We start from the raw sequence: 72,089 nt of genomic DNA, 5'->3' as shown, positions 1-72,089 counted from the left end.
GGTGCTGGTGCGGTGTCAGTGCTCTCTATCACGGTGCTGGTGCGGTTTTAGTGCTCTCTATCACGGTGCTGGTGCGGTTTTAGTGCTCTCTATCATGGTGCTGGTGCGGTTTTAGTGCTCTCTATCACGGTGCTGGTGCGGTTTAGTGCTCTCTATCACGGTGCTGGTGCGGTGTCAGTGCTCTCTATCACGGTGCTGGTGCGGTGTCAGTGCTCTCTATCACGGTGCTGGTTCGGTGTCAGTGCTCTCTATCACGGTGCTGGTGCGGTGTCAGTGCTCTCTATCACGGTGCTGGTGCAGTGTCAGTGCTCTCTATTTTGGTGCTAGTGTCAGTGCTCTCTATCACGGTGCTGGTGTCAGTGCTCTCTATCATGGTGCTGGTGCAGTGTCAGTGCTCTCTATCACGGTGCTGTTGCAGTGTCAGTGCTATCTATCTCGGTGCTGGTGTCAGTGCTCTCTATCACGGTGCTGGTGCGGTGTCAGTGCTTTCTATCACGGTGCTGGTGCAGTGTCAGTGCTCTCTATCACAGTGCTGGTGCAGTGTCAGTGCTCTCTATCACAGTGCTGGTGCAGTGTCAGTGCTCTCTATCACAGTGCTGGTGCGGTGTCAGTGCTCTCTATCACGGTGCTGGTGCGGTTTTAGTGCTCTCTATCACGGTGCTGGTGCGGTTTTAGTGCTCTCTATCATGGTGCTGGTGCGGTTTTAGTGCTCTCTATCACGGTGCTGGTGCGGTTTTAGTGCTCTCTATCACGGTGCTGGTGCGGTGTCAGTGCTCTCTATCACGGTGCTGGTGCGGTGTCAGTGCTCTCTATCACGGTGCTGGTTCGGTGTCAGTGCTCTCTATCACGGTGCTGGTGCGGTGTCAGTGCTCTCTATCACGGTGCTGGTGCGGTGTCAGTGCTCTCTATCACGGTGCTGGTGCGGTTTTAGTGCTCTCTATCACGGTGCTGGTGCGGTTTTAGTGCTCTCTATCACGGTGCTGGTGCGGTTTTAGTGCTCTCTATCACGGTGCTGGTGCGGTTTTAGTGCTCTCTATCACTGTGCTGGTGCGGTGTCAGTGCTCTCTATCACGGTGCTGGTGCGGTGTCAGTGCTCTCTATCACGGTGCTGGTTCGGTGTCAGTGCTCTCTATCACGGTGCTGGTGCGGTGTCAGTGCTCTCTATCACGGTGATGGTGCAGTGTCAGTGCTCTCTATCTCGGTGCTAGTGTCAGTGCTCTCTATCACGGTGCTGGTGTCAGTGCTCTCTATCATGGTGCTGGTGCAGTGTCAGTGCTCTCTATCACGGTGCTGTTGCAGTGTCAGTGCTATCTATCTCGGTGCTGGTGTCAGTGCTCTCTATCACGGTGCTGGTGCGGTGTCAGTGCTTTCTATCACGGTGCTGGTGCGGTGTCAGTGCTCTCTATCACGGTGCTGGTGCAGTGTCAGTGCTCTCTATCTCGGTGCTAGTGTCAGTGCTCTCTATCACGGTGCTGGTGTCAGTGCTCTCTATCATGGTGCTGGTGCGGTGTCAGTGCTCTCTATCACGGTGCAGTGTCAGTGCTCTCTATCTCGGTGCTAGTGTCAGTGCTCTTTATCACGGTGCTGGTGTCAGTGCTCTCTATCACGGTGCTGGTGCAGTGTCACTGCTATCTATCTCGGTGCTGGTGTCAGTGCTCTCTATCACGGTGCTGGTGCGGTGTCAGTGCTCTCTATCACGGTGCTGGTACAGTGTCAGTGCTCTCTATCTCGGTGCTGGTGTCAGTGCTCTCTATCACGGTGCTGGTGCGGTGTCAGTGATCTCTATCACGGTGCTGGTGCGGTGTCAGTGATCTCTATCATGGTGCTGGTGCGGTGTCAGTGCTCTCTATCACGGTGCTGGTGCGGTGTCAATGCTCTCTATCACGGTGCTGGTGCGGTGTCAGTGCTCTCTATCACAGTGCTGGTGCAGTGTCAGTGCTCTCTATCTCAGTGCTGGTGTCAGTGCTCTCTATGACGGTGCTGGTGCGGTGTCAGTGATTTCTATCACGGTGCTGGTGCGGTGTCAGTGATCTCTATCACGGTGCTGGTACAGTGTCAGTGCTCTCTATCAAGGTGCTGGTGCGGTGTCAGTGCTCTCTATCTCGGTGCTGGTGTCAGTGCTCTCTATCACGGTGCTGGTGCGGTGTCAGTGATCTCTATCACGGTGCTGGTGCGGTGTCAGTGATCTCTATCATGGTGCTGGTGCGGTGTCAGTGCTCTCTATCACGGTGCTGGTGCGGTGTCAATGCTCTCTATCACGGTGCTGGTGCGGTGTCAGTGCTCTCTATCACAGTGCTGGTGCAGTGTCAGTGCTCTCTATCTCAGTGCTGGTGTCAGTGCTCTCTATGACGGTGCTGGTGCGGTGTCAGTGATCTCTATCACGGTGCTGGTACAGTGTCAGTGCTCTCTATCAAGGTGCTGGTGCGGTGTCAGTGATCTCTATCACGGTGCTGGTGCGGTGTCAGTGCTCTCTATCACGGTGCTGGTACAGTGTCAGTGCTCTCTATCTCGGTGCTAGTGTCAGTGCTCTCTATCACGGTGCTGGTGTCAGTGCTCTCTATCACGGTTCTGGTGCAGTGTCAGTGCTCTCTATCACGGTGCTGGTGCAGTGTCAGTGCTCTCTATCTCGGTGCTAGTGTCAGTGCTCTCTATCACGGTGCTGGTGTCAGTGCTCTCTATCACGGTTCTGGTGCAGTGTCAGTGCTCTCTATCACGGTGCTGGTGTCAGTGCTCTCTATCACGGTGCTGGTGCAGTGTCAGTGCTATCTATCTCGGTGCTGGTGTCAGTGCTCTCTATCACGGTGCTGGTGCGGTGCTGGTGCGGTGTCAGTGCTCTCTATCACGGTGCTGGTGCGGTGTCAGTGCTCTCTATCACGGTGCTGGTGCGGTTTTAGTGCTCTCTATCACGGTGCTGGTGCGGTTTTAGTGCTCTCTATCACAGTGCTGGTGCGGTTTTAGTGCTCTCTATCACGGTGCTGGTGCGGTGTCAGTGCTCTCTATCACGGTGCTGGTGCGGTGTCAGTGCTCTCTATCACGGTGCTGGTTCGGTGTCAGTGCTCTCTATCACGGTGCTGGTGCGGTGTCAGTGCTCTCTATCACGGTGCTGGTGCAGTGTCAGTGCTCTCTATCTCGGTGCTAGTGTCAGTGCTCTCTATCACGGTGCTGGTGTCAGTGCTCTCTATCACGGTGCTGGTGCAGTGTCAGTGCTCTCTATCACGGTGCTGGTGCAGTGTCAGTGCTATCTATCTCGGTGCTGGTGTCAGTGCTCTCTATCACGGTGCTGGTGCAGTGTCAGTGCTTTCTATCACGGTGCTGGTGCGGTGTCAGTGCTCTCTATCACGGTGCTGGTGCAGTGTCAGTGCTCTCTATCTCGGTGCTAGTGTCAGTGCTCTCTATCACGGTGCTGGTGTCAGTGCTCTCTATCACGGTGCTGGTGTCAGTGCTCTCTATCACGGTGCTGGTGCAGTGTCAGTGCTCTCTATCACGGTGCTGGTGCAGTGTCACTGCTATCTATCTCGGTGCTGGTGTCAGTGCTCTCTATCACGGTGCTGGTGCGGTGTCAGTGCTCTCTATCACGGTGCTGGTACAGTGTCAGTGCTCTCTATCTCGGTGCTAGTGTCAGTGCTCTCTATCACGGTGCTGGTGTCAGTGCTCTCTATCACGGTGCTGGTGCAGTGTCAGTGCACTCTATCACGGTGCTGGTGCAGTGTCAGTGCTCTCTATCTCGGTGCTGGTGTCAGTGCTCTCTATCACGGTGCTGGTGCGGTGTCAGTGATCTCTATCACGGTGCTGGTGCGGTGTCAGTGATCTCTATCACGGTGCTGGTGCGGTGTCAGTGCTCTCTATCACGGTGCTGGTGCGGTGTCAGTGCTCTCTATCACGGTGCTGGTGCAGTGTCAGTGCTTTCTATCATGGTGCTGGTGCAGTGTCAGTGCTCTCTATCACGGTGCTGGTGCGGTGTCAGTGCTCTCTATCACGGCGCTGGTGCGGTGTCAGTGCTCTCTATCACGGTGCTGGTGCGGTGTCAGTGCTCTCTATCACGGTGCTGGTGCGGTGTCAGTGCTCTCTATCACGGTGCTGGTGCGGTGTCAGTGCTCTCTATCACAGTGCTGGTGCAGTGTCAGTGCTCTCTATCTCGGTGCTGGTGTCAGTGCTCTCTATCACGGTGCTGGTGCGGTGTCAGTGATCTCTATCACGGTGCTGGTGCGGTGTCAGTGATCTCTATCACGGTGCTGGTGCGGTGTCAGTGCTCTCTATCAAGGTGCTGGTGCGGTGTCAGTGATCTCTATCACGGTGCTGGTGCGGTGTCCGTGCTCTCTATCACGGTGCTGGTACAGTGTCAGTGCTCTCTATCTCGGTGCTAGTGTCAGTGCTCTCTATCACGGTGCTGGTGTCAGTGCTCTCTATCACGGTTCTGGTGCAGTGTCAGTGCTCTCTATCACGGTGCTGGTGCAGTGTCAGTGCTCTCTATCTCGGTGCTAGTGTCAGTGCTCTCTATCACGGTGCTGGTGTCAGTGCTCTCTATCACGGTTCTGGTGCAGTGTCAGTGCTCTCTATCACGGTGCTGGTGCAGTGGCAGTGCTATCTATCTCGGTGCTGGTGTCAGTGCTCTCTATCACGGTGCTGGTGCGGTGTCAGTGCTCTCTATCACGGTGCTGGTGCGGTGTCAGTGCTCTCTATCACGGTGCTGGTGCTGTGTCAGTGCTCTCTATCTCGGTGCTAGTGTCAGTGCTCTCTATCACGGTGCTGGTGTCAGTGCTCTCTATCACGGTGCTGGTGCAGTGTCAGTGCTCTCTATCACGGTGCTGGTGCAGTGTCAGTGCTCTCTATCTCGGTGCTAGTGTCAGTGCTCTCTATCACGGTGCTGGTGTCAGTGCTCTCTATCACGGTGCTGGTGCAGTGTCAGTGCTCTCTATCACGGTGCTGGTGCAGTGTCAGTGCTATCTATCTCGGTGCTGGTGTCAGTGCTCTCTATCACGGTGCTGGTGCGGTGTCAGTGCTCTCTATCACGGTGCTGGTGCGGTGTCAGTGCTCTCTATCACGGTGCTGGTGCAGTGTCAGTGCTCTCTATCACGGTGCTAGTGTCAGTGCTCTCTATCACGGTGCTGGTGTCAGTGCTCTCTATCACGGTGCTGGTGCGGTGTCAGTGCTCTCTATCACGGTGCAGTGTCAGTGCTCTCTATCTCGGTGCTAGTGTCAGTGCTCTTTATCACGGTGCTGGTGTCAGTGCTCTCTATCACGGTGCTGGTGCAGTGTCAGTGCTCTCTATCTCGGTGCTGGTGCAGTGTCACTGCTATCTATCTCGGTGCTGGTGTCAGTGCTCTCTATCACGGTACCGGTGCGGTGTCAGTGCTCTCTATCACGGTGCTGGTACAGTGTCAGTGCTCTCTATCTCGGTGCTGGTGTCAGTGCTCTCTATCACGGTGCTGGTGTCAGTGCTCTCTATCACGGTGCTGGTGCAGTGTCAGTGCTCTCTATCACGGTGCTGGTGCAGTGTCAGTGCACTCTATCACGGTGCTGGTGCAGTGTCAGTGCTCTCTATCTCGGTGCTGGTGTCAGTGCTCTCTATCACGGTGCTGGTGCGGTGTCAGTGATCTCTATCACGGTGCTGGTGCGGTGTCAGTGATCTCTATCACGGTGCTGGTGCGGTGTCAGTGATCTCTATCACGGTGCTGGTGCGGTGTCAGTGCTCTCTATCACGGTGCTGGTGCGGTGTCAGTGCTCTCTATCACGGTGCTGGTGCAGTGTCAGTGCTTTCTATCACGGTGCTGGTGCAGTGTCAGTGCTCTCTATCATGGTGCTGGTGCGGTGTCAGTGCTCTCTATCACGGTGCTGGTGCGGTGTCAGTGCTCTCTATCACGGTGCTGGTGCGGTGTCAGTGCTCTCTATCACGGTGCTGGTGCGGTGTCAGTGCTCTCTATCACGGTGCTGGTGCGGTGTCAGTGCTCTCTATCACAGTGCTGGTGCAGTGTCAGTGCTCTCTATCTCGGTGCTGGTGTCAGTGCTCTCTATGACGGTGCTGGTGCGGTGTCAGTGATCTCTATCATGGTGCTGGTGCGGTGTCAGTGATCTCTATCATGGTGCTGGTGCGGTGTCAGTGCTCTCTATCACGGTGCTGGTGCGGTGTCAGTGCTCTCTATCACGGTGCTGGTGCAGTGTCAGTGCTTTCTATCATGGTGCTGGTGCAGTGTCAGTTTTATCTATCACGGTGCTGGTGCAGTGTCAGTTTTCTCTATCACGGTGCTGGTGCGGTGTCAGTGCTCTCTATCACGGTGCTGGTGCGGTGTCAGTGCTCTCTATCACGGTGCTGGTGCGGTGTCAGTGCTCTCTATCACGGTGCTGGTGCGGTGTCAGTGCTCTCTATCACGGTGCTGGTGCGGTGTCAGTGCTCTCTATCACGGTGCTGGTGCGGTGTCAGTGCTCTCTATCACGGTGCTGGTGCGGTGTCAGTGCTCTCTATCACGGTGCTGGTGTCAGTGCTCTCTATCACGGTGCTGGTGTCAGTGCTCTCTATCACGGTGCTGGTGTCAGTGCTCTCTATCACGGTGCTGGTGTCAGTGCTCTCTATCACGGTGCTGGTGTCAGTGCTCTCTATCACGGTGCTGGTGTCAGTGCTTAGTCTCTATCGTGGTGCTGGTGTCAGTGCTCAGTCTCTATCGCGGTGCTGGTGTCAGTGCTCAGTCTCTATCGCGGTGCTGGTGTCAGTGCTCAGTCTCTATCACGGTGCTGGTGTCAGTGCTCAGTCTCTATCACGGTGCTGGTGCGGTGTCAGTGCTCTCTATCACGGTGCTGGTGCAGTGTCAGTGCTTTCTATCACGGTGCTGGTGCAGTGTCAGTGCTCTCTATCATGGTGCTGGTGCGGTGTCAGTGCTCTCTATCACGGTGCTGGTGCGGTGTCAGTGCTCTCTATCACGGTGCTGGTGCGGTGTCAGTGCTCTCTATCACGGTGCTGGTGCGGTGTCAGTGCTCTCTATCACGGTGCTGGTGCTGTGTCAGTGCTCTCTATCACAGTGCTGGTGCAGTGTCAGTGCTCTCTATCTCGGTGCTGGTGTCAGTGCTCTCTATGACGGTGCTGGTGTGGTGTCAGTGATCTCTATCATGGTGCTGGTGCGGTGTCAGTGATCTCTATCACGGTGCTGGTGCGGTGTCAGTGCTCTCTATCAAGGTGCTGGTGCGGTGTCAGTGATCTCTATCATGGTGCTGGTGCGGTGTCAGTGCTCTCTATCACGGTGCTGGTGCGGTGTCAGTGCTCTCTATCACGGTGCTGGTGCAGTGTCAGTGCTTTCTATCATGGTGCTGGTGCAGTGTCAGTTTTCTCTATCACGGTGCTGGTGCAGTGTCAGTTTTCTCTATCACGGTGCTGGTGCGGTGTCAGTGCTCTCTATCACGGTGCTGGTGCGGTGTCAGTGCTCTCTATCACGGTGCTGGTGCGGTGTCAGTGCTCTCTATCACGGTGCTGGTGCGGTGTCAGTGCTCTCTATCACGGTGCTGGTGCGGTGTCAGTGCTCTCTATCACGGTGCTGGTGTCAGTGCTCTCTATCACGGTGCTGGTGTCAGTGCTCTCTATCACGGTGCTGGTGTCAGTGCTCTCTATCACGGTGCTGCTGTCAGTGCTCTCTATCACGGTGCTGGTGTCAGTGCTTAGTCTCTATCGTGGTGCTGGTGTCAGTGCTCAGTCTCTATCGCGGTGCTGGTGTCAGTGCTCAGTCTCTATCGCGGTGCTGGTGTCAGTGCTCAGTCTCTATCGCGATGCTGGTGTCAGTGCTCAGTCTCTATCGCGATGCTGGTGTCAGTGCTCAGTCTCTATCGCGATGCTGGTGTCAGTGCTCAGTCTCTATCGCGATGCTGGTGCGGTGTCAGTGCTCTCTATCACGGTGCTGGTGCAGTGTCAGTGCTTTCTATCACGGTGCTGGTGCAGTGTCAGTGCTCTCTATCATGGTGCTGGTGCGGTGTCAGTGCTCTCTATCACGGTGCTGGTGCGGTGTCAGTGCTCTCTATCACGGTGCTGGTGCGGTGTCAGTGCTCTCTATCACGGTGCTGGTGCGGTGTCAGTGCTCTCTATCACAGTGCTGGTGCAGTGTCAGTGCTCTCTATCTCGGTGCTGGTGTCAGTGCTCTCTATCACGGTGCTGGTGCGGTGTCAGTGATCTCTATCACGGTGCTGGTGCGGTGTCAGTGATCTCTATCACGGTGCTGGTGCGGTGTCAGTGCTCTCTATCAAGGTGCTGGTGCGGTGTCAGTGATCTCTATCACGGTGCTGGTGCGGTGTCCGTGCTCTCTATCACGGTGCTGGTACAGTGTCAGTGCTCTCTATCTCGGTGCTAGTGTCAGTGCTCTCTATCACGGTGCTGGTGTCAGTGCTCTCTATCACGGTTCTGGTGCAGTGTCAGTGCTCTCTATCACGGTGCTGGTGCAGTGTCAGTGCTCTCTATCTCGGTGCTAGTGTCAGTGCTCTCTATCACGGTGCTGGTGTCAGTGCTCTCTATCACGGTTCTGGTGCAGTGTCAGTGCTCTCTATCACGGTGCTGGTGCAGTGGCAGTGCTATCTATCTCGGTGCTGGTGTCAGTGCTCTCTATCACGGTGCTGGTGCGGTGTCAGTGCTCTCTATCACGGTGCTGGTGCGGTGTCAGTGCTCTCTATCACGGTGCTGGTGCTGTGTCAGTGCTCTCTATCTCGGTGCTAGTGTCAGTGCTCTCTATCACGGTGCTGGTGTCAGTGCTCTCTATCACGGTGCTGGTGCAGTGTCAGTGCTCTCTATCACGGTGCTGGTGCAGTGTCAGTGCTCTCTATCTCGGTGCTAGTGTCAGTGCTCTCTATCACGGTGCTGGTGTCAGTGCTCTCTATCACGGTGCTGGTGCAGTGTCAGTGCTCTCTATCACGGTGCTGGTGCAGTGTCAGTGCTATCTATCTCGGTGCTGGTGTCAGTGCTCTCTATCACGGTGCTGGTGCGGTGTCAGTGCTCTCTATCACGGTGCTGGTGCGGTGTCAGTGCTCTCTATCACAGTGCTGGTGCAGTGTCAGTGCTCTCTATCACGGTGCTAGTGTCAGTGCTCTCTATCACGGTGCTGGTGTCAGTGCTCTCTATCACGGTGCTGGTGCGGTGTCAGTGCTCTCTATCACGGTGCAGTGTCAGTGCTCTCTATCTCGGTGCTAGTGTCAGTGCTCTTTATCACGGTGCTGGTGTCAGTGCTCTCTATCACGGTGCTGGTGCAGTGTCAGTGCTCTCTATCTCGGTGCTGGTGCAGTGTCACTGCTATCTATCTCGGTGCTGGTGTCAGTGCTCTCTATCACGGTACCGGTGCGGTGTCAGTGCTCTCTATCACGGTGCTGGTACAGTGTCAGTGCTCTCTATCTCGGTGCTGGTGTCAGTGCTCTCTATCACGGTGCTGGTGTCAGTGCTCTCTATCACGGTGCTGGTGCAGTGTCAGTGCTCTCTATCACGGTGCTGGTGCAGTGTCAGTGCACTCTATCACGGTGCTGGTGCAGTGTCAGTGCTCTCTATCTCGGTGCTGGTGTCAGTGCTCTCTATCACGGTGCTGGTGCGGTGTCAGTGATCTCTATCACGGTGCTGGTGCGGTGTCAGTGATCTCTATCACGGTGCTGGTGCGGTGTCAGTGATCTCTATCACGGTGCTGGTGCGGTGTCAGTGCTCTCTATCACGGTGCTGGTGCGGTGTCAGTGCTCTCTATCACGGTGCTGGTGCAGTGTCAGTGCTTTCTATCACGGTGCTGGTGCAGTGTCAGTGCTCTCTATCATGGTGCTGGTGCGGTGTCAGTGCTCTCTATCACGGTGCTGGTGCGGTGTCAGTGCTCTCTATCACGGTGCTGGTGCGGTGTCAGTGCTCTCTATCACGGTGCTGGTGCGGTGTCAGTGCTCTCTATCACGGTGCTGGTGCGGTGTCAGTGCTCTCTATCACAGTGCTGGTGCAGTGTCAGTGCTCTCTATCTCGGTGCTGGTGTCAGTGCTCTCTATGACGGTGCTGGTGCGGTGTCAGTGATCTCTATCATGGTGCTGGTGCGGTGTCAGTGATCTCTATCATGGTGCTGGTGCGGTGTCAGTGCTCTCTATCACGGTGCTGGTGCGGTGTCAGTGCTCTCTATCACGGTGCTGGTGCAGTGTCAGTGCTTTCTATCATGGTGCTGGTGCAGTGTCAGTTTTCTCTATCACGGTGCTGGTGCAGTGTCAGTTTTCTCTATCACGGTGCTGGTGCGGTGTCAGTGCTCTCTATCACGGTGCTGGTGCGGTGTCAGTGCTCTCTATCACGGTGCTGGTGCGGTGTCAGTGCTCTCTATCACGGTGCTGGTGCGGTGTCAGTGCTCTCTATCACGGTGCTGGTGCGGTGTCAGTGCTCTCTATCACGGTGCTGGTGCGGTGTCAGTGCTCTCTATCACGGTGCTGGTGCGGTGTCAGTGCTCTCTATCACGGTGCTGGTGTCAGTGCTCTCTATCACGGTGCTGGTGTCAGTGCTCTCTATCACGGTGCTGGTGTCAGTGCTCTCTATCACGGTGCTGGTGTCAGTGCTCTCTATCACGGTGCTGGTGTCAGTGCTCTCTATCACGGTGCTGGTGTCAGTGCTTAGTCTCTATCGTGGTGCTGGTGTCAGTGCTCAGTCTCTATCGCGGTGCTGGTGTCAGTGCTCAGTCTCTATCGCGGTGCTGGTGTCAGTGCTCAGTCTCTATCACGGTGCTGGTGTCAGTGCTCAGTCTCTATCACGGTGCTGGTGCGGTGTCAGTGCTCTCTATCACGGTGCTGGTGCAGTGTCAGTGCTTTCTATCACGGTGCTGGTGCAGTGTCAGTGCTCTCTATCATGGTGCTGGTGCGGTGTCAGTGCTCTCTATCACGGTGCTGGTGCGGTGTCAGTGCTCTCTATCACGGTGCTGGTGCGGTGTCAGTGCTCTCTATCACGGTGCTGGTGCGGTGTCAGTGCTCTCTATCACGGTGCTGGTGCGGTGTCAGTGCTCTCTATCACAGTGCTGGTGCAGTGTCAGTGCTCTCTATCTCGGTGCTGGTGTCAGTGCTCTCTATGACGGTGCTGGTGTGGTGTCAGTGATCTCTATCATGGTGCTGGTGCGGTGTCAGTGATCTCTATCACGGTGCTGGTGCGGTGTCAGTGCTCTCTATCAAGGTGCTGGTGCGGTGTCAGTGATCTCTATCATGGTGCTGGTGCGGTGTCAGTGCTCTCTATCACGGTGCTGGTGCGGTGTCAGTGCTCTCTATCACGGTGCTGGTGCAGTGTCAGTGCTTTCTATCATGGTGCTGGTGCAGTGTCAGTTTTCTCTATCACGGTGCTGGTGCAGTGTCAGTTTTCTCTATCACGGTGCTGGTGCGGTGTCAGTGCTCTCTATCACGGTGCTGGTGCGGTGTCAGTGCTCTCTATCACGGTGCTGGTGCGGTGTCAGTGCTCTCTATCACGGTGCTGGTGCGGTGTCAGTGCTCTCTATCACGGTGCTGGTGCGGTGTCAGTGCTCTCTATCACGGTGCTGGTGTCAGTGCTCTCTATCACGGTGCTGGTGTCAGTGCTCTCTATCACGGTGCTGGTGTCAGTGCTCTCTATCACGGTGCTGGTGTCAGTGCTCTCTATCACGGTGCTGGTGTCAGTGCTTAGTCTCTATCGTGGTGCTGGTGTCAGTGCTCAGTCTCTATCGCGGTGCTGGTGTCAGTGCTCAGTCTCTATCGCGGTGCTGGTGTCAGTGCTCAGTCTCTATCGCGATGCTGGTGTCAGTGCTCAGTCTCTATCGCGATGCTGGTGTCAGTGCTCAGTCTCTATCGCGATGCTGGTGTCAGTGCTCAGTCTCTATCGCGATGCTGGTGCGGTGTCAGTGCTCTCTATCACGGTGCTGGTGCAGTGTCAGTGCTTTCTATCACGGTGCTGGTGCAGTGTCAGTGCTCTCTATCATGGTGCTGGTGCGGTGTCAGTGCTCTCTATCACGGTGCTGGTGCGGTGTCAGTGCTCTCTATCACGGTGCTGGTGCGGTGTCAGTGCTCTCTATCACGGTGCTGGTGCGGTGTCAGTGCTCTCTATCACAGTGCTGGTGCAGTGTCAGTGCTCTCTATCTCGGTGCTGGTGTCAGTGCTCTCTATGACGGTGCTGGTGTGGTGTCAGTGATCTCTATCATGGTGCTGGTGCGGTGTCAGTGATCTCTATCACGGTGCTGGTGCGGTGTCAGTGCTCTCTATCAAGGTGCTGGTGCGGTGTCAGTGATCTCTATCATGGTGCTGGTGCGGTGTCAGTGCTCTCTATCACGGTGCTGGTGCGGTGTCAGTGCTCTCTATCACGGTGCTGGTGCAGTGTCAGTGCTTTCTATCATGGTGCTGGTGCAGTGTCAGTTTTCTCTATCACGGTGCTGGTGCAGTGTCAGTTTTCTCTATCACGGTGCTGGTGCGGTGTCAGTGCTCTCTATCACGGTGCTGGTGCGGTGTCAGTGCTCTCTATCACGGTGCTGGTGCGGTGTCAGTGCTCTCTATCACGGTGCTGGTGCGGTGTCAGTGCTCTCTATCACGGTGCTGGTGCGGTGTCAGTGCTCTCTATCACGGTGCTGGTGTCAGTGCTCTCTATCACGGTGCTGGTGTCAGTGCTCTCTATCACGGTGCTGGTGTCAGTGCTCTCTATCACGGTGCTGGTGTCAGTGCTCTCTATCACGGTGCTGGTGTCAGTGCTTAGTCTCTATCGTGGTGCTGGTGTCAGTGCTCAGTCTCTATCGCGGTGCTGGTGTCAGTGCTCAGTCTCTATCGCGGTGCTGGTGTCAGTGCTCAGTCTCTATCGCGATGCTGGTGTCAGTGCTCAGTCTCTATCGCGATGCTGGTGTCAGTGCTCAGTCTCTATCGCGATGCTGGTGTCAGTGCTCAGTCTCTATCGCGATGCTGGTGTCAGTGCTCAGTCTCTATCGCGATGCGATGCTGGTGTCAGTGCTCAGTCTCTATCACGGTGCTGGTGTCAGTGCTCAGTCTCTATCGCGGTGCTAGTGTCAGTGCTCAGTCTCTATCGCGGTGCTAGTGTCAGTGCTCAGTCTCTATCACGGTGCTGGTGTCAGTGAGGGAGATAGCAGCGGAGAAGCCAATCAGCAGGCAGTGCCATCACCATGGCTGAGGATCAGCACTGGACTGGCACCTCCGGACCACCGCAGTGGAGCCCTGCATAGGTGGGGGTAAGGGCCGGGCAGAGGGAGGGGCTCAAGCACAGGTTGGCACACTGGCACAGGACTGCGCTGCCCTGACTGTGGCACTGATCATCTCCTGCACCCCCTTCATAGCCTGCCCTGACCTTGCCTCTCCTCCATTGTCAAAATTTCACAGATAAAAAAAAAATGCTTGTCGTTGTCGATCCCAGATTCACTTAATACTTCTGTTATGTCAGTGTCCATGTTGTGGGACTGTGTGTGCACAGCTAGTAAGTATTTTGTGGCTGAAAATATGACCTGGAGGTTTTAAGAATCGCCTGCCATTAAAGTCAATGGGGTCCACCGCGAACTTTGCGGTTCGCAAACTTTTCGCCGCATTCGCGGTTGCGAAATGTCCCGTCGGAAGTTCGTCCATCACTACTAAGGAGATTTTTTTCTTCAACCATTTTAGGCTTGGAGCAAAAAAAAAAGTGCACTTTAATCGCATCCTAGAGTGTGACTAAGCATAACAGGTCCCTGACCATTGCTCAGAACCTTCATGCTGAGGAACAAGGGACGAGAGCTGATGAATTTCTCTCAGGGGACCAGGAAGAGGCTGGTGACTCCTCTTCCGAAGAACCTAATGCGTAAGGCCGCGTACACACGCGGGGACTGTTCGGCCAACTTTGTCCGCTGAACAGTGTTTCGGCGGACAGTCCGCCCGTGTGTGGGCTTTCAGCGGACAGTTTCAGCGAACAGTCCGCTGAACAAGGTTTTTCGGAATTTCCGAAAAACTGTCCGCTGAAACTTTGTTTCAGCGAACAGTTCCCTCGTGTGTAGGCTTGTTCGACAAACTAAGTTCCGCGCATGCTCAGAAAGGATTTACACGCCGAAAGTTATAATGCAGTGTATAGGACGTCGTATTTTTCGTCGCGTCGTACGTGCCGTTCACGTCATCGCGCACGGTTTCAGCAAACTGTTCGTTCGTCGTGTGTGGCCATGTCCGTCCATGCTAATTTTGAGCGGACTGTTTGCCGAAACTGTTTGACGGACAAAGTTGGGCGAACAGTCCCCGCGTGTGTACGCGGCCTTAGGATCAGGTTCACAAGAAAGGTTGTTGTTACAATCTCTCACTGAATTGGTCCGCTCCACATTTTTGCTGCCAGTAGCGGAGTCAGTCGATGAGCCCACTTCTGGTTTGGGTTCATTAACCACTTAAGCCCCGGACCAATTGTCAGCTTAAGGACCAGAGGTCTTTTTACAATTTGGCACTGCACTGCTTTAACTGGTAATTGCGCGGTCATGCAATGTTGTACCCAAACGAAATTTGCGTCCTTTTCCCACAAATCGAGCTTTCTTTTGATGGTATTTGTTTGCCTCTACGATTTTTATTTTTTGCAATATAAATGGAAAAAGACTGACAATTTTGAAAAAAAATGATATTTTCTACTTTTTGTTATAAGAAAAAACGAATAAACTAAATTTTAGTCATACATTTAGGCCAAAATGTAATCAGCCACGTCTTTAGTAAAATAAATAAATAAATAAAAAGTCAATAAGCATTTATTTATTGGTTTTCGCAAAAGTTATAGCGTCTACAAACTAGAGTACATTTTCTGGAATTTACACAGCTTTTAAATTATGACTGCCTATCTCATTTCTTGAGGTGCTAAAATGGCAGGGCAGTACAAATGACCCCATTTTGGAAAGTAGACACCCCATGGAAATTGCTGAGAGGCATGTTGAGTCCATTGAATATTTTTTTTTTTGTCCCAAGTGATTGAATAATGACAAAAGAAAAAAAAAAGTTTACAAAAATTTGTCACTAAATGATATATTGCTCACACATGCTATAGTTATATGTGGAATTGCACCCCAAAATATATTCTGCTGCTTCTCCTGAGTACGGGGATACCACATATGTGGGACTGTCTAGCCGCGTACGGCACCCCGAAAACCAATCACCGCCTTCAGGATTTCTAAGGGTGCAAATTTTTAATTTCACTCCTCACTACCTATCACAGTTTCGATGGCCATAAAATGCCAAAATAACACAAAACCCCATTTTGGAAAGTAGACACCCCAAGCTATTTACTGAGAGGCATGTTGAGTCCATGGAATGATATATTGCTCACACATGCTATGGGCATATGTGAAATTATACCCCAAAATACATTCTGCTGCTTCTCCTGAGTACGGGGACTTTTTGGGAGCCTAGCCGCGTACGGGACCCCAAAAACCAAGCACCGCCTTCAAGATTTAAATATAAAACGCTACCAAAAAAAACTGTTAGCGATCACAGGGATCAGGCCTGACTCTGAACGCTGCAGTTATGTGTTTAGTGTTTAGTAAGTGACAGTGATCGATCGATACTGCACTTGGGTGGACTGGGCGGAGGGGCAAAACGTAGGTGCTAGCAGGTATCTGGGCTAACAATGCATTTTTTTGGAACCCTAAACTGCTATGGACGCTAGTATAGATCTGATCAGATCAGATATTGATCTGTTCAGATACTATACCACTACGGGAGGTGTATGCTTTGCACGTGGGTGTTAGCGGTACTGGCACTAACCTAGCGCTGCCTGGGGCGACGCAGACCCCATCTGACCCTAAAACCTAATTGATATCACCCGCCGGGTGATCAGGGGGTTAAACCTTTATTGGGTAATAAATGGAGGGTGCCCTGATGTTATAAAAAGCAAACTAACTAAACATCGTTACCCGTAACACTTATACGGTGATATCTGGTGAAAGGGTTAATCAGGGGGCAATCAGGGGGTTTAAAACCTTTATTAGGTAGTATATGGGGGTCCCTGACACTATATAAAAACCTGACGGGGAACCTAAATAACTAACAGGCTAAACAGCGTCACCAGTGACACGTATACGGTGATCGCTGGTGAAAGGGTTAACTAGGGGCAATCAGGGGGTTAAAACCTTTATTAGGTTGTATATGTGGGTACCTAACGCTATAAAAACCTGGCGGTGAACCTAAAAAATAACTAGCTACCTAGCGGCACCAGTGACACTAATGCAGCGATCAGAAAAACGATCACTTAGTGACAGTGGCAAAAGGGGGTGAAAGGGTTACCTGGGGGCAATCAAGGGGTTAAACCTTTATTGGGGGGGGTAGGGGGCTACCCTGGACCTAACACTAACTGCCCTGACACTTTTTACAGTTACCACTGACACTAAATGCAGTGATCAGTAAATAAAGGATCACTGCAATCAGTGACACTGTGACTGGGGGGGGGGGGGGGGTGATCAGGGGGTGACTGGGGGTTAAAGTGTGCCTATGTGTACCTACATGTCAGTGTAGTGTTGGTGCACTTACTAGGATGTCTTCTCTCCTTGCCGTCCGGTCAAAAAGACCACCACGAGGAGAGTGACATCACTTCCTCCTGCATGTGTTTACACTACACAGGCAGGGAAAGCTTCTCATTCGCCAGGAGCGATCGAGAGGGGATGGCCAGAAACCAACGGCCATCCCTTCATCCCAGATCGCTCCTGAAGCGAAACGGACCGCCGCAGCCAGCGGGAGGGGGTCCGATCGGACCCCCCACCCGCTGGAAGGCAGGCATGTACGGGTACGTGCTTGTGCCTGTCTGTGCCATTGTGCCGACTTATTTTTACATGTGGCGGTCCTAAAGTGGTTAAAGCCTCCCCAAACTGTTCATGCTTTTGCTATCCATTCATGGCTAAAAAAAAGCTTATGTATTCTGAGTGGGAGCACCCAGATAAACAGTTGTTTTCCTCCAAAAAAGTTTAACACTTTATCCTATGGAGGAAGAGTTTAATAAGAAATTGGGGATTCCAGAAATTGAGGCTGCTATATCCTCTGAACAAAAACCTGACTTGTCCTGTAGACAATGCTCAAATGCTGAAGGATCCAACACATACGAAGTTGGAATTCTTTTTTAAAAACTATATTTCGCTCGCAGGTTTAGTAGTTAAGCCTGCGCTGGCAGCGATCGGGGTATCTCAGTCCCTAAAGGACAAATTTATAGAGGTACTCAAAATTATTCCTGATTAGCAGGCCCAAGATTTGGCCTAGATATCAGAAGCATTGTGTTTTACAGTAGACACTATGAAAGATTCTATTCTCCGGGCCTCGTGCCTTATGCTAGGGCTGGTACATGTGTGTAGAATCTTATTGTTGAAAAATTGGTCTGCTGAAGCGCCATGCAAAAAGCTCTTGGCCAGTTTCCCATTTCACGGTGAACGGTTATTTGGAGACGATCTGGATAAATACATCCAAAGTTTTTCTAATGGGAAACGTTCCCTTTTAACCGTTAAGAAGAAGTTTAAGCGTTTTTCTTTTAGACAAGCTTCTTCTCCAGTGCCAGGAGCATCAGCCTCCAGGCAGTCACAATGGCCTCCACCGCCAGATTCAAGAAGTAAACCTTGGGGTCAGTCCCAGGGTTAAAAAGAGGTCCTGGGGGAGCAAACCCACTAAACAAAATACTAAAACCTCCTTATGAAGGGGCATCCCCGCTCGCTTGATTGGGGGGGGGGGGGGGGGAGAATTCTACAGTTTTCAAGGGTCTGGCAGGAACAATGTCAAGACAGATGGGAGGCTTCTTCAATTTCTCTAGGTTACAAACTAGAGAATTCCCGTCTCCTCGTTTTTTCAGATCAAACATTCCCAGAGATCCAGTAAAAAATAAGTCTCTCTTTCAAGCTTTGGATCACCTCTTGTCTCAAAGAATGATATTGGTGGTTCCCTTGGAAGAGCAAGGATTAGGGTTTTATTCAAACCTTTTCACGGTACCAAAACCAAACAGGGATGTCAGACCCATTTTAGGTCTCAAAGATCTAAACCGGTTTTTGAATATCCGCTCTTTTCACATGGAGTCAATCTGATCAGTAGTCTCCATCCTACAAGGTGGAGAACTTCTGGCGTCAATCAAAATCAAGGATGCTTATCTCCATGTGCCGATTTTCCCTGCTCACCAGAAATATTTACATTTCGAGGTAGAAAATTTTAATTTTCAGTTCGTAACTCTGCCCTCCGATCTAGCTACTGCACCTTGAGTGTTTACAAAAGGTCCTGGCTCCTCCTTTAGCCAGATTAAGGGCTCAAGGTATAACAATACTAGCCTACTTGGATGATCTACTCTTGATAGATCAGTCGGTAGCCCGCTTAAACCAAAGTTTGGTCACAGCAGTCAGCTACCTGGAATACCTAGGTTGGATTCTCAACCTAGAGAAATCCTCCTTAAAACCATCAAGGAGATTGCAGTACTTGGGGCTGATCATAGATACCGTTCAGAAGAGGGTGTTTTTGCCCCAGGAAAGGATCAGTTCCATATGGGTACTGATTCGGTTGGTCAAAAAAAAGAAGAATCCTTCTATTCAACTTTGCAGGAAATTGTTGGGAAAGATGGTGGCTTCTTTCAAGGCCGTTCCTTATGTGCAGTTTCATTCAAGACTTCTGCAAAACAGTATCCTGTCAACTTGGAACAAGAAGGTCCAAGCTCTGGACTTCCCAATGCGTTTATCCCCCAAAGTGCGTCAGAGCCTCAATTGGTGGTTGAAATCCAAGAATCTTCAAAAAATTAAATCCTTTCTACCAGTTACCTGGAAGGTGGTAACAACAAATGCAAGCCTTCTAGGCTGGGAAGCAGTCCTGGAAGAAGAAGCGTCTGTCCAATAAAAATGGTTCAAATCGGAAATTACCTTGCCCATCAATATCCTAGAGATTCAGGCAATACGCCTGGCCCTGAAGGCCTCGAACTCAGACTATGGAATTGTCATGCCAGGATCCAATCCAACAATGCCACGGCAGTGGCCTATATCAATCAGCAAGGGGGCACGAGAAGTCGTGCTGCCCAAAGAGAGGTGAATCCTATCCTATCTTGGGCACAATACAACATTCCTTGTCTGTCAGCAATTTTCATTCCAGGGATAGAGAATTGGCAGGCGGACTAATTGAGTTGCCAACAGTTGTTCCCAGGGGGGAATGGCCTCTTCACCCCGATATCTTTATGTCAATATGTCAAAGATGGGGAATTCCAGACGTGGATCGGTTTGTGTCCAGGCTCAACAACAAGATCAACAACTTTGTTTTAAGGACAAGGGATCTGATGGGATGCAGAACAGATGCCTTGGTTTTTCTGTGGGATCAGTTTTCACTGATCTATGCCTTCCCTCCTGTTCTGCTGCTTCCACGCCTTTTTTTGCAGGATCAAGCAGGAAGGGAAGGAGGTGATTCTTGTGGCCCCAGCATGGCCCAGAAGATCTTGGTTTACAGAAATCGTAAAAATGGCGGTAGGAGACCCATGGACTCTACCTCTATGGCCAGACCTTCTCTGGCAAGGTCCAGTATTCCATCCTACCTTACAAACACTAAATTTAATGGCCTGGCTATTGAGACCCACATTTTGAAAGACTGTGGGCTGTCAGGTTCAGTAGTTTCTACTTTGGTTAATGCTAGGAAGCCGGCCTCCAGAGTCATATACTATAGAGTCTGGAAGGCATATGTCTCCTGGTATGAATCCAGGGGTTGGCACCCCAGGAAATATGTCTTAAGTAGGATCCTTGAATTTCTTCAGATGGGATTGGAAATTAAGCTGGTCTTCAGTACTATCAAAGGCCAGGTGTCGGCCTTATTGGTGTGTTTTTTCAACGACCACTTGCTTCACACTCTCTGGTTCGTAACTTTATTCAGGGGGTAACGCTCATTAATCCTCCAGTTAGGTCACCCCTGAACCCTTGGGACTTGAATTTAGTCCTGTTGGCATTACAGAAACAGCCAATACGAGATATTCCCTTGGTCCTCTTGAGGAAAATAATTTTCTTGGTTGCCATATCTTATGCTAGAAGAGTATCAGTGTCTGCTCTTTCTTGTAAAGAGCCATATTTGATTATTCATAAGGATAAGGTTGTATTGTGGCCTCATCCTAATTTCCTACCGAAGGTAGTGTCAGGTTTCATTTAGACCAGGATATTGTTCTGCCTTCATTTTTTCCAGAACCTCGTTTCTGTAGAAGAAAGGTCACTACATTCTCTTGATGTGGTGAGAGCGGTCAAGGTCTATTTGAAGGTGAACGCTCAGATTCGTAAAACAGATATTTTGTTTGTGTTGCCAGACGGTCCTAAAAGAGGACAGGCATTGTTGAAATCCACTATTTCTAAATGGATTTGTCAAGTGATTGTTCAAGCTTACGGTTTAAAAAGGAAAATTCCACCTTTTCATATTAAAAGCGCACTCCACCAGGGCTGTTCGTGCTTCTTGGGCAGTGCATCACCAAGTCTCCATGGCTCAGATCTGCAAGGCCACAACTTGGTCTTCAGTCCATACATTTACCAGATTCTATCAGGTAGATGTAAAAGGTCATGAGGATATTGCCTCTGGGCGCATTGTACTGCAGGCTGCAGTATGTGTCCTCTAGTCTCTTAAGTGCCCTACTTTTGTGGTGACTCCCTCCCTTTAGTTGGTATTGGGACATCCCACATAGTAACTACTATGGTGCTGTGTCCCGTGATGTGCGATAAGAAAATAGGACTTTTAAAACAGCTTACGTGTAAAATCTTTTTCTTTGAAGTACATCACGGGACACAGAGGTCCCTCCCTTGTTTGGTATACACGTGTATTGCTTTGCTACAAAACTGAGGTACTCCCAGTAGTGGGAGGGTTTATATAGGGAGTGCACTTTTTTGTCTTAGGACGTGCCAGTGTCCATCACCTGAAGGTGGCCTATATCCCACATAGTAACTACTATGCCTCTATGTCCTGAGATGTACTTCAAATAAAAGGATTTTACAGGTAAGCTGTTTTAAAAATCCTATTTTTGGTGGTATTTAATCACTCCTGGGTTTTTTATTTTTACCTAAAATAAAAAAAGACCAAAAATTTTGAAAAAAAAAATGTTTTCTTAGTTTCTGTCAATAAATTTTGTAAATAAGTAATTTTTCTCCTTCACTGATGGGCGCTGATGGGTGGCACTGGTGGGCACTGATAGGCAGCACTGATGGGTGGCATTCATGGGCAGCACTGACTGGCATCACTAATGGTTGCGGATTGCTAGCTCTTGTGAGCACTGATTGCTGGCACAGATTGGTGGCAATTGTGGGTACTGGTTGGCACCGATTGCTGGTACTGGTGGGCACTTAATTGTAATCAGTGCCCCGATTACATACCTAGCTGTCCCCTGTGAGGAGATGCCACTGATTGGCTCTCCTCACACTCTGTTAGTGTGAGACGAGGAGCGCCGATTACCGGCATTTCCGTGTTTACATGTGACCGGCTGTGATTGGATACAGCCGATCACATGGTTAAAGAGCACAGATCGGGACCACGCTGTGTGCTAGGGTCACCCTCCGGGGGCAAGCGAGAGCGGCCATTCTGGAAGGCCGTCATATGACATCCACCCAGAACGAGAGCCACACCGCCCAGCCATCATTTGGTGGTGGGCGGGCGGCAAGTGGTTAAAGGTGACCATACACTGCAATCAGTTAGATCTCAAAAATTAGATTTAGTGCAAGAGCCTGGTTGATTTCCTATAATTTGAATTAATTGTTCAAGTGTGTCTTCCCATTACCTATTTTTCCTAAATATCGAGTTGGACAGACCTTGGCCAATCAGATTGCATAGTGCATGACCATCTTAAGTGTCAAATTTGGAATGTAGATGTGCCATGAGGACTCACTTGTATTTTCCAAACAATATTTCATGAGCATTATTCAAGGCACATGAAAAACCACCTTTTTTTTCCAAGACATGCTAGAGTGATCAGAAATCTTCAAACTATGGCTATCCAGCTGTTGCGGAACTACACATCCCATGAGGCATTGTAAAACTCTGACATTCACAGACATATCTTGAGAGTGTGGCATCTACCCAACTTTTCTCTGCTGGTGGACACAAGAACCTACATCTATAGATATATATTTGGGCAGCACAGTGGTTAGCACTTTCATCTAGCAGCAAAAAGGGTCGCTGGTTTGAATACTGCTCGTGACACCATCTGCCTGGAGTTTGCATGGATTTCCTCCCACACAAACACCACCTCATGTAAAAATAAATAAAAAAAATTATCTTAATTTGCAAAATAGGGATCATCTCTTCCTCAGAGAACAGTGAGCGTGGCATGGTGGTGGGAAGAAATTAGCAGCAGTACAAGCAACTTCCTGTGGGAAGCGTGATGTCATTCCTCTGTGCTGGCCACCACTTCCAGGAACAAGATATGTACCGCGGGTACATACCTCCACGCTCACAGCAGTTGCGCATCTAGCTGCAGGAACCTAATTTTTAGGGAAATTAATAGTAAAGCAGATTTCCAGGACTGGACTAATGAATGTTTCTAGTGAAAGGCAGCTGGTGTTTTCTATTTAACAAGGTCTAAATGGGCTAGCGACATGCATCACAGTTGAATTCAGGAATGTGTCTTTGTCATAGGCGTGCGCGCGGGGGGGGTGCCAGGTGTGACTGGGCACACCCTAATCCCCTGACATACCTGTCTACACCTGGATGAGAGGGGCAGTAGGTGGCATATAGAACAACCGATGCTCTGCATTTTACGCCCCAAAGCCGTTGAATGCATTCGGGAGGAAGAGGAGGAGAAGCGAGCATTCAGGGGCTGCATGGAGGAAAATGCAGAGCATCGGTTGTTCTATATGCTGCCCCACTGCCCCTCTCATTCAGCCTGGTGCTCTATGTTTCCATTGGCTACTGTACTAGAACTGCTGGCTCCGCCTCCCAGCACCCCCAACTCCTTTGTTCTAAGTAACTGCTGCACGACCGCCCACCCAGCTTCTCCGCGGCTCCACCCATTGAATTTACAGCAGCAGGCAGATGGAGGCATGGCATCCAGGGGACTGCAATAGCCAGCTGATCCAGTAGGAAGAGCGGAGGAGGTCTCCACTGTGTGAGGAGACACGTGAAGCCTGGAGGGAGCCGGAGACACAGCAAGCATGGGGTCCACACTGAGAGCAAGTGAGTGCCAAATATCCCATCCATCCCCCACCCCAGCACTGCCACCGATCCCATCCATCCCCCCCATCCAGCACTGCCATCGATCCAATCCATCCCCTTATCCAGCACTGCCATCGATCCAATCCATCCCCTTATCCAGCACTGCCATCGATCCCATCCATCCCCTTATCCAGCACTGCCACTGATCCCATCACCCCACCACACTGCTGCCACTAATCCCATACCCCCAGCACTGCCACTCATCCTATCTCCCCCACCAAGCACTGTCACTGAACCCACCCCTCCACCACTGATGTCATGCCCCTCAACAGTGCTACTCATCCTATCTCCCTCCCAGCATTGCTACTGATCCCCCTTCCACTAATCCCATAAACCCCCAGCCCTGCCAATGATCTCCCCCCCCCCCAACCTTGCCACTGATAACACTACCCTCCCTTCCCCCCCCCCCCCACCACCACCACCACCACCACCACAACCACAACACCACTGATCCCATCAACTTTCCAACACTGCCACTGATCCCATCAATCCCCTAGCACTTCCACCGATCCACCCCCCCCACCACTCATCCCACCCTAGTACTGTCACTCATCCTATCTCCCCCTAGCACTGCCACTCATTCCATCTCCCCAGCACTGGCCACTGATCCCATCTCCCCCTCTCTCACCCCCACTTCTGACCAGCTCTGCCATAAGATTGAAATATTAAAAATTGTTTTAACACATTTCAAAATGTTTGTCTACCTTTGTTTAAAAGTAAGTGTGTGTGTGTGTGTGTGTGTGTGTGTGTGTGTGTGTGTGTGTGTGTGTGTGTGTGTGTGTGTGTATATATATATATATATATATATATATATTATACACATACAAACACACACACGTGAATGTTTGAGTTTTGGGGTGCACACCCTAATCTGATAGGCTGCGCACGCCTATGGTCTTTGCATAGTTCAACTAAATGAAATCCTTTATTTTTGCTTGGGGATAGAGTGCAGAGGGATTAGAAGTCTTGTCAGTTTTTGGGGGTGTCTGCACCCCATCGACACCTCCCAAATGTTGCCACTTTTTCCTTCACAATGTATTCACTTTCTGTCATATAGCCAAACAGGAAGGGAGTGTAAAACTCTTCCAATGTCTTTCCTTGGGGACACAGGTCAATCTAAATTGTTTCCCCGTTAGCAAAATGCTGGAGTGCAATTTACCCATGTACACCCCAAATTTTTAGGTATCTTGGACTTTAGGGTTTATTTACTAAATGCAAATCCACTTTGCACTGCAAGTGCACTTGCTGGAGATCCGAGGGGGACATACAAGGAAAATAAAAAACAGCATCTCTGCTTCTACATGATCGGATGATAAAATCACCAGTGCTTCCCCTCAGATTTACAGCGAGTACACTTGTATTGCAGAGTGGATTTGTCTTTAATAAACACCAAAATACCTAATAATTTAGGATGTACACAACTAAGTGCTAGAGTGCAATTTGCCTAATTGGTACACTAGTTAGACTGACCTGTGTGTCCCCAAGGAAAGACATTGGTATGGTTTTACCCTCACTTCCTGTTTGGCTATGTGACAGGGAGTGAAGCCAATTTTCAGAAAAGGGACACAAAGCCCAACCTAAAAAAAGACAAGAAGGGGTTCTAACACTCACTTGTCCACAATTAGAGTAGGATTGTCTTGAGCTAGATTTTAGCTCAGTGCTTCTCAACCCTGTCCTCAAGTACAGACACTTGCCTCTTTTCAGTGCAAGGTAAAGCATGCTATCTGCAAGCTGTATATAACATATGTTTGCATGCTAATGAGGCAATTGAAAACAGATGCACAGTCCATGAAACACACAAAATGCAAGTTCACTCAGTGTAGAGACAGAACTTCAAATTTGGAACACCTGTTAACCACTTGCCGCCCGCCCTATAGGGAATTGACGGCGGCAAAGTGGTTTCATAATCCTAACCGGACGTCATATGACGTGATTAGGATTATGAGCCGCTGCGCGCCCCCGGGGGCGCGCATCGCGGCGATCGTTGTTGCGGGGTGTCAGTATGACACCCGGCAACTACGATCTCGGTAAAGAGTCTCCAACGGAGACTCTTTACCATGTGATCAGCCGTGTCCAATCACGGCTGATCACAGTGTAAATGGGAAGAGCCGGTGATCGGCTTTCCCTCACTCGCGTCTGTCAGACGCGAGTAGAGGAGAGCCGATCGGCTGCTCCTCTGACAGGGGGGGTCTGTGCTGATCGATTATCAGCACAGCCCCCCCGAGGATGCCCACACTGGACCACCAGGGACACCACTAGACCACCAGGGAAAAGTTAATAAAATCCATAATCCTCCCTAGACCACCAGGGATGCCAGTCAGCACAATGGGTGCCAATCAGTGCCCATAATGGATGCCAATCAGTGCCCACAATGGGCATCACTGATTGGCATGCATTATTGTTTGGCACTGATTGGCATCCATTACTATAACACCGATGCCGCCTATGAGTGCCCACCTGTGCCGCCTATGAGTGCCCACCTGTGCCGCCTGAGTGCCCACCTGTGCCGCCTATGAGTGCCCATCTGTGCTGCCTATGAGTGCCCACCTGTGCCGCCTATCCATGCCCACCTGTGCCGCCTATCCATACCCACCTGTGCCGCCTATCCATGCCCACCTGTGCCGCCTATCCATGCCCATCCGTGCCGCCCATCCGTGCCAGCTATCAGTGCCAATTTGTGCCACCTATCAGTGTCCGTCCGTGTTGCCCATCCGTGTCGCCCATCCGTGTCGCCCATCAGTGCCACTTCATTGGTGCCACATTGGTGCCCATCAGTGCCACCTTATCAGTGCCCATCAGTGTAACCCCATCAGTGCCCATCAGTGAAGGAGAAAACTTACTTATTTACAAAGTTTTGAAGCTGAAACAAAAAAAAAACATTTTTTTTTTTCAAAATTTTCGGTATTTTTTTATTTGTAGCGCAAAAAATAAAAACCGTAGAGGTGATCAAATACCACCAAAAGAAAGCTCTATTTGTGGGAAAAAAATGATAAAAATTTCCTTTGGGTACAGTGTAGCATGACCGCGCAATTGTCATTCAAAGTGCGACAGCGCTGAAAGCTCAAAATTGGTCTGGGCAGGAAGGTGTTTAAGTGCCCGGTATTGAAGTGGTTAAAGATGTCCTTAAATTAGTAACCCAAAAAACACTCTCTGATCATGCCCAGAAAAATCTAAGATCTGTTCACACAAAAAAAAAAAAAGAAAGCATGCCCAGACCAAACAAAATGCAGCTAGCACACCAAAAGTCACCCTCTGTCCAAAATTAAGCACATCATCCAGCATGCTACAAAATTACAGATGGGACAAAATTCCCCCGGTCCAGGTGGGCAAACAAAAGAGTCTAACGGCCAAAAGTTATACAGCAAATACCATTGCAGTCTATGGGAACTGAGTTATTCATTTTGCTAGTCCACACTTGGTTGGCTTATCGTCTGTTTATGGGCCTTAAAATGGGCATGGGGGCCCAGTTCCCACCATGAGGGACATGTATCACTGTCACCAATTTAGACAACCCCAAAACGAAACAAAGAGAAATGCATTTAAAAATGCAAAATTGCTTAACCACTTGCTTACTGGGCACTTAAACCCCCCTCAGTCCCAGACCAATTTTCAGCTTTCAGCGCTGATGCACTTTGAGTGACAATTACGCGGTCATACAACACTGTACCCAAATGAAATTTTTATCATTTTTTTCCCACAAATAGAGCTTTCTTTTGGTGGTATTTAGTTACAGCTCAGAGTTTTATTTTTTGCTAAACAAACAAAAAAAGATGCAAAAAAAAAAAAAAAATCATGTTTTAATAGTTTGTTATAAAATTTTGCAAACGGGTCATTTTTCTCCTTCATTGAAGTGCGCTGATTAGGCGGCACTGATAGGCTGCATTGGTGGGCACTGATGGGCTGCATTGGTGGGCACTGATGGGCTGCATTGGTGGGCACTGATAGGCTGCACCGGTGGGCACTGATAGGCATAGTTAAGGCGGCACTAATAGGCACAGATAAGGCGGCACCGATGGGCACAGATAAGGCGGCACTGATGGGCAAAGATGGGCACAGATAAGATGGCACGGATGGGTGGCACGGATAAGTGGCACGGATGGGTGGCACGGATGGGCACTGATAGGTACCACAGATAGATGGGACTGATGGGCACTGATAGGTGGCACTGATAGGTGGCTCTGATAGGTGGCACTGCTGGGCACTGATGGGCGGCACTGCTGGGCACAGATGGGCGGCACTGCTGGGCACTGATGGGCGGCACTGGGGTGCAGCACCTTTGAGGCAGATTGGGTGGCACTGTGGGTGGCACTGTGGGGTGGCACTGTGGGTGGCACTGTGGGTGGCACTGTGGGTGGCACTGTGGGTGGCACTGTGGGCACTGACGGGGGGCACTGACGGGGGGCACTTACTTTTGCTTTTATTTTATTTCAGGATGGCACTGCGGGAGGCAGGTGGGCACAGGCAGGTGGCAGGTGGTCCCTTGTATTGATGGCCGTGATCGGGACTGATGTCCCGATCACGGCCGCCGGCGATCGGCTTTTTTTTTCTCTCCTCGCGCTGTCAGCGCGAGGAGGAATAATAGCCGATTACCGGCTCCGTTCTATCACATGATCAGCTGTCATTGGCTGACAGCTGATCACGTGATAAGGGGTCGGGATCGACCCCTTACACGGATCGGTGATCAGGCGAGTCTCACGGACTCGCCGATCACAGAGCGCGCCGCGCGCGCCCCTCAGGGGGCGCGCAGGCCGCTCGTAACCGGGACCACGTCAATAGACGTAGTCCCGGAAATGTAGGTCCGCGCTAATGCCGTCATTTGGCAATAGCGCGGATCTGTAGTGGTTAAAAGCTAGTAACTTGGGGGCTTACTCTAGCCTGCCCCACAATACTTACAAGTCCATTTGGATCTGTTAAGGCTTAAAATGAGAACCCCCACATCAAAAAATACCACCTCAAGCTAAAAAAAATATTGTGCCCCCCCCACTCACACTAACAAACCCCTAGTTAAACACACAGCAAGCTAGCCCATGAAAGGGGGTTGGATGCTTGGGGGCAGGAGGGGCCACCTTTTCCACACAAACCTAGGCTGGGGTTGTGGGGGGGGGGGGCTGCAGACAGGGGGCTTTACGGAATGTGGAAAGTCCCTTTAAACTAGTGGGTACAAGGTGCTTTGTGGTTGGTATTGGCCTGAGCTCAACATGCCCCAAAGGCAGCCAGCTATGTTGAGTGCATGTGACCCTGTATGGTTCAGGAGGGGGTTGGGCGATCGCTCTTCTTGTGCCTTTCCTAGCTGGCCCAGTTGTATGCTCTAAAAAAGGATGTGGGTTGGATTGGTGAAGGCAGCTCACAGCCTTTTGAGAATGCAGTGGAGTGTGGAGTGTGGAGTTCCCTTTTAAAAGCAAAAGCTAGCCCATGAATATCCAAGGGATTAGAGAGGGGAGACAAGTGCATTGGAGAATGGAGTGTGGAGTTCTCCTTTAAAAGCAAAAGCTAGCCCAAGGAAATCATATGCATTAGAGGGGGAAGGTTAAATGCCCTTTTATGAGGAGCTAGAGGAGTAAGAGCCTTTTTACATAATGTTATCAAGGTGCATGTCATGTTGGCAACGTAACATGCTAACATGACCTGTGTGCAAATCTCCTTAAAAATATACATAAAGGTGAACTAGCGTAAAAAAAAAAAAATTGTCAAGTTTAGAGGTGCACCTGTTAAACCCACACAATTGCATGTACGTTGCTTAACATTTACTAAGACTTTGGCCACGCAGTGAACAAACTCATGTGAACGAGCGCAAGAGCCACTTGCGCATGCGCACTGCTTGCATTGATCTCACGCAGTTCTAAACGTACTTGCAGGCACAGCAGGCTTTATCTGAAAAAGTTATTTTCTCATTCTATTTTAGGCATATTTGTTACTTGGGCAGTTGTTACTAAACTTCCTAACATCACCCCATAGGAAAATCTACCGAAAAGGAAAACCCCTCAAAATGGCAGGACTTTTTAGGCATAGACTGAAAAACTTACAACACGCTTGTAAAAAATGTATACAATCATTTTATTATAGAAAAATGGATAATTAATAAAAAAAAAAAAAACTATGCAAAGAATTATACAAAAAATATATAACTTATTCCAAGAATAAAAAAGAAATAAATTCTTTTCATATATAAATGTGCCCAAATGGAGACAGAATCGTTTATACACATCTGATTACAGTAATCTTCTGCATATGATTTATCCTACGCGTTACAGAGATTTTCTCCTTCTTCAGGGATCCATCATTTTTGCAGCTTTTATTCAGAAGTTTAATCTATAATGGTAAACATAAATATGTATGTACATGTATAAAGGCAAAGAAGAGAAAGAGAAACAGAAAAAAAAAAAAACATCACCACAATACTCACAAGCAAAGCTGTATGAATCGGATGTGGTTGTAAACCTCCATATCCTCTCTGTATGTCTACAGGGAGGGTTTGCATTAGGGCCCAACACAGGGACACAAAGGAAATCGGAGCGCACCCCTTGTCACAGGGGGCACTGTGTGGAACTGCAGGAAATGTGTGTGGTTCTGGGGTCCCCTACCCAGATACGAACCGGGATCGCATGGAGAATAGAGTCTAAACAAAGAGAGGAAAAGGGGGGGGGGGAGAAAAAAATGGGAAATGAGCATATCATTCAAGGAATTGGACCGTGTATCCTAGTACCCGGTCCCCCTGAATCATCAGTAGATGTATTTAGTATGTGTATATGGACAAGTCCCCCTTTACCTTCTATTGGGATGAATAGCCGCTTTATATCAGATTTCAGAAAATGTATATTATAGCCAGGTGTATAAGTCGACATACAGGGTATAGAACACCACCTCTGGAGACACCCCTTTATTAGTCCCTGAAAAACAAGGTTAAAAATACTGCTACTTGTGATGTAAACATATCACATATATGGCACTCTCACAGAGCACCAAATCCCGTAGCAGGGGGCCGCCCCTTGTATAGATATTCAAAGAGCTTACCTTAACTAAATTGCCATCCAGGCATATTACCCACAGGGGATAGCTGGAGCAGAATGTGAGAAGCCTCCCAATGTCACCCGAGTCTGCCTGCACTGTACTCAGCCTTTCCTCATGTCTCCTCCGTTTATGAGATTCCTCAGCTCATTTAAATAAACCTCCACCCCCTCTCATTCCTCCCAGCAGGTGAGAGCGATAATTACCGCTCACACCCACTGGCTCCAACACATCCAGGGGCGGTCCCCCGAGTGCGCGGCGCACCGAGTCACCCCCTGCCCACACTTCAAATGGCCGTGCGGGAGGAGTGACGTCATGCGTCACGCTCCCACCGGCACGCATGCGCAGCATGTGCGCTCGGATTATATGCTGGCTCTGTGTATGGGACGAGTCCTATCTCAAAGGACTTCAAATCCCATAATGCCATGCGCTGGTCCTGAAAGCAAGGCAATGGAAAAAGACCATTGTCACTTGCTTTCAATGAGTGTTTGCGGAGATTTACCCCAGGTCTTTTACCTGGCAGTAATACCATCCAATCCAACTCTCAAATTAACCCCTGATAATGGGGAAATAGATCCCGCAATGGAATCCATCCCCTTTGAAGCGCTGTATTTGCTGGCAAAAGAGAATGGGGAGGGGGCCGCCGATATGACGGAAATGTGACAACTCCAGTGTCTCCCGTGTTGCATCCGTCCAGGACGCCCTCCCCCCCCCCGCGTGCCGGGATCGTATCGAGGCAGACCCCCTTCACCCCCACACATTCCTGCATGTAAGAAAGTCCACATTATAACGCACAGAAAGCCTTCAAAGTTAAAAAAAAAAAAATGAAAAAGGAAAAAGAAGAAAAAAAAATAAAAAAAAAAAAAGGGGAGAGGGGGAATGGGGGAGGGGACTTAATCCAGTTACCTCTCAATTCCCCCAGATACAAAACCCTCCAAAAATGGTCTGTAATTGGCTGCTTCATTCAGGCCTGGGAAAACCATGGCATTTAGTTGGAAAATCCATTTTAATTCCTTTTGTAGAAGGATCTTATTCCAATCCCCCCCTCTACTGTTTGGATGTACACGGTTGAGAACCAAACATTTGATTCTCGGAAAGATACTGTTGTGTAATGATAAAACATGTCTGCCCAGTGGCAGATCGGGGACAGCTTTTTTCATACTCCAGACATGTTTGGAAAGGCGAACTCTCAGTTCAACCTTCGTCTTTCCTATATAGAATGAACCACAATCACATAACAATAGGTATACCACCCCTTTTGTTTTACAATTGGCGAAGTGAGCTGCCTTAAACCTTTTGCCATCAGCTAGGCCCCACGTGTGTAGCACTGATCACTTATTATTAGTGTCACTGGTCCTCAAAAAGTGTCTGATTTGTCCTCCACAATGTTGCAGTCCTGCTATAAGTCACTGATCGCCACCATTACTAGTAAAAAATAAAAGTATCCCATAGTTTGTAGACGCTATAACTTTTCCACATTTCCCAAAGTCAAGGGTATTCCCCTCTTAGGCAGTTGTCCCTGTTGGAAGATGTCCCCCTTACCTTTTTGTTCTGGGGACAACTATAACATTTTGGTTTTCTCCTCACGTTCTCTCTCGATAACAATGGTCACCACTACAAATAGAGGGATAAATGCCACCATCCAGGACAGTCTGCAATCAAAACTTTACAGAGGGTCTAACTTTTCCTCACTCTATCAAATGGCAAAAAGGTTGCCTAGAGATACACTTTATTGTGAGCATGTGGAATTTGTTGCCATTGGAAGATGTTCCCTTACCTTGTTCTGGGGACAACTCTAAAATGTTGGATTTCCCCTCGCATTCCCTCTCAGTAACAAAGATCACCAGTACAGGTAGAGGGATAAATCAACCCAGTGGGGACACAGACATCCATGAAAACTTTATAGAGGATTTAACTCTTACCAACTGTATCTAAAACTAAAAAAATACTTTCCCTGGAGATACATTTTAGCCTCAAGATACTGTACATAAAGGGAGCATAACCTACCTGCAGATTAGATCAGTTTTCTTTTTCAGTCATTGCTTTACTGCACTTGTTTACCCTACTCCTTTTTGCCAGTAATCTTTTGATCCTGGAACATACCTGCTTGTGATGATGGAGCACCATCCTTAATGCCTCTCATGCACAGAAACCTGTACCAATTAGAGTCTAATTGGTATTGGAAGTTTCAGTGTGATTGGTACAGCAGAAAACAGTGAGAGGGGAAATTATGCAGCCAAGACTTCAGGAAGTAGACACCTAATCTCCCTGTGGGATGATCTGTGTATTTGCTGTGGACTACAGAGGATCAAATTAGGGCAGATTGTGTGCAGTTTCTAACTTTACCATATCTGCAGTGTGCTAGAATGCATTAGCAGCTCTAAAAACCTAAGCTGGCATTTTGGAGCATGTTTCATGATACCCATATTTAGGGTGCAACATATGACATTCTCCAGCTCCTACCCCCTGCACCTCCCAATATCCCCCCCCCAATCCAATGTTAGTGAACCAGTCGTTTCATTTATTCACAGGGATCTGTGAATGAAGAAACTACAAGTCCCGTCTTCCATTGGGGCAGAGGCCTGGTAGTTCTTAACCACTTGCCGACCACTGTCGGCATATATGTCAGTAGAATGGCACGGCTGGGCAAAGTAACATACTCGTACGTCACTTTTAATTTCCTGCCGTGCACGCAACTACAGCAAGCTCCGTGACCCGCGGATACCTGCGATCGTGTCACGGAACTCAAGAATGGGGAGATGCCAATGTAATCAGCATCTTCCCGTTCTGCCTAATGACAGGACACTGATCGTCTGCTCCTTGTCATCGGGAGCAGCAATCTGAATAAATCCTAACATTTTCCTAGTAGCCATTTGTGGGCGGGGGTCTGCAGTCCCCTCTGTAATAGCAACCATCTTAGATGAAGAAGATAATTGTGCTAACTGATCCTTGGGGGACTACCAATCCCAGCACATCCGATGCAAATCCTGCCATCCCTCCTGGCTGCAGCGACTTGGCTTCAACAACACCACAGTCTCTCCCTCTGGCTCCACATCCAATCCTGGCATGTCTCTCCCAGAGCTTCTTACTCTGCTTCTCATTCACCGACCCGGCATGGATCCCTCCTGAATGACTTTCCTGGCCGTGCTCCCCACTGTCTTCCTGGACACCTCTCAATGACCATGTAAAGCGAGACTCCCTCCCAGCTCCCAAGCTCCAGGCCCGAGGCCACCCCCCCAGAAAGGGGGTCCCTCAAGGGCCCCCACAGCCTAACACGCCATCATCTCAGTTCTTCTACCCAGCAACTCCTCCCCCAGCAGGCTGGCCATGGGTATATATAGGAGGCCTGCCCCCTGCCAATCCTAGTTGGAGATTTGTTCAGGGCTTCCAAATACACCCCATGTCACTCAAACCCTCTGCCCTGCCTCTTTTCTAGAACCTTCTCACTGGAAACAAAGGAGGCTCCAGAGAGCTGAAGCACATGTCAATCACTATGCCCAAGCAGTAACTCACGCCGTCAGAATCCGGCACTCAGGGCAGATCAAACACAGCCGCTCCGCTCTGTCAATCACTTCCAAGGCGAACCCTTCGCGAAGCTTCATCCGGATGCCAGTATCCACCAGCACCCGCTTCTGCACATCAGGTAACCACTGCAATGTGGGCATCATTCTCACACACACTTTACAGTTTTCAAGCAGGAGTTTGAAGTAAAGTTCAAGTTTCATGTAATCCAGTGGTAAATGTCCACGCTGAACAGAGCGATGGACATATTTGTAATCCATGTGCACGATCGCCCGCCGTGGTTGCCATGGGTGACAGCACATATTTTACAGTCAGTGAATTGCAGGATAGGTACAAGTGTCTGCCCCAGCACTGGTTGGGGTAACTGTGTACCAGGAATAACAATATTGACAATCCTGGATGGTTGCTATTGACTATCGGCTCTTGTAAAAACTGAATTGCAAAGTCCCCCCTCTTCTGCGTTGCTAGGGGCGACAGCCAGCAGGTTAACCATGATGGCGGATCTCGGTGGGATCTCCAAATGTAGCCGTTTCCCCGTGAGGTCTTTCTCCAGTCAATGAACAGTCTCTTGCTTGTCTTTGTTGTTTTTATTAGGGGATTAAACTTGGATGGGGAAAAGGGACATGGGATGCCCACTGACGAATATCTCTTAGATCAAAATAAAGGTAGTTGAATCTATACTGACAGTTTCTGTTACTTCACATCTACTCCAGCACACTACTTGAGATCACTTGCTTTCCTCACACTGTCCAATCCTAGATTCCTGTCACCGTTAGCACATAGCTAGGCCTCACTCTGAATAAGTCCTAACATTTTCCTAGTAGCCATTTGTAGGCGGGGATCTGCAGTCATATCTGTAGTAGCATCCATTTTAGATGAAGAAGATAATTGTGCTAACTGATCCTTGGTGGGCTACTCATCCCAACATGTCCGATGCAAATCCTGCCAACGCTCCACTGACTTAACCTCAACAACACCAAAGTCTCTCCCTCTGGCTCCACATCCAATCCTGGCATGTCTCTCCAAGAGCTTCTCACTGTGATTCTCACTCACTAACCCTGGCATGGATTCCTCCTGAATGACTTTCCTGGCTGTAATCCCCGCTGCCTTCCTCTTGCTCCTGTTCCAGGACACCTCTCAATGACCATGTAAAGAGAGGCTCCCTCCCAGCTCCCAAGCTCCAGGCCCAAGGTCATCCCCCCAGAAAGAGGGTCCCCCAAGGGCCACAACAGCCTACCCCAGCAGGCTGACCATGGGTATATATAGGAGGCCTGCCCCCTGCCCATCCTAGTTGGGGATTGGTCAGGGCTCCCAAATACACTCCATGTCACTTCAAATCTTTGCCCTGCCTCTTTTCCAGAACCTTCTCACTGGAAACAAAGGAGGCTCCAGAGAGCTGAAGCCCATGTCAGTCACCTGCCGCTATACTAAACCACTCCCCTGCCCCCAGATCAAAAACAAACAGGCCTAGCTCACAGCTTGGCCCACCCAAATCTACCTGCACTGGCAGTAAAAACACTGGTAGATGGTGCTACACACTGGTCTGGTAACACTGGGACTGGCGTGGTGGCGATCAGGGACTGTTGCTAGTTTACATTGGTCTGGTGACACTGGCAAGTGTGGCAGTGATCAGGAACACTGTTGCTGGCTTACACTGGACTGGTGATTATGAGACTTGTGTGGTGGCAATCAGAAAAACTGTTGCTGGTATACATTGGTCTGGTGACACTGCGATTGGTGTGGCATTCATAAGGAACACTGATGCTGGCATACACTGGTCTGGAGACACTCGAACTGATGTGGCTGCGATCAGGAAAACTGTTGCTTTCTTTGCTGATCTGGTGTGGCAGTGATCAGGAACACTAGCGACACAGTGACTGGTGTGGTGGGGATTGGAGGCAGAGGGGGTGATTTAATAAAACCGGTGCACACATGATCTGGTGCAGCTGTGCATATTAACCAATCAGTTTCTAACTTCAACTTGTTCAATTAAGATTTGACAATGAAACCTAGAAGCTGATTGGCTACTATGCACAGCTGCATCAGATTCTGTGTGCACCAATTTTAGTAAATCTCTCCCACTGTGATTGGCTGCACTAGTAGTGCTCATTCACACGTGAGATTGGGAAGGGCAATAAAACCTTGTGGTTGAGCGTGGTTTTAGTGTTCCCCAATCGTTACCCCTCTTTAGCTGCAGAGGCAGCCGCTGGTGGGGGGGGGGGGGGTACACATGCTCCGGCTGTAATGCTGTATTTCACAGCTGTGGCATGGATTATACCCCTTTTAAAGCGGAAGTAAACCCGCTGACTTTTTTTTTTTTAAGACCTGTAAGGGAAAAGGCATAATGAGCTAGTATGCACCACATTCTAGCTCATTATAAAATACTTACCTTAGAACGAGGCCCCAACATCTCAGCCGATACACATCGAGGGAGCTGACATGTTCCCTTGGTGTGTCTTCCGAATATCACGGCTCCGGTGTTGTGAGTGGCCGGAACAGCGATATCGTCACTCCCGTGAATGCGCGTGGTGAGATTTCTTTCCGGCAGGGTCCGGCGTTTGCTGGGCTTCCAGCCGAGAATCCCCTGTGCGCATGCGCCGTTGCAGTCAGCGGCTCATTGCGAGGGGAATATCTACTAAACCATACAGGTTTAGGAGATTTTTTTTTACCTTCAGGTAAGCCTTATTATAGGCTTACCTGTAGGTAAAAGTAAAAAAAAAAGCCTATACAACCGCTTTAAGTAAAATAGGGCACATGTGCAGGTTCCAAGAGTTTAAAGCAGGTAGTGTGAAGGTTATACAATGCTTCTTCCCCACCTGTCAAATGCTCTCTGAAGACTAATACAACCACAGATTCAGTGAGTACCAGACATGTGAGCAAGGCCTTATAGTGACACTATGGGGGTTATTTACTAATGGAAAATCCACTTTGCACTGAAAGTGCACTTGGAAGTGCAGTCGCTGTAGATCCGAGGGGGACATACAAGGTAAATAAAAAACAGCATTTTAGCTTACACATGATTGGATGATAAAATCAGGAGAGCTTCCACTTATTTCAGATCTACCCCTTAGATTTGCCTTTTGTAAATATCCCCCTATGACTTGTATGGTGGTAATCCACGGAGCAGCACTGTTTGTTTGTGAATGAGAACTTTATGATTGTTGGGCGATTTGGAGGTTTGCAAGTTTTGCAGAATGCAGACAGAAGAGATCCTGCTCTGCTTGAGCTGTCCTCACACCTGTACCCTGCAGGTGTATTTGTGAAGATGTTTAAGCCCAGGTTCACACTGCTCCAAATTCAGTCCGACTTTGACGTGATATAATGTGACTTTTTACACTCTATGGCATTGAAGTCGTATCAAAGTCGGACCAATGGTGAAGGAGCAATTGGGGATGCAATTGTTACAATGTACCCCATACTCATTCACATGGGGGGGGCGGTATCTGGGGGCCCCTTTGTTAAAGGGGGCTTCAATATTTCCCCACCCGCAGACCCCAACAACCAATGGCCAGGGATGTCGGGAAGAGGCCCTGGTCCCCATCAACATGGAGACAAGGTGCTGTTGGGTGGGAGGGCTCAAGGCCCCCCTGCCCCAAAGCACCCACCCCCCCATGTTGAGGGCATGCGGCCTGGTACATTCAGGAGGGGGGTGCTCTTTTGTGCCCACCCCCTTTCCTGACCTGCCAGGCTGTGTGCTCGAATAAGGGTCTGGTATGGATTTTAGGGGGGACCCCTTGCCGTTTTTTCAGCGTGAGGGATTCCCCTTAAAATCCATGCCAGACTGAAGAGCCTGGTATGCTCTTGGAGGAGGGGAACCCATGCTGTTTTCTTTTTAATTTGACGTGGAGTTCCCCTTCAAGATCCTTAGAGCACAAGTCGCATGCCAAAGTCGGATCAGTTAAGACCGTGATTTTGATCCAACTTCAGTGATATTCAGTGGGCTGAAGTAGGATCAAAGTCAGACCAAAATAGTGCAGGGAGCATTTTCAAAGTCAGACCGACTTGTGTTGGACTAGTTAAGACGGCTCTCTTAGGGAAATATTGATTTTTACACGTCATGCGTCATGAGCTCCCAGTATCAGAGCATTTGTCGTACCAGTGTGAACCCGGCCTAAATTCTGGAAGCTGACTGGTTACTATGCACAGCTGCACCAGATTTTGCACTCTCCAGTTTTAGTAAATCAACCCCACAGTGTTTAGTATGCAGCATATCTAGGTTGTTGCTAACACTATTGTATTGTATGGTCAATGCTACCACCAAGTGGCTCTTTTTAGTACTTCAGCAAATCCCTTTTACTACGCTGTATATGTTGGATGTACTTTAGTTTTGGTTTATTTTGGGAAGAATTCCAGTAATGTACACATTCAATTACAGTTATGTTGTGACTATTTATGTTTCCAATGCAACACATGAAAGGGAAATATTTCTTCCGTTTAGTTTCTGGCCGCTTATTACCCTGAAAGCCCCCCAGTGACTGGTATTCCTGAGTGGCTTTTCTGATTCAATCTACCAGTAAGAACTCTTTCCTGCTGGTGTATGCCTTTATTTCCACATTGTTGTGTGATGGGTTGATCTGTGACCTGAGGACCTAAACTCACTGTGCCCTATATGCATGGATTGTGAAGCTACAGTACTCTCTGACAGTCAAAAATCACACAGCTAGTTTTATTGGATCTGTAGTGTGTAATGGTGATAGATACTTAGGAATTTAAAAGAGAAGTATAGGTTTGGAGGTTTTCCTCCATCATACTTACCCAGGTGGATGCAGCCTCGGACCGATACTGCATCTGTCCCACGGCGCTTCTACACTGAGAATCGAGCGATCGAACATCGCCACTGGCTCAGTTCTCACAACTCCCTAAGGAGAGAGCTGCTGACTGTCAATCAGTGGCTCTCCGCTCTGCTCATCCACGCTCACTGGAGTGCTGAGTTCTGAATTACACACCCCCGCTCCGCCGCTCCTACTAGCCTAGGGGGATGTCACGTTTACCTTACCATCTGATCTAAGACACGATCGTGTTACTAAATATTGCAGCACACCTGGCCTCCCTTTTTTCAAATTTTGCTCCTTGCGATCTACTGGCCCTGGCCTCTGGCCTTGGGCCATTTTTGGTTAGCCATTCAAGCGTAGCCCAGTACCCGTCCTTCCATTCCAGTCATCATCGGCTTTTCATCAGTGAGCATTTACACATCCATTTTGTCTTTCAACAAATATCCCCAGAGGAAGCCCCAGCGGACGAAACATGTCGAGACACAATTGCTGAAAAACTACCAATCCTTCTATATTTTATGATGTGTAACTGTACTAAGCAATGTTTGGTATAGCCATCTTTATTTAAATGTCTGTGTTATTGTTGACTAAACGTTGTTATATCTTTATAAGTTATATGGTTTCTTTGTCTGTGTATTTGGCACCCGGAAAATCCCATTAAACTATCTCCTGAAATCCTTAGGGGGATGTATTTTTTCCATTATCTGTGCCCCTTTCTGATGATCCTGTGCTGGTTGGAGTGGAGGAAATATTTTTTTCAGTATGTTCTTCTGCCTTGGCTCAAGTCTTGGCCAGCCACCTACCTGCTTATCTCCTTGCCTTCCTTGGTGGAGTGATCTTCCTCCGCTACCAACCCAGTAGTAGCCGGGGCCCAGAGAGTAAGACTTGACAGGCTTTGAGGTGGGCGGCGACGGGCAGAGAGTCGCTGATTGCCGCCATTACTAGTAAAAAAAATGATGTCCCCGGATTTAATTTTAAAAATCTGGTCACCTTACACTAAGGGAGTGAAATTGCTATGTTTAACATGTTTTTCTATATACACCAACATGGGTGCAATCTAAGCCATTACTACTCTATCCATGAGAAACAAAAAAATGTTGTGCTATAGATACGCTTTAAGGCCTTGTTCACACAGAATGTACTACAATGTATGCCTTTGTCAGTGTTTACCCATATGGGAATTGTAGAATATGTATGTGTTTCAGAATTACATAGCTGTGTGAGGACCTCAGGGTGGGAACAGGAAGTAGGAAGTTATGAAGTGAAACTAGAAGAAAAGACTTTAAGGCCTCATGCACACGAGACGCAGTTAAACGCGCGTTCAGATGCAGTTGGACAGTTTTTTCAACTGCACCTGAACTCATTCAATGTTATCCTATGTGTCCATGCACACAGTCTCGTTTTTTTCCGTTTATATGCAGTTGCGTTTAATCTCGTTTTTCCAGAAGCAAAAAAATGCGTTCAGAAAAAAAAAATTCTGCGTTTCAGACGCAAAACGCGGCTAAACGCGGCTAAACGCGGCTAAACGCGGCACCCGCGTTTAGCCGCGTTTGCGTTTATATGCGTTTTTAAAGGTGACCTTTTTTTTTACATTAAAAATCTCAAAAATGATTGCAAATGATGAAAAACCATTAGAAAAATATTTTAAACAATTGCAATTGCAAGTGGACAATCCACAACTTGTGGCAAGTGACGTGGCAAGTGGACAATCCACAACTTGTGGCAAGTGACATGGCAGGTGGCAAGTGATGTGGCAAGTGGACAATCCACAACTTGTGGCAAGTGACGTGGCAGGTGAAGTGGCAAGTGACGTGGAAAGTGGACAATCCACAACTTGTGGCAAGTGACGTGGCAAGTGACCTGGCAGGTGACGCGGCAAGTGACTTGGCAGGTGACGTGGCAAGTGGAAAATCAACAACTTGTGGCAGGTGACTGGCATGTGACGTGGCAAGTGGACAATCCATAACTTGTGGCAGGTGACGTGGCAAGTGACGTGGCAAGTGGACAATCCACTTGTGGCAGGGGACGTGGCAAGTGACGTGGCAAGTGGACAATCCACTTGTGGCAGGTGATGTGGCAAGTGACGTGGCGAGTGGACAATCCACAACTTGTGGCAGGTGATGTGGCAAGTGATGTGGCAAGTGGACAATCCACAACTTGTGGCAGGTGATGTGGCAAGTGACGTGGCAGGTGATGTGGCAAGTCACGTGGCAAGTGGACAATCCACAACTTGTGGCAGGTGATGTGGCTGGTGACGTGGCAAGTGGACAATCCACAGCTTGTGGCAGGTGGCATGGCAGATGACGTGGAAAGTGGACAATCCACATCTCGTGGCAAGTGACGTGGCAGCTGACGTGGCAAGTGACGTGGCAAGTGGACAATCCAAAACTTGTGGCAGGTGACGTGGCAAGTGACGTGGCAGGTGACGTGGCAAGTGATGTGGCAAGTGGACAATCCACAGCTTGTGGCAAGTGGACAATCCACAGCTTGTGGCAGGTGGCATGGCAGATGACGTGGAAAGTGGACAATCCACATCTCGTGGCAAGTGACGTGGCAGCTGACGTGGCAAGTGACGTGGCAAGTGGACAATCCAAAACTTGTGGCAGGTGACGTGGCAAGTGACGTGGCAGGTGACGTGGCAAGTGATGTGGCAAGTGGACAATCCACAGCTTGTGGCAAGTGACGTGGCAAGTGGACAATCCACAACTTGTGGCAGGTGACGTGGCAAGTGACGTGGCAGGTGACGTGGCAAGTGATGTGGCAAGTGGACAATCCACAGCTTGTGGCAAGTGACGTGGCAAGTGGACAATCCACAACTTGTGGCAAGTGACGTGGCAGGTGACATGGCAAGTGAACAATCCACAACTTGTGGCAGGTGACGTGGCAAGTGACGTGGCAGGTGATGTGGCAAGTGACGCGGCAAGTAGACAATCCACAACTTGTGGCAGGTGATGTGGCAAGTGACGTGGCAGGTGATGTGGCAAGTCACGTGGCAAGTGGACAATCCACAACTTGTGGCAGGTGATGTGGCTGGTGACGTGGCAAGTGGACAATCCACAGCTTGTGGCAGGTGGCATGGCAGATGACGTGGAAAGTGGACAATCCACATCTCGTGGCAAGTGACGTGGCAGGTGATGTGGCAAGTGACGTGGCAAGTGGACAATCCACAATTTGTGGCAGGTGACGTGGCAGGTGATGTGGCAAGTGGACAATCCCCAACTTGTGGCAAGTGACGTGGCAAGTGGACAATCCACAACTTGTGGCAGGTGCCGTGGCAAGTGACACGGCAAATGCAAGTGTACAACTGCTCTCTATGCTGCTGCTGCTCACTCTGATCAAAATAGCAGAAATAGTTAAAAAAAATGCTTTGAGAGCTTGGGGAGGGTCTACATGATGTTATCTTTATAAACGCGTTTAAACGCAAACGCGTCTAAACGCGGCATGCAAACGCGGCAAAACGCGCGTTTCTAAACGCGCGTTTCAGCTTTTTTTTAACAGAGGTTTCATCTGCGTCTCGTGTGCATGAGGCCTTACATGCAGCTCACTGCTGGCTGGAATAAACAAGTCCTTCACAAGATTCGGCTGACTATTGATCATTGCTTCTATAAAATCTACATGGTGACAGAAGTGGATTCGCTGAAATATCATGGCTCAGAATCTATGTGGCATACAACCCCTAATCTTTATTAATGACATTGCTAACAACTGGCTGAAATTCAAAAGAGAATGGGACGTGTACAGCAAAGCAGGACTCTCAGAAAGTCAAAAAAGGTACAAGCGTACACAATTTTGCTGGTTCAGATGTTCTAAATGAATATGAGTCATTTAATTTTCAAGATAAGGACAGAGAGGATCCTGATGTCTTAACCACTTCAGCCCCGGAAGAATTTACCCCCTTCCTGACCAGAGCACGTTTTGCGATTCGGCACTGCGTCGCTTTAACTGACAATTGCGCGGTCGTGCGACGTGGCTCACAAACAAAATTGACGTCCTTTTTTCCCATAAATAGAGCTTTCTTTTGGTGGTATTTGATCACCCCTGTGGTTTTTCTATTTTGCACTATAAACAAAAAAAGAGCGACAATTTTGAAAAAAATACATTATTTTTTACATTTTGCTATAATAAATATCCCCCCAAAATATATAAAAATATATATTTTTTCCTCAGTTTAGGCCAAGACGTATTCTTCTACATATTTTTGGTAAAAAAACATTGCAATAAGCGATTATTTATTGGTTATCAATATAAAGTTATAGTGTCTACAAAATAGGGGATAGTTTTATGGCATTTTTATTAATATATTTTTTTTAAATAGCGGCGATCAGCGATTTTTAGCATGACTGCGACATTATGGCGGACACATCGAACATTTTTGACTCATTTTTGAGACCATTGTCATTTATACAGTAATCAGTGCTATATAAATGCACTGATTCCTGTGTAAATGACACTGGCAGTGAAGGGGTTAACCACTAGGTGGCAGTGTAGGGGGTAAGTGTGTCCTGGAGCTTGTTTATAACTGTGGGGGGTGTGGCTGTCTATGACATGTCACTGATCTCTGCTCCAATCACAGGGAGCAGAGATCAGTGACACTGTCACTAGGCAGAACTGGGAGATGCTTGTTTACATTAGCATCTCCCCGTTCTTCCTCCCCATGAGGCAATCGCGGGTATCCCCACGGCGATCAAGTCCGCGGGACCTGCGACCTGATTCACAGAGCTTGCCGCAGGTGCCGCCAGCAGCGTGCATGTGACCGATGGCCGCCTCTTAAAGGGCAACGTACAGGTACGTGATTCTGCCTGTTTCGAGACCTTCTGCCGACGTATATCGGCGTGAGGTGGTCGGCAAGCAGTTAATCAAAAAATTTTATGAAATATACTTACCACAACGTAATGTGATAATAGACAGACATGCATTTAACATGATGGCTCAGAAACCTGATGAAGTGATGCAATCCTATGCAGCCACACTGAGACTGCTGGCTAAAAAAATGTGATTTTGGTGCACTAACAGATGACCTGATGACCTGACAGGATTGTATGTGGTATCTATAACCATCCAGTTCATGCTCAGTTATTCAGGGAGAAAGATTTGACACTGGAATCATCTATCAGAATTTGTGTGCTGTTTGAACATTCTGAAAGGGCCACTAAGGAACTAAAAAGAGAGGCTGAAGTGTTTGTGGTGTAACCAGTGGCGACTGGTGAAGTTTTAGGATGGGGGGGCGCCAGACCCCACCCTTCTTTTTTGACACCTCCCACTTGGCGAAAATGGGTGCGGTTTCAGTGGAATAGTGGGTGTGGCTTAAATGGTGTGGCTCTAAGGGGGTGTGGTTAGTAAGGTTGCCACCTTTTCTTCAAGTCAAACCCGAACACTTTAGCGGCGCACAGCAATTTTTTTTTTTATATTATAAACTATATATATATTTTGCTATTAAATAATATTTCTAATCATATGAAATTAATAACAAGAGTCCCCCTTTTCATCAGAGTCCACAAAGTTCCCCTTTTACATCTGAACTCGCAGAGTTCCCTTTCACTGTAAGGGGGGACTCTGCAGACTCTGGTGGAAAGGAGAACTCTGGGGACTCTGACATAAGGGATCCTCTGGGAACCCGGATTTAAGGAGGAACACTGAGAACTCTGATGTATGGAGAGGAAACACTGTGGCCTCTGGTGTGAAGGGGAAATCTGATGTAAGGGGTGCTCTGAGAACCCTGATATACCTTAATGTACTCTCTCAGAGTCAGGAGAGAGAAGGGGGAGACTTCAGTCACAGACTGGGATGGATGGTGAGCTCACCCACCCCTTGGCAATCAGTACCTCTCATCCAGATGTATCTGAGGCTGCTGGACTTCAAATTTCCAGCCCCCACTTTCCTTTTCTGAAGTACAGCACCGGGGATTGGAGTGTGGGCAGACACAGAGGGGTAGGGGGTGGGGGGGTGATCGAGCCCTCTCTCCTCTCCCGTCTGTGTGTGTGTTTGGGGGGTTGTTAGTGCTGGCTTTGGGCAGCGTGAAAGAATGTAACAGTCACTCTCAGGTTAGACAAATGCAGCCAGCAACCCTGCTGGGAAGCCATAGTCCAGTCTGAATGATGTGTCCGGGTTTCAGGCAGTCTGAAACCCGGACGCATGGTTCCAAACCCGAACTGTCCGGGTGAATCCTGGACAGGTGGCAACCCTAGTGGTTAGCGTCTGAGAGGAACAAGGGATGGAGAGAGAGGGAGGGACAGCAGGCCCAGATCCTACACAACAATAGAAATATGTGTATTCTAGAAAATTTAACAATCGGCAGATAAAGATTCTCCAAACACCTGGTGTTAGCACTTCAATCATCCCAGCACCATGGTTGTTATGGTGTCAGGATGATTGAAGCACATTATTTCTATTATTACATTGTAATATAAAATGAAATCATTCAACTCACCATAATGCAGAATCAGTGGGAGCCCTGAGTGTGTGACCTGACACGTCGCCTGCCACCAGATGCCATCAGGTGTCCCCAGTGGAGTCCATCCTTACATCAGGTGTCCCTAGAGGAGTCCGTCATTACATCATATGCCCCCAGCGGAGTCCGCCTTGCATCAGGTGCCCCCCAGCGGAGTCCCTCCTTGCATCAGGTGCCCCAAGCAGAGTCCCTCCTTGCATCAGGTGCCCCCAGCAGAGTCCCTCCTTACATCAGGTGCCCCCAGCGGTGTCCCTCCTTGCATAAGGTGCCCCCAGCAGAGTCCCTCCTTGCATCAGGTGCCCCCAGCAGAGTCCCTCCTTGCATCAGGTGCCCCCCAGCAGAGTCCCTCCTTACTTTAGGTGCCCCCCAGCAGAGTCCCTCCTTACATCAGGTGCCCCCCAGCAGAGTCCCTCCTTACATCAGGTGCCCCCCAGCAGAGTCCCTCCTTACATCTGGTGCCCCCCAGCAGAGTCCCTCCTTACATCTGGTGCCCCCCAGCAGAGTCCCTCCTTACATCTGGTGCCCCCCAGCAGAGTCCCTCCTTACATCAGGTGCCCCCCAGCAGAGTCCCTCCTTACATCAGGTGCCCCCCAGCAGAGTCACTCCTTACATCAGGTGCCCCAGCAGAGTCCCTCCTTACATCAGTGTCCCCAGCAGAGTTCCTCTTTACATCTGGGTCCCCAGCGGAGCCCCTCCTTACATCAGTGTCCTCATCAGCAGAGTCCCTCCTTACATCAGGTGCCCCCCAGCAGAGTCCCTCCTTACATCAGGTGCCCCAGCAGAGTCCCTCCTTACATCAGTGTCCCCAGCAGAGTTCCTCTTTACATCTGGGTCCCCAGCGGAGCCCCTCCTTACATCAGTGTCCTCATCAGCGGAGCCCCTCCTTACATCAGTGTCCCCATCAGTGGAGCCCCTCCTTACATCTTTGTCCCCAGAGGAGTCCCTCCTTACAGGTGCGTCCCCAGCTCAGCCCCTCCTTACATCTTTGTCCCCAGTGGAGCCCCTCCTCACATCTGGGTCTCCAGCAGAGCCCCTCCTTACATCTGCGTTCCCAGCGGAGCCCCTGCTCACATCTGTGTCCCCAGCGGAGCCCCTCCTTACATCTGTGTCTCCAGAGGAGCCCCTCCTTACATCTGTGTCCCCAGCGGAGCCCATCCTTACATCTGTGTTCCCAGCGGAGCCCCTCCATACATCTGTGTCCCCAGCGGAGCCCCTCCATACATCTGCGTGTCCAGCGGAGCCCCTCCTTACATCTGCATCCCCAGAGGAGTCCCTCCTTACATCTGTGTTCCCAGCGGAGCCCCTCCTTACATCTGCGTCCCCAGTGGTACCCCTCCTTACATCTGTGTCCCCAGTGGTACCCCTCCTTACATCTGTGTCCCCAGCGAAGCCCCTCCTTACATCTGCTTCCCCAGCGGAGCCCTCCTTACATCAGTGTCCCCAGCGGAGCCCCTCCTTACATCTGCATCCCCAGAGGGAGTCCCTCCTTACATCTGTGTTCCCAGTGGAGCCCCTCCTTACATCTGCATTCCCAGTGGTACCCCTCCTTACATCTGCGTCCCCAGTGGTACCCCTCCTTACATCTGTGTCCCCAGCGGAGCCCCTCCTTACATCTGTGTCCCCAGCAAAGCCCCTCCTTACATCTGCTTCCCCAGCGGAGCCCTCCTTACATCAGTGTCCCCAGCAGAGCCCCTCCTTACATCTGTGCATCCATCAGCGGAGTTCCTCCTTACATCTGTGTCCCCAGCAGAGCCCTTCATTACATCTGTGTCCCCAGCAGAGACCCTCCTTACATCTGTGTCCCCAGCAGCACAGCCCTCCTTTTTATGTCCCATCTGTCTCTCCCCTCCAGCTACTTCCTGTCTTTCTCCGTGTGTTCAGTGGAGAGGGGAGGGGCCTCCCCTCTCCACTGAACAAGGGGACTAGGCGGCGGCCATCTTTGTGTAGCATGCCAGATGCCGGTAGTGACTTTGTTCTCACACTGAGAACAAAGCACCCTACCGGGCGCCGGGCGGATGCTGCTTGGCACAACGGATCCTGCTGCAAAGTAGCTTCAAACTCCATCAATGCAGCACCGCGTCTGCAATCTGGTAAATGCATAAACATGGCACTTTCCATAGTGCACTGTCCACAGTGCACCAAAGACTTTTTTTCTTTTTAAAGGGCCATGTTTAAAAAAAAAATGTGCCCCCTATGGACGGACCGCCAAAAGGCAATGCATCAACTGTGGTAGTGAACAAGCTACCGAGAGAAATAAGTGTCCAGCTTTTAACAAAAGGTGTAACTCATGCAACAAATGGAATAATTTTCCAAAATGTTGTAGGTCAAAGCCTCAAAATAGAGGTGCGCAGATGTCACCATCTAGTAATACTAAACAACAAAATGTGCACAGAATTAATGAAGTGGAAAGTGATGATCACCAAAACTGTTTTCATGGTGAAAGTGTGGACCTACTTGCAAATAAGGGAGAAATATTCACCACCTTCTCAACTGCATGCAACAAACATGCAATGTTGAATATTGACACTGGTGCTAAATGCAATGTCATGTCCTTAGCCACATTGCAAAGCATTGACTACAAAGCTGAAATTGATCAGTCAAATTTGATAGTCTATGGCGGTCAAACAGTTCAGACACTCTGCCTTTCTACCTTGGATCTATCACGGAACAAGCTGCTATTCCACATTATGGATAGAAATGTTAAGAGCCTGCTAGGTTTACCAGACAGCATGTGCGGAAATGTAATCCAACTCAATCCAGAAGTACATGCAGTACAACAGCAGGCTCCTGAGACAAACGCTTATGAGGAATTATTTCAAACTGGCACTGTTGGTAAGCTTCGAGTCATGTGTCACATGCGCTTAGATGAAATGGTACAACATACTGTTTGTGACCCTTGAAGGATCCCACTGGCTTTAAAAGACAAAGTCTTGCAAGAGTTGGAAAGGATGACTAGACTGGGCATCATTGCACCACTTCAGAAGGCTACCCTCTGGGTGTCGGCCATGGCAGCAGTAGTCAAGAAAGATGGCCCTGTCCGCATATGTATTGATCTTGTGGACCTCAATAAGGCTCTCCTGAGGCCTTATCTCCCATTAAAAACTGTAGAGCACTGATATGCAACAAGCAAAGCTCTTCAGCATTCTAGATGCAAAATGTGGATTCTGTCAAACGCCTTTGGATGAGGAATCATTACTCACAACATTTATGACCCCATATGGGAGATACAAATGCTTAATGAATGCCATATGGAATTTCAAATGGCAGCAAAGTCTTTCAGAGATGTATGGAACAGCTCTTTGTTGAACAGCCATGTGAAATAGTAGACAGAGGATATATAGAGAGAAAGGCTAATGGTCACATGAGTACATGAAGTAAAAAAGTGCCACATCCCAGTTGAGAAATTTTAGAAGAAAAGGGGAAATGAATAAAGGGGACTGGAGGGTAACCAACCCCCGGGACTTTCTTAACGGCACCAGATATGTACAAACAATAAGTAAAATCAATAAAGTTTTATTCAATGTACAAAAAACATTTCTCAGAAGAAAAAGACAATTTTGTCCATATACATACAAAGTGGAAAATATAAATATATAAAAGTTGGTACAGAAGCCTACAGGACTCCACAAATTACCACATTTATATACGATTTAGCCTGCATTGTTTCTTTCCTACATGTTTCGCTCTTCAGAGCTTCCTCAGGACAATTGCAGCATACAGCAATCAATAGAAAACTGAAAATATGCAAAAAAATAAACATAAATAATTCTGTACATACAAGAGACCCCTGGGGGGCACGAAAAATGTCCACCCAACAGCCTAACACAAACAATTAAATGAATCTGGTAATGGATTCATTCAAATCTGACATTCTACCCAGAAAAGAATGAATCAACCACCTCTACAGTGATAAAAAACAGGACATAATTTTTATATAAATACTCAATAACAAATAGGATTCATTGATAAAGAACAAACACTCACTCCTGTGAGTGGCATCCCAAATCTGTTGGATAGATAGGTAATGATATAATTCCCCATTAAGGAGATTGCAGATAGGATTACAAAAAACAAAAAACAAAAAAACAAAAAACATCTTACCCCATATGGTTTGTGGATTTGTGTAATTATGTTATTGTTATTAAAGGTATTAAATTACTGCTTAAGCAAAAGAAGTTAAAATTCTCCTCCTTTTCCACCAAATAAGTGGACTGTGATGAAAGCAACGCTAGGGATCCGCAATCTCCTCCACGAGTCTGAAGAGGGACGAGAATAAAATATATATAATATATCTAGGCCATTTGAGTATAATCTTCATGTAGCGAACAAAAAGACAACAGTATTAAGAACATACCTGGCTATGCCCAGGAAATGGCTGAATTAGAACCAGTTGAACAAGCCCAACATCAGCAAACTCCGTGTGTTGTCAGATGAAAACTAAACAAAATATATTTTAAAACACGAGAAATTTCTCTGTGCTGATCTGAAAAACAAGAAGTAAAAAAGGGAGACCGCGTTCCCATCAATAATATATGTCTACCTTAGAGATATAGAAAAAATGGTTCCAATTGGGACCTGAGGAACATCCCCCAAGTCCCTTCAAAACTAACCCGGATCCTACCTGTTTTGTAAGGTAATAGTAATATAATCAGAGAGATTCGAATGCTCCTCCGTTTGGGAGCGGCCCCATGTGTCCTCTCCCGTCGTTTGTCTAAATGACACTGACGGGACCTGCGTCTTAACTCGTGTCTCCAGCCCGGCGGCATCTGACGTCACCTCCGGGCTGCGGGCACACCTATAGGGAGGACCTCCTCGCTGCGCGTACATTCTATATTGCGCATGCGCAAAGGACGTAAATCACGTCCATACAGCGCATCGGCCATTTTGGAATATGGCCAGAGTCAGGGAGTTTGCCGGTGATAGTCTGTCCATGTCCGCACTCAGACTGAGCATAACGCTTGTCAGAGGCAGGCGACCATGATGAACTTGGGCAGTATGCCCTGGTCTTCTTCTCGAAAAAAACAAAGCCACCTATCAAATGCCTGCTCCAGAGGACAAACAATGGATTGCAAAGGTTTCTTGGAATGACAATTATCTATCGAAGTTCATTCATTACTACAGTGAGATAACATCTCCACTCCGTCAGCTTCTGCGCCAAGATGCCAATTGGTGTTGGACTGAACAACATGCTGTTTCTGTGGATAAAATGTCCGTCGGCTTCTGCGCCAAAATGCCAACTGGTGTTGGGCTGAACAACATGCTGTTGCTGTGGATGAAATGTTCCACACTCTGCTTGAGTGCTTTCGTCATATACCGCTTTCTCCAGTCTGGGCCTTCAGATATCAGATATTACAGACCATATATTGTAACTAAGAGCCAGATGAGACTAGCTCCTTTACACAGCTTAAACATGAACTGTTTATTGAAACACATGTAACAACAGATATCCACTCTGGGACAATGCCCCCTCCCTTGGATTCAGGGCGGGATAAATTGTCCAATCAGTAATAAGAAAAACAAATAGAAATCCCATAGTAATGTAGTGCGCTACTCCCTTGGGAGCTGCTGGGTAGTTCACATAGTACTGCTAACATACCTCCGTTCTTCCACCCCCGCAGAATTCACAACAGACATAGTCACTAAAGGTTGAACAGATAACTTTTATTCCTTCTGTTGCAGTCCAACTATAATGGTGATTGTGGAAGATATGAGCTGCCTCCTCCTTCTAGTTCCTCCTAGTAGCTAGATCCCTTTCCCTTAACGAACTGACCAGTGCCCCTCTGAAAAGCACCTTGGTCATTGGATGCCGGAAGTCCCAGGCCTCACCTACCCAGGCCAGGTCAGGAAAGTCCGGATGATATCCCGATCTACTCCTTCCGCTTTGCAGCTACTTCCCGCTTCTTGAAAATAGGACCATCCCAGCCGGGATGCCTAGTTTAATTCCCCAGGGTTTCTCTGGTGACTTGATGTGCTTAGACCATCCAGCGCTGGGGCCTCTGAAACCCCAGACCTTCTGGTTAGGTTCCTGCTTTCCAGCACTGGGGCCTCTGAAACCCCAGGCCTTCAAGTCTGCTCTTTGGAGTTACATTTTGGCTGCTTCACTGGACTCAGTTTCTTCCCATCCTCCCCAGGAAACATGTGACCTCAGTATATATATCAGTCCCGCCCCTGCCCATACAAATTAATGATTGGGCCAGGGCCATATACACTGCCTGCACTCCAGTCCCTGACCCGCCTCCTTTACAGAACATTCTTAGGGAAAGCAAGGGAGGGTTTTCCAATGCAGAGTACAGGTGGTCACACCCCCCTCTATTCTACTACTCCTCCCAAACCAAATGAAACCACCAGGCCCAAACAAACAGGGTAAGGCACTGGCAATTTTACCTATCTCTTACCAATTAGCACCCACCTAAAGGTGATGGGCGCTACAGTAAATTTCTTACAAGGCAGACACAAACAATGGAATACAGCCACACCCCAAATGACCCAGCAAACAGTCCACAACAGTATGAGACAATATAATATATATATATATATATATATATATATATATATATATATATATATATATATATATATATATATATATATAGTAGCAGATCGTCCCAGGGAGAGCCAAGAAAAGTCCGGTTCGGGGTTTATACATCTCCCAGGCTCCTCTCATACATGTTTAGGGATCTCTGATCTATGGTCTAGTTCGGATCTTGGTCCTCTCTAGGGATAAGCCGAACACCCCCCGGTTCAGTTCGCACCAGAACCTTCAAACGGACCGAAAATTCGTACGAATTTTAGTACCCCATTAAAGTCTATGGGACTCGAACGTTCGAAATCAAAAGTGCTAATTTTAAAGGCTAATATGCAAGTTATTGTCCTAAAAAGGGGTTGGGGACCCGGCTCCTGCTCCAGGGAACATGTATCAATGCAAAAAAAAGTTTTAAAAAATAATGTTTTTTCGGGAGCACTGATTTTAATGACGCTTAAAGTAAAAAAAAAAAGTGAAATATTCCTTTAAATATCATGCCTGGGGGGTGTCTATAGTATGCCTGTGAAGTGGCACGTGTTTCCCGTGTTTAGAACAGTCTCTGCACAAAATGACATTTAACAGAAAAAAAGTCATTTAAAATTGCTTGCGGTTTTAATGTAATGTCTGGTTCCGGCAATACGGATGAAAATCATTGAGAAAAATGGCATGGGTAGCCCCCCTGCCCATTACCAGCCCCTTTGGGTCTTGTACGGATATTAAGGGGAACCCCATACCCAAATTAAAAAAAGGAAAGGCGTGGGGCCCCCATGCCCTATATACTCAGAACAGCAGTATATAGGCGGTGCAAACAAGACAGGGACTGTGTAGGTTTGTTGTGTTAAGTAGAATCTGTTTGTAATTTTGAACTGGTACATTTTTAACCACTTGCCGCCCGCCCTATAACAGATACACGGCGGCATAGTGGTTTCAAAATCCTGATCGGACGTCATATGACGTGATCAGGATTTTGAGCCGCTGCGCGCCCCCGGGGGCGCGCATCGCAGCGATCATTGTTGCGGGGTGTCAGTCTGACACCCTGCAACTACGATCTCAGTAAAGAGTCTCTGACGGAGACTCTTTACCATGTGATCAGCCGTGTCCAATCACGGCTGATCACAGTGTAAATAGGAAGAGCCGGTGATCGGCTTTTCCTCACTCGTGTCTGTCAGACGCGAGTAGAGGAGAGCCGATCGGCTGCTCCTCTGACAGGGGGGTCTGTGCTGATCGATTATCAGCACAGCCCCCCCGAGAATGCCCACAATGGACCGCCAGGGACGCCACCAGACCACCAGGGATGCCCAGCACAAGGTATGCCACCCTAGACCACCAGGGATTCCAGTCAGCGCCCACAATGGAAGCCAATCAGTGCCCATAATGGATGCCAATCAGTGCCCATCACTGATTGACATGCATTATTGTTTGGCCCATCTGTGCCGCCTATCAGTGCCCATCTGTGCCGCCTATTAGTGCCCATCCGTGCCACCTATCAGTGCGCATCCATGCCCATATGTGCCGCCTATCCATGTATCCATGCCCATCTGTGCTGCCTATCCATGCCCATCTGTACCGCCTATCCATACCCATCTGTGCCGCCTATCCATACCCATCCATGCCGCCCATCCATGCCAATCCGTGACAGCTATCAGTGCCAATTTGTGCCACCTATCAGTGCCCATCCGTGTCGCCCATCAGTGTCACCTATCAGTGCCACATATCAGTGTCCATCAATGCCACCTCATCAGTGCCACTTCATTGGTGCCACCTCATTGGTGCCCATCAGTGCCGCCTTATCAGTGCCCATCAGTGTAGCCCCATCAGTGAAGGAGAAAACGTACTTATTTACAAAGTTTTTAACCACTTAAAGCGGGAGTCCACCGGGACTCCGCGTTTTTTTTTTTTTTTTTTAAAAGCCAGCAGCTACAAATACTGCAGCTGCTGACTTTTAAATAGTGACACTTACCTGTCCAGCGCGCCCGCGATGTCGGCACCCGAAGCCGATCGCTCGCTCGGCTGCCGGGTCCCGCCGCCATCTTGGGTATGGGAATCAGGAAATGGAGCCTGTCGGCTTCATTTCCCGGTTCCCTACTGCGCATGCGCGAGCCGTGCGGCGCAATCCGGACGGTCCCCGCTGCCTCTGGGAGCTGTGTGTTTCCCAGCAGGCAGCGGGGCACTTGCTGAAGGGGGCGGGCGCTTGCGGAACGGGGGCGTAACCTACGCTCGTTCCGCAGAGAGCTAGCCCGGAAGTGGGTGCAGTTACCTGGATTATCCAGGTAACTGCACCCCCCTCCCCCCTGAAAGGTGCCGATTGTGGCGCCGGAGGGGGGGGGGATTCCGATGAGCGGAGGTCCATTTTAGGGTGGACCTCCGCTTTAAGGACTGCTGCATGCCAATGTTCGTCATCACAATGGCATGTACAGGCACAAGCACGTACATGTACGTGCTTGCATTCCAGCGGGTGGGGGGTCCAATTGGACCCCCTCCCGCTGGATGCGGCGTTCCGTTTCGCTTCAGGAGCGATCTGGGATGAGGGGACGGGCATTGGTTTCTGGCCACCCCCTCTCGATCGCTCCTGGCGAATGAGAAGCTTCCTCCCGCTGTGTATAGTAAACACAGGCAGGGAGGAAGTGATGTCATTCTCCTCGGGGCGGTCTTTTTGACCGGACTACGAGGAGGAGACTGAAAGTAAGTGTGCACCAACACTACCCTGACATGTAGGCACACATAGGCACACAAACCCCCCCCCCCCCCGATCACCCCCCGATCCCCTCCCCCTCCCAGTCACAGTGTCACTGATTGCAGTGATCATTTATTTACTGATCACTGCATTCAGTGTCAGTTGTAAAAGTAAAAAGTGTCAGGGCAGTTAGTGTTAGGTCCAGGGTAGCCCCCTACCCCCCCAATAAAGGTTTAACCCCCTGATTGCCCTTAGAGTTAACCCTTTCACCCCCCTTTGCCAGTGTCACTAAGCGATCATTTTTCTGATTGCTGCATTAATGTCACTGGTGCCGCTAAGTAGCTAGTTATTTTTTTAGGTTCACCGCCAGGTTTTTATAGCGCTAGGTACCCCGATATACTACCCAATAATGGTTTTAACCCCCTGATTGCCCCTAATTAACCCTTTCACCCCCTTTTGCCAGTGTCACTAAGCGATCATTTTTCTGATCGCTGCATTAGTGTCGCTAGGTAGCTAGTTATTTTTTTAGGTTCACCGCCAGGTTTTTATAGCGCTAGGTACCCCGATATACTACCCAATAATGGTTTTAACCCCCTGATTGCCCCTAGTTATCCCTTTCACCCCCTTTTGCCAGTGTCACTAAGCAATCGTTTTTCTGATCGCTGCATTAGTGTCACTGGTGCCGCTAAGTAGCTAGTTATTTTTTTAGGTTCACCGCCAAGTTTTTATAGCGCTAGGTACCCCGATATACTACCCAATAATGGTTTTAACCCCCTGATTGCCCCTAATTAACCCTTTCATCCCCTTTTGCCAGTGTCACTAAGCGATCATTTTTCTGATCGCTGCATTAGTGTCGCTAGGTAGCTAGTTATTTTTTTAGGTTCACTGCCAGGTTTTTATAGCGCTAGGTACCCCGATATACTACCCAATAATGGTTTTAACCCCCTGATTGCCCCTAGTTAACCCTTTCACCCCCTTTTGCCAGTGTCACTAAGCGATCGTTTTTCTGATCGCTGCATTAGTGTCACTGGTGCCGCTAAGTAGCTAATTATTTTTTTAGGTTCACCGCCAGGTTTTTATAGCGCTAGGTACCCCGATATACTACCTAATAATGGTTTTAACCCCCTGATTGCCCCTAGTTAACCCTTTCACCCCCTTTTGCCAGTGTCACTAAGAGATCGTTTTTCTGATCGCTGCATTAGTGTCACTAGTGTCGCTAGGTAGCTAGTTATTTTTTTAGGTTCACCGCCAGGTTTTTATAGCGCTAGGTACCCCCATATACTACCCAATAATAGTTTTAACCCCCTGATTGCCCCTAGTTAACCCTTTCACCAGCGATCACCGTATAAGTGTCACTGGTGACGCTGGTTAGCCAGTTAGTTATTTAGGTTCCCCGTCAGGTTTTTATATATAGCGTCAGGGACCCCCATATACTACCTAATAAAAATTTGAACCCCTTGATTGCTCCTAGTTAACCCTTTCACCAGTGATCACCGTATAAGTGTTACGGGCGACTCTGGTTAGTTAGTTTGCTTTTTATAGCATCAGGGCACCCACCATTTATTACCCAATAAAGGTTTAACCCCCTGATCATCCGGCGGGTGATATCAATTAGGTTTTAGGGTCAGGGTCTGCGTCGCCCCAGGCAGTGCTAGGTTAGTGCCAGTACCGCTAACACCCACGCGCAAAGCATAAACCTCCCGTAGTGGTATAGAATCTGAACAGATCAATATCTGATCTGATCAGATCTATACTAGCGTCCCCAGCAGTTTAGGGTTCCAAAAAAACGCATTGTTAGCAGGATCAGCCCAGATACCTGCTAGCAACTGCGTTTTGCCCCTCCGCAAAGCCCACCCAAGTGCAGTATCGATCGATCACTGTCACTTACAAAACACTAAACACATAACTACAGCGATCGCAGAGTCAGGCCTGATCCCTGCGATCGCTAACAGTTTTTTTGGTAGCGTTTTATATTTAAATCATGAAGGCAGTGCTTGGTTTTCGGGGTCCCGTACGTGGTTAGGCTCCCAAAAAGTCCCCCACATGTGGTATCCCCGTACTCGGGAGAAGCAGCAAAATTTATTTTGTGGTGTAATTTGACTTATGCTCATAGCATGTGTGAGCAGTATATCATTTAGTGACAACTTTGTGCAAAAAAAAAAAAAAAATTGTAATATTACTGCAACTTGTGGCAAAATATAAAATATTTCATGGACTCAACATGCCTCTCAGTAAATAGCTTGGGGTGTTTACTTTCCAAAATGGGGTCATTTGGGGGGGTTTGTGCTATTTTGGCATTTTATGGCCTTCGAAACTGTGATAGGTAGTGAGGAGTGAAATCAAAAATTTGCACCCTTAGCCCTTGTACACACGGTCGGAGAATCTGTCGGAATGAGTCTTATCGGACCGTGTCGTCAGATAATCCGACTGTGTGTGGTATGCATCGGACTGATTCCGTCCGAATCTCCGTCCGACCCAATTTTCCAACATGTTGGAAATATTTCCCGACCAACTGGGCCGGACGGACCTAATCCGATCATGTGTAGAGCATTTTCATCTGACCAAGTGCCACGCATGCTCAGATCAAATTCCTACATCAAAGCTATTGGCTACTAGACTGAATGTAGTCCCATCGTAACAAAATTACGTCATCACGTTCTGAAAGATCGGATTTTTTGCCAACTTGGCCCGACCGTGTGTATGCAACAGTTTCGGACAAGATCCGACGGACAAAATCCGACGGGCAAAATCCGACGGATTTGGTTGTGGAAATCTCCGACCGTGTGTACAGGGGCTTAGAAACCCTGAAGGCAGTGATTGGTTTTCGGGGTGCCGTACGCGGCTAGACTCCCAAAAAGTCCCACATACGTGGTATCCTCGTACTCAGGAGAAGCAGCAGAATATATTTTGGGGTGCAATTCCACATATAACTATGGCATGTGTGAGCAATATATCATTTAGTGACAACTTTTTGTAAAGTTTTTTTTTTGTGTCATTATTCAATCACTTGGGACAAAAAAAAAATATTCAATGGGCTCAACATGCCCCTCAGCAATTTCCTTGGGGTGTCTAATTTCCAAAATGGGGTCATTTGGGGCGGTTTTGTGTTATTTTGGCATTTTATGGCCTTCGAAACTGTGATAGGTAGTGAGGAGTGAAATCAAAAATTTGCACCCTTATGCCGCGTACACACGATCAAACAAGCGGGTGGAAAAGTCCGGCAAACTGAAGTCCGCCAGACAATCCCCCCGTGTGTAGCCTCCGGCATACTTTTTTGACCCGAAAGTACGGCGGACTTAGAAAGTAGTTTTACACTCCAATCTTCCCGCCGGACTCGCATTTCGGCGGACAATCCGGCCGTGTGTGTGCCAGTCCGCCGTACTTTTGAAATGAACAGACTTTTCCCGCCTGGAGAAAAGTCCGCTCATTTCGAGCGGGTCTCCAGGTAGGCGGGGCCCGCGAAGGAGACGTCGCTAGCCCCGCCACCTGGTATGGACTTAAAGGGGAACCCCAACGCCGAAAAAAATCGGCGTGGGGGTCCCCCCCAAGTCCACAACAGACCCTTGTCCGAGCACGCTACCCGACCGGCCAAGAAAGGAGGGGCGAGCGAGCGCCCCCCCTCCTAAACTGTACCAGGCCGCGTGCCCTCAACATGGGGGGGTGCCAAAGCACCTTGTCCCCATGTTGATGAGGACAAGGGCCTCTTCCCGACAACCCTGGCCGTTGGTTGTCGGGGTCTGTGGGCGAGAGGCTTATTGGAATCCGGGAGCCCCCTTTAATAAGGGGGCCCCCGGATACCGGCCCCCCACCCTATGTGAATGAGTATGGGGTACAATGTACCCCTACCCATTCACCTGTAAAATAAAGTACAAAAAAAAACACAGCACACAAGATAAAATAATTTATTGCACAGCTCTGGGGGTCTTCCGTCTTCGGGGGTCTTCTCGCCGGACTCCTCTGCTATCTTCTTGTAGCTCTTTTGCTAGCGGAGGAGCCCGGCATTCTTCTTTGTCGCCGCGGCCTCTTCTTCCGACTTCGGGGGTCGAGAAAATAGTTTGTAGACGCTATAACTTTTGCGCAAACCAATAAATATACGCTTATTGACATTTTTTTTACTAAAGACATGTGGCTGAATAAATTTTGCCCTAAATGTATGACTAAAATTGAGTTTATTCGATTTTTCTTATAACGAAAATTAGAAAATATATTTTTTTCTCAAAATTTTCGGTCTTTTTCCATTTATATCCCAAAAAATAAAAATCGCAGAGGCAATCAAATACCATCAAAAGAAAGCTCTGTTTGTGGTAAGAAAAGGACACAATTACCAGTTAAAGCAGTGCAGTGCGAAATTGTAAAAAGATCTCTGGTTCTTAGGCCGCGTACACACGCGCGGACTATTTGCCCAACCTTGTTCGTCAAACAGTTTCGGCAAACAGTCCGCTCAAAATTTGCATGAGCGGACTTGCCCACACACGAGCGGACTGTTTCAACGAACTGTTTGCCAAACAGTCCGCTCAACTTTTGAAATGAACGGACTCGCCCACGTAAGGCGGAGGCAAATCCGCCCATTTCGAGCGCGTGTACAGGTAGGCGGGGCCCGCGAAGGAGACGTCGCGGGCTCCGCCGCCTGGAATGGGCTTAAAGGGGAACCCCAACGCCGAAAAAAATCGGCGTGGGGGTTCCCCCAAAGTCCACACCAGACCCTTGTCCGAGCACGCTACCCGGCCGGCCAGGAAAGGGGGGCGAGCGAGCGCGCCCCCCCTCCTGAGCCGTACCAGGCCGCGTGCCCTCAACATGGGGGGGTGCCTTGGGGAAGGGGGGGCCGCGCGGCCCCCCCACCCCAAAGCACCTTGTCCCCATGTTGATGAGGACAAGGGCCTCTTCCCGACAACCCTGGCCGTTGGTTGTCGGGGTCTGCGGGCGGGGGGCTTATCGGAATCCGGGAGCCCCCTTTAAGAAGGGGGCCCCCGGATACCGGCCCCCCACCCTATGTGAATGAGTATGGGGTACAATGTACCCCTACCCATTCACCTGTGAAATAAAGTACAAAAAAAAACACAACACAGGGGAAAAAATATTTTATTGCACAGCTCCGGGGGTCTTCCGTCTTCGGGGGTCTTCTCGCCGGACTCCTCCGCTATGTGTGTGTAGCTCTTTTACTAGCGGAGGAGTCCGGCTTTCTTCCTCCCCGCCGCCGGCCTCTTCTCCCGACTTCGGGGGTCTTGTCCCCCTCTTCGGTTCTTCTGCCGGGCCACCGCGCCTTCTTGTAGCTCTTTTACAGGCGGTGGCCCGGTCTTCTGTCGCCGCTGTCGCTGTCGCCGCCTTCCGTTCTTGTTCTTCTTCTTGTTCTTCTTCTTCTTCTTCTTCTCCAGGCGATGTTGACACGTCGCTCCCTCCGGCCGGAATGCCAGGGACACGCTCCGCTGCCACTTATATAGTGACAATGGGGCGGTGTCACATGGTATATGTCACATGGGTTGGTCACATGGTGACCCCGCCCCCTTACGATGTCATAGTCCCCATGTGACATCAACCCATGTGACCAACCCATGTGACATATACCATGTGACCCCGCCCCATTGTCACTATATAAGTGACCGCACAGCGCGGCTCTGGCATTCCGGCCGGAGGGAGCGACGTGTCAACATCGCCTGGAGAAGAAGAAGAAGAACAAGAAGAAGAACAAGAACGGAAGGCGGCGACAGCGACAGCGGCGACAGAAGACCGGGCCACCGCCTGTAAAAGAGCTACAAGAAGGCGCGGTGGCCCGGCAGAAGAACCGAAGGCGGCGACAGAAGAACGGAAGGCAGCGGCGACAGAAGACCGGGCCACCGCCTGTAAAAGAGCTATAAGAAGGCGCGGTGGCCCGGCAGAAGAACCGAAGAGGGGGACAAGACCCCCGAAGTCGGGAGAAGAGGCCGGCGGCGGGGAGGAAGAAAGCCGGACTCCTCTGCTAGTAAAAGAGCTACACACACATAGCGGAGGAGTCCGGCGAGAAGACCCCCGAAGACGGAAGACCCCCGGAGCTGTGCAATAAAATATTTTTTCCCCTGTGTTGTGTTTTTTTTTGTACTTTATTTCACAGGTGAATGGGTAGGGGTACATTGTACCCCATACTCATTCACATAGGGTGGGGGGCCGGTATCCGGGGGCCCCCTTCTTAAAGGGGGCTCCCGGATTCCGATAAGCCCCCCGCCCGCAGACCCCGACAACCAACGGCCAGGGTTGTCGGGAAGAGGCCCTTGTCCTCATCAACATGGGGACAAGGTGCTTTGGGGTGGGGGGGCCGCGCGGCCCCCCCTTCCCCAAGGCACCCCCCCATGTTGAGGGCACGCGGCCTGGTACGGCTCAGGAGGGGGGGCGCGCTCGCTCGCCCCCCTTTCCTGGCCAGCCGGGTAGCGTGCTCGGACAAGGGTCTGGTGTGGACTTTGGGGGAACCCCCACGCCGATTTTTTTCGGCGTTGGGGTTCCCCTTTAAGCCCATTCCAGGCGGCGGAGCCCGCGACGTCTCCTTCGCGGGCCCCGCCTACCTGTACACGCGCTCGAAATGGGCGGACTTTCCGAGCGGGAACAGTCCGCTCATTTCGAAAGTACAGCGGACAGGCCCACACACGGGCGGACTGTTCGCTCAAACACAGTTTCAGCGGACAGTTTTTCGGAATTTCCGAAAGACTTTGTCCGTCCAACTGTCCGCTGAAACTGTCCGCTGAAGCCCCACACACGAGCGGACTGTCCGCCCAAACACTGTTCAGCGGACAAGGTTGGGCGAACAGTCCGCCCGTGTGTACGCGGCCTTAGGCTGAAAATTGGTCCGGGGTTAAAGTGGTTAAACTGAAACAAAAAAAAACATATTTTTTTTCAGAATTTTCGGTATTTTTTTATTTGTTTAGCAAAAAATAAAAACCGTAGAGGTGATCAAATACCACCAAAAGAAAGCTCTATTTGTGGGAAAAAAATGCTAAAAATTAAATTTGGGTACAGTGTAGTATGACCGCGCAATTGTCATTCAAATTGGGACATCGCTGAAAGCTCAAAATTGGTCTGGGCAGGAAGGTGTTTAAGTGCCCAGTATTGAAGTGGTTAAAGTATAGCTCCAGTCAAAAAATCTATTTTTAAGCTTTTTGGTAAACATAGGGAAGGGTTATCACCCCTGTATAATTTTTTTTGCCGTCCGTCTTTTTTCATCTCCCTTCCTGTTGTCTCCTGTTTGCAAGTAGGAGACGTTTGTAAGTTGGATGTTTAAAAGTAGGGGCCTGCCCTTTATGCTCTGCATAAATTTGGGCCTACGGTGTTGCCACAACACTGTAAGCCCTGAAATTGACTCTTGGTGGGCGCTGGAACGCCCTGTTGTGAACTATTATATCAAGAATTGTAATTACATGCCATTGTTAAACAGTGGTAGAAAATTGGGCCTTTGGTGGTTGTGGTGGTGGTGCTGGTGCCACAACACTGTAAGTCCTCAAAGTTGCTCTCGGTGGGCGCTGGAACGGGCCCTGCTGTGAAATATTATATCAAGAATTGTAATTACATACACCTGATAAACAGGGGCTGAAAAATTGGGCCTTAGGCACTGGTGCCACAACACTGCAACACCTCACAGAAACTCTAGTTGGAGAGCAGGAATGAGCCCTGCTGCAAAGTGTTGCATCAACAATTGTAATTACATGCCCCTGTTAAACAGGGGGTGAAAAATTGGGCCTTAGGCACTGGTGCCACGACACTGTAACCTCTCCCAGATACTCTAGTTGGAGTGCAGGAATGAGCCCTGCTGCAAAGTATTGCATCAAAAATTGTAATTACATGCCCCTGTTAAACAGGGACTGAAAAATTGGGCCTTAGGCACTGGTGCTATGACACTGCAACCTCTCCCAGATACTCTAGTTGGAGTGCAGGAATGAGCCCTGCTGCAAAGTATTGCATCAAAAATTGTAATTATATGCCCCTGTTAAACAGGGACTGAAAAATTGGGCCTTAGGCACTGGTGCTACCCCACTGCAACCTCTCCCAGATACTCTAGCTGGAGTGCTGGAATGATCCCTGCTACAAAGTATTGCATCAAAAATTGTAATTACATGCCCCTGTTAAACAGGGACTGAAAAATTGGGCCTTTCGCCACTGGTGGCGGCACTCAGAACCAAAAATGTTCTTCCAAGCTATCAGCAGGATCACTGAGGAGGAAGAGGATAGTCAGTCAACATAACAGAACAGTCACTCAGCATCAGCATAGGCAGTCTTGAAGGGATGTGACATTTTTCCCCCAAAAAATTTGGTTACATCAGCTTCAGGTGCTTGGTAGCTGGTGGTGATCCAAGACTGATTCATCTTTATGAAGGTCAGTCGATCAACCGAGACGGTGGACAGGTGCACCCTGTGATCGGTTACACAGCAGCACTCAATATGCGTTCCGAAAGAACGCTAGATGCAGGACAGGCCAGTAGCTCAATTGCATACTGTGCAAGCTCTGGCCAGTGATCCATCCTCAAGACCCAGTAACCCAGAGGATTTTCGGTGGGAAAGGTGTCCAAGTCTGACCTTGCCCCTAGGTATTCCTGCACCATGTAAATCAGACGCTGGCGATGGTTGCTGGAACCGATCATACCTTGGGGCTGCGGACTTAAAAATTGTCTGAACACATCGGTCAGACGGCCACCTTCTCCAACGCTCCTTCTGTGACTGACCGAAGCCTCAGAAACACATTGTCCAGGACCAGGAGTTTGTAATCTCCCAGTCTCTGGGAACGCGTTGCACAGACCTTTCTGCAAGGCCTCCCAAAGATGTCTCATCCTCTGCTCCTTCTGCGACGGCAAGATAAGGTCCGCAACCTTACCCCTGTACAGTGGATCAAGGAGAGTTGCCAGCCAGTAATGATCCCTCTCCTTGATCCAAAGAATACGAGGATCCTTCCGCAGGCTTTGCAGGATCAGGGAGGCCATGCATCGTAGGTTAGCTGAGGCATTCGGTCGGGAATCCTCTGGGTCACTAAGGACAACATGATCCGCAGCCACCCCCTCTCAGCCACGTACAAGTCCACGGGTTTCTTGGGACTGTAAATCATCCCTAAAAGACTGCTGCTGCTGATGCTGAGTGCCAGGCTCCACCTCCATGCTGACACAATCCTCCTCCTCGTCCTCTTCCTGTGTGATTGATGGGACAGCAGGAACACTGTCTGGATAAAGGGGACCTTCAGAGGTAAGTAAGTCCTCCTCTTCCTGCCTCTGTTCTACCTCAAGTGCCCTGTCCATTATTCCACGCAGCGTGTGCTCCAACAGATGGACAAGAGGTACAGTGTCACTGATGCATGCACTGTCACTGCTCACCATCCTCGGGCCTCCTCAAATGGTGACAGGACAGTTCATGCGTCTCTCTTCATGGCCCACTGGCGTGGGAAAAAAAAAACGAGTTCCCCTGACCCTGTCCTGGTGCCGTAGTCACACAGTTACTCATTGATGGCCCTCTGCTGCGTGTGCAGCCGCTGCAGCATGGCCAACATTGAGTTCCACCTGGTGGGCATGTCACAGATAAGGCGGTTCTTGGGCAGGCTTAACTCCTTTTGGAGCTCAGCCAGCCGAGCACTGACATTATATGACTGGCGGAAATGAACACAGACTTTCTTGGCCTGCCTCAGGACATCCTGTAAGCCCGGGTACCTGCCCAAGAACCGCTGCACCACCAAGTTAAGCACGTGAGCCACACAGGACACATGGGTCAGTTGTCCCTGTTGGAGGGCGGAGAGGAGGTTGGTGCCATTGTCACAAATCACCATTCCTGGCTTAAGCTCGCGTGGCATCAACCACCTCTCAGCCTGCCCCTGCAGAGCTGACAGAATATCTGCCCCAGTGTGGCTCCTATCCCCCAAGCACACTAGCGCAAGCGCGGCATGGCATCTTTTTGCCTGCGTACTTGCGTAGCCCCTTGAAACGCCTACGGAGTACCGCTGGTTCCAAGGACAAAGCACAGGAAGAGGCCATGGAGGAAGAAGAAGAAGAGGGGGTGGAGTAGAGAGGTGTGTCACAACCAGTAGTAGCATTTTGGAGGTGTGGTGGTAGAACAACCTCCAACACTACTGCACCTTGTCCTGCATCCTTCCCAGCTTCCAGAAGAGTGACCCAATGTGCCGTGAAAGATAGGTAATGTCCCTGTCCATGCCTGCTGGACCATGAGTAACGCCGACTGCCCTGTCCAGCGAGGCATGGACATTGCCTTCCACATACTGGTAGAGAGCCGGAATCGCCTTCCATGAGAAAAAGTGGCGTTTGGGAACCTGTCACTGAGGAACCGCACATTGCACAAACTCACGGAAGGGGGCTGAATCTACCAACTGAAAAGGTAGCAGTTGAAGTGCTAGCAATTTAGCCAAGCTAGCATTCAACCGCTGGGCATGTGGATGGCTGGGAGTGAACTTCTTTCGATGGTCCAGCAGCTGGGGCAGGGAAATTTGCCTGGTACAATCGGACATCGATGTTCTGCTAGCAGATTGATCGCAAGTACTTGGCTGTGACACACCTAATTCTACACCTTCATTCCTCTCAGTGCAGGTTTCAGAGAGGACTGAAGGTATAGTGGGGTTGGAGATCCCAGCTGATGAGGAGCAAGGAAAGGTACGCTTTGTTCTTTGGTGTGGGTCTTTAAGGTACGCTTGCCAACGAGCTGCATGGCGGGTCAACATATGTCTGGTCAAGCACGTGGTGCTCAAGCGGCTGATGTTTTGGCCACGCGAGATACGCTTGAGACATATGTTGCAAATAGCAGCGGTGCGATCTGATGCACTCGTCTCAAAAAAGGCCCACACCAAAGAACTTTTGGAATAACGTGCAGAGGCAGCGCCCTGCACAGGCGGGGCTCTGTGGTGTGATTCGGTCGGTGTGCTGCCCTTAAGCTGGCCCCTGGAGGGCATCCTGCCTCGTTGGAGATGTGCCTCCTCCTCTCTCCTATCAGGCACCCACGTGGAGTCAGTGACCTCATCATCCCCTCCCTCTTCATCACTGGAGCAAACCTGGCAGTATGCTGCAGCTGGTGGAACATGACTGCCAGATTGCTGTCCTTCTTGAGCATCCCCTCTCTCTGGGCTCACACTACTGCCTTCCTCTAGCTGGGTATCATCATCAGAGCCTGCAAAACACTGGGCATCCTCCTGGAGCATGTACCCAACACAAACAGTTCGGGGGACTCCTCAGGAGGACATGGTGGGTCTAGGGAAGGAGTGACTGATGCCATTGAGACGAGGGAAGAGGACGTGTTGACAGCTGCTTTTGCCAGTAACCTGAGCCTGGGTGAGAGAGGATGAGAAGAATGAGGAGGGCTTGGTCATCCACTCTACCAAGTCTTTGGCATGTTGCAGCTCAACATGTCCAGCTGCCGAAAATAAGGACAAGCGTGTCCCATGGCCACGTGCTGATAACTATGCACCGTGTCCACGACTAGCACTGTTGCCTCTCACTGTTGCCTCTAGACACAGAGCCTGCTTGCCCTCTTTTATTGGCTCGTGACTGTCTGCCTCTCCTTGTTGGCCTTCCAGACATACTAATGGCCTGCAGGGAGATGAGAACACCAGCAATTGGGGTAGCTTTAGGTGTACACTGAGCAGATGACACAGTACACCGACTGTAATTACTGCAGCTGCCTCCCTTTGGTATAGGATCTGAAGAATACGAGCGATTGGGGTAGCTTCAGGTGTATACTGTGCAGGTGGCACAATACACCGATTGTAACTGCTGCAGCTGCCTGTGGTATAGGAACAGAACAACACCAGCAATTGGGGGTAGCTTCAGGTGTATACTGTGCAGGAGGCACAATACACCAACTGTAATTGCTGCAGCTGCCTGTCGTATAGGAACAGAACAACACCAGCAATTGGGGGTAGCTTCAGGTGTATACTGTGCAGGTGGCACAATACACTGACTGTAACTGCTGCAGCTGCCTGTGTTATAGGAACAGAACAACATGAGCAATTGGGGGTAGCTTCAGGTGTATACTGTGCAGGGGGCACAATAAACCCACTGTAACTGCTGCAGCTGCCTGTGGTATAGGAACAGAACAACACAAGCAATTGGGGGTAGCTTCAGGTGTATACTGTGCAGGAGGCATAATACACCGACTGTAACTGCTGCAGATGCCTGTGGTATAGGAACAGAACAACACCAGCAATTGGGTGTAGCTTCAGGTGTATACTGTGCAGGTGGCACAATACACCAACTTTAACTGCTGCAGCTGCCTGTGTTATAGGAACAGAACAACACGGGCATTTGGGGGTAGTTTCAGGTGTATACTGTGCAAGGGGCACAATACACCGACTGTAACTGCTGCAGCTGCCTGTGTTATAGGAACAGAACAACATGAGCAACTGGGGGCAGCTTCAGGTGTATACTGTGCAGGTGGCACAATACACCAACTGTAACTGCTGCAGCTGCCTGTGGTATAGGAACAGAACAACACCAGCAATTGGGGGTAGCTTCAGGTGTATACTGTGCAGGAGGCACAATACACCCACTGTAACTGCTGCAGATGCCTGTGGTATAGGAACACAACAACACCAGCAATTGGGGGTAGCTTCAGGTGTATACTGTGCAGTGGGCACAATACACCCACTGTAACTGCGCTAGGTTCAATCACAAGAAATCTAGACACTGTCCCTGCCTATCCTTCTCTCTATGAAAACCGCAACACACTACACAAGGCCGCTGTGCAGACGGCCTTATATAGTATGGGGCGTGTACTAAACCCTCTGAGCTATAATTGGCCACAGGCATCCTCGAAACGCATCAGTGAAATTTTAGCACTTGACCTTGCATGAGCGTGTCTATTTTCTTAATTTAATGTGTATACTTGTAACATGGTTGAATGAACACATAGATACTTTTTGTATGGATTCATGCCCCCTTTTTTTATGAATAAACTGTAACATCTTAATCAATGCATCAGATCACGTGCCTTCCATCTCTCTCTTACACTTGGCTTACTTCAGACCACCCCTGGTCAGTTTAGGGACTCGCATGATCATTTGTTAATTTATCTTTTCCTTTGAAAGTACTACCATTTTATATCAACAACGCCTTCACAAGCGCAGGAGAAAATTCTTTCTTTGTTTATATTGTCAGCTTTGTACCTGTTACCTGTCCCCCAGTTTACATATGACGGAGGCTGCGACCAGCAGTACTAAGTTACTACTTAAAAGGCCAGTACCCCCAAATTGACAAAACATGGAGAAAATCCTTAAACAAATGGTGTTATCTATTGCTGAACAACAGCAAACTAATGCTATTATACAGGAGCAATCGCAGAGGCTGTTTGAACAGCTGGCCACTGAGGCAAAAGCAGATAGAAAAACCCTGACTAAGGTTGTGGAGACGCTAGCACAGTGGTCACCTGCTAAAATTAATGATGTTGAAGACAAGCCCTCAGTCATCCATGTGGGTCGATTTCTTTCCAAGATGACTACAGATAATGATCCAGAGGCCTTTCTGCTAACGTTTGAATGCACCACTGAGAGGAAAGGTTGACCTAAAACCTAGTGGGCAGGACCGGTTGCCCCCTTGCTTTCTGGAGAATCGCAGAAGGCCTACTATGATCTGGAGTCGGCAGAAGCAGGAGACTATGAAAAGGTCAAGCAGGAAATCTTGGCGCAACTCAGTGTCACCTTGGCAGTTTGAGGAAAGTGGGTCCATAGCTGGTTCTTTCGAGACAAGCGGGCCCAAAGATTGCAGATGTTTGACCCAATCCACCTGGTGCAGAAATGTCTACAGCCGGAGTCCTTGTCTGGGCCACAAATAGTGGTCATGGCCGGATTCCTGAGGTTACTACCAGTTCCCCTGCAGAAGTGGGTGGGTCAAGGAGACCCCAAGTCGGCAAACAACCTAGTGGAGCTTGTGGAGAGATACTTTGCTGCAGAGAGCCTGGTCAAACCCCCCTACAGTAGTACAGCCTTTCCACCCAAAGCCACGGTCTCCCCAGGCAACCGGTAAGACTGTTCCAGGGGAAGTGGGTGATAAGCATGGCAAAGAGATAGAGAGGAGGTTTTTTGGTGCCAGGACTGAAGTTTGGCATCCCAAACAAGGGAAGCCACTGCCTGTCAGAAAACCAAACTGGGGCAACATCAGGTGTTTCCGTTGCCACGAATTGGGACATGTGGCAGCAAACTGTCCATTGACAGATGAACCCATGCAGTGTGATGTATCTTATAGAAGGCAGTCTATGTTTGCTGCTCTTTCATGCGCTGCAGCGCCAAGTGTAGGAAAACACATGTGGCAAATGACTGTGAATGATAAGCCTATTATGGCATTGCTGGATTCTGGAAGTCTAGTGACTTTGGTTAAAGCTGAGATGGTTGAAACTGAATTTTCATGCTAAAAAAGTTGCTGTGATCTGTGTACATGGGGATACCTGGGAGTATCCTATAGCCACTGTTAACTTTAAAACTGACTTATGTATGATGACCCATCTGGTTGGACTTGTGCCCCACTTGGTACATGAGGCCATCATTGGTAGGGACTTCCCTAAGTTTTGGGAACTACAGGATTGTCCCAACCCGGTCGCAGTAACTGGCTCAGTGGCAGAGCCAGAACTCCTGGCCGGCACCGACAATGTGTGTTCAGGAGACTTGTCTCAGGGTTTTCCCTTCTCGGTTATGGTGGGGGAACTGGAGGAGCCTGATTAGGTCCCCACAACCAGTGAAGGTGGACAGCCGTCTGCTGACTCTGAGGCTACATTCGAGTTTGCAAACCTTAATGTGTTGGTACCGAGCAGAGAAAAGCCCCTACCCTTGCCAGGACCTGAGAAAATGTAGTAGTGATTAACGATGTACCTTTCAAACCAGAGGACAGGCCCCGTTTTCCTTATTTTAGCAGCAATGAGGATTTACTGGATCATTTATGTAAAAAGAATGATGAAATTGTTGAACAGTTGGTGGTCCCTAAGCCATATAGAGGGGTGGTGTTGGAACTTGCCCATGGGCACTTGCTAGGAGGTCATTTAAGGGTTGAGAAAACCAGGGATAGGATTTTGTGCAGGTTTTACTGGCCCGGGATACAGAAAGATATTGAGAATTATTGTCAATCCTGTCCTGTATGTCAAATGTCAGCCCCATTACCCCACTTCCGAAGTCCTTTAGGGCCCTTACCCATTATTGAAGTGCCCTTTGAGAAGATCGCCACGGACCTGGTGGGCCCACTCTCTAAGTCTGCCCAGGGTCATCAGCATATTCTTGTAATCCTGGATTATGCTACCCCTTCCCCCAAGGCATTTCCCTTACACACTGCATCTGCTAATAACATTGCCAAAGAGCTGTTCATGATGTTTAGTCAGGTTGGGATCCCTAGTCAAGTCCAGGGCACCCTATTTATGTCATGAGTAACTAGGGAGTTGTGCAAGTTATTTAAGGTGACACAGTTCCAAACCCTCAAACTGGTGGCTTGGTGGAACGCTTCAATAAAACATTCAAGAGCATAGCATGTTAAAAAAGGTTGTTGACAAAGATGGGGAAAAAACTGGGACTTCCTGATTCCATACTTGATGTTTGCCATCAGAGAGGTTCCCCAGTCCTCTACGGGGTACTCTCCACTTCAGTTGTTTTATGGGAGACACTCTCGGGGACTCTTAGACATAGCCAAGGAAACCTGGGAGGGCGAGCAGACATTCCACAAAACTGTCATTGAGCATATCGCTCACATGCAGTACAGGCAATCATGGTAAAAGAACACCTACTGCAGGCCCAAGCAGCCCAACAGAGAATATACAACAGGTGGGCCCAACTCCGTGTTTTCTCACTTGGTGACAGGGTTCTGGTGTTAGTTTCCACTTGACGTAACTGAAAGAGTTGAGGGGGTCAATGACAAAGTATATCAACCAGGCAAAAGTAAGCCACAACAGATTTACCACATAACCCTGTTAAAGCTCTGGAAGGATAGACTGGCATTAACTGCGAGGTCCCTCCTGGTAAGGCCTAAGTGTACTGAGTCCCCTCTGATCCCTGAGGTCATGATTCCAGACACCCTGTCTTATTACCAAAAACAGGAAGCTAGAGAATTCCTGATAAGGAATAGAGAGAAATTTTCAGAGTTACCTGGCATGACTTCAGCAGTTCAGCATGATATTGTTACTGAACCTGGGGTCCGTGTCAAGCTCAAACTGTACCGAATTCCCGGAGCTAAAAGAAAGGATATCAGTGAGGAAGTTAAAAGGATTTTGGAGCTAGATCTCATTGAGGAATCCAATAGTGACTGGTCTAGCCCTATCATGTTAGTCCCAAAACTGGATGGCACTTAGAGGTTCTGTAATGAGTTTAGGAAGCTTAATGCAGTGACAAAGTTTGAACTGTACCCAATGCCCAGGGTAGACGAACTTATAGACCGACTTGGCAAGGCCGACTATCTGACCACTTTGCACTTGACAAAAGGTTATTGGCAAATACCCCTGACTGGTAGCACCAAAGAGAAGACTGTGTTTGTGAGGGTTAATTTCAGTATAAGAAAATGCCTTTTGGGTTGCAAAATGCCACGCGACATTTCAGAGGGCCATGAACAGGACCCTAAGACCCCACCAACAGTATGCAGCAGCCTATCTGGATAATATAGTAGTACATAGCACTGACTGGGAGTCTCACTTGCCCCTTGTCCAGGCTGTCCTTGAATCCATCTTCAAAGAAGGTTTTATGGCAAATCCCAAAAATGTGCCATTGGTTTTGAGGAAGCCTGGCATATTGGTCGTGGAGTCATTGAACAACAGGTGAATAAAATAGAAGCCACCCAGGAGTGGCCACATCCTGCAAACAAGAAGCAGGTCAGGGCCTTTCTTGGTTCATCCTGAGTTTTGCAACTATAGCTGCCCCACTGACAGATCTTATGAAAGGGAAAGACTCTGTAATGGTGAAATGGTCCCCAGTAGCAGGGGAATTTTTCCAAGTCCTGAAGAAGGCTCTACCAGCCAGCAGAAGCCAGTACTGTACTCCCCCGATTTCTCCAAAGAATTTTTGGTTCAGATGGATGCATCTGAAGTAGGTATCGGGGCAGTATTGTCACATGTACACAATGGGGAAGAACACCCTGTCGTGTACCTAAGCAGAAAGCTCAATGACCATGAGAAAAAGTATGCAGTCATTGAAAATGTTTAGAATAAAGTGGGCAATAGATGCGCTAAGGTACTATTTGTTAGGGCGCCAGTTTGATTTAATAACTGACCATGTTCCCCTGAAATGAATGACTCAAAAGAAGGAGAGTAATAGACAGGTGAACCGGTAGTTTCTGGCTCTACAGGATTATTCCTTCACTGTAAAACACAGGCCAGGTGTTGAGATGGGGTATGTAGATGCCCTGTCCTATGTTCACTCCTGTTGGGCCACAGGTGTTCCAACCCTGGAAGCAGCCCAAACCTGGTAGCAGAGCATCCCAGAGAGAGCTGGAAAAAGTCCTGTTTGGGGTTTATGTGTCTCCCAGGGATTCTGGGTTCCACAGGCCCCCCTGCCCAAAGTGACGTATAAACTCTGAACAGCACTTTTTCCGGCTCTCTCTGGGACGCTCTGCTACATATCCTCCCCCCTTGTTTCACTAGTCCACCTGTCCTACAGTATTTTGAAGTGCATAAGCCGGTGGTATTGTCTGCTGATACTTCCCAGCATGGACTTCGTGCAGTCTGTCTTCAAGATGGGGGGCCTGTGGCTTTTGCATCAAGAGCCCTCACTGAGACTGAAGCACGCTATGCACAAATTGAGAAGGAATCATTGGGACTAGTATTGGCCTGTGTAAAATTCCATGATATCTATGGCCCGCCCTGTCACTGAGGAGACAGATCATCAGCCACTCACAACCATACTGAGAAAAACGCTGTACACAGCATCTGTGCACATCCAGCGAATGATGCTAAAGTTTCAATGCTACCACCTGAATGTAATCTGTAAACAAGGCCGTGAACTGTTTTTTGCAGGTGCTCTTTCACGTGCATAACTCACCACTTCTGATAACTCTGGAGCTATTGAGGATTATGATGTGTTGGCTCTGGATAGAGTGCTGTCATCCAGAAGAACTAAAGCAAGAAACACAGGCGGATGCCACCTGTCAGCACCTCATGGACATCATTCTCAATGGG

The 72,089-nt window shown here is 49.2% G+C and overlaps 1 long non-coding RNA gene across 1 annotated transcript; it reads right to left on the bottom strand.

Annotated features, from left to right (window-relative positions):
• Positions 1-29,596: 29,596 nt before the first annotated feature.
• Positions 29,597-30,315, bottom strand: LOC143942121 (uncharacterized). Its single transcript, XR_013264698.1, has 3 exons — positions 30,085-30,315; positions 29,840-29,960; positions 29,597-29,689 (listed from the first exon to the last, which is right to left on the bottom strand). It is a non-coding gene; the product is annotated as an uncharacterized LOC143942121 (long non-coding RNA).
• Positions 30,316-72,089: the final 41,774 nt, after the last annotated feature.

Source organism: Lithobates pipiens, unplaced genomic scaffold (genome assembly GCF_037356315.1).
Source record: "Lithobates pipiens isolate NorthernLeopardFrog02 unplaced genomic scaffold, aLitPip1_a1.2 Scaffold_30, whole genome shotgun sequence".
Taxonomy (NCBI): Eukaryota; Metazoa; Chordata; class Amphibia; order Anura; family Ranidae; genus Lithobates; species Lithobates pipiens.
This window is presented reverse-complemented; position numbering and strand designations above follow the sequence as displayed.